Source organism: Lolium rigidum, chromosome 1, assembly GCF_022539505.1.
Source record: "Lolium rigidum isolate FL_2022 chromosome 1, APGP_CSIRO_Lrig_0.1, whole genome shotgun sequence".
Lineage (NCBI taxonomy): Eukaryota > Viridiplantae > Streptophyta > Magnoliopsida > Poales > Poaceae > Lolium > Lolium rigidum.
This window is the reverse complement of record NC_061508.1, coordinates 157,807,809-157,879,897: the sequence shown is the minus strand read 5'-3', so window position 1 is coordinate 157,879,897 and position 72,089 is coordinate 157,807,809. Positions and strand designations below refer to the sequence as shown.

The 72,089-nt window shown below is 45.9% G+C and overlaps 1 protein-coding gene and 3 long non-coding RNA genes across 4 annotated transcripts; 3 read left to right on the top strand and 1 right to left on the bottom strand.

The window, feature by feature from the left end:
* Positions 1-17,101: 17,101 nt before the first annotated feature.
* LOC124652943 lies at positions 17,102-20,386 on the bottom strand. The gene is made up of 4 exons (XM_047191995.1): positions 20,240-20,386; positions 19,939-20,097; positions 19,299-19,497; positions 17,102-17,192 (listed from the first exon to the last, which is right to left on the bottom strand). Exons 1-4 carry the CDS (start codon positions 20,384-20,386, stop codon positions 17,182-17,184), a joined length of 516 nt encoding a protein of 171 aa, XP_047047951.1. The 3' UTR covers positions 17,102-17,181.
* A 39,169-nt stretch (positions 20,387-59,555) lies between these two features.
* Positions 59,556-60,975, top strand: LOC124682639. Its single transcript, XR_006996355.1, has 4 exons — positions 59,556-60,096; positions 60,189-60,257; positions 60,346-60,450; positions 60,928-60,975. It is a non-coding gene; the product is annotated as an uncharacterized LOC124682639 (long non-coding RNA).
* A 2,676-nt stretch (positions 60,976-63,651) lies between these two features.
* On the top strand, positions 63,652-65,069 carry LOC124682637. Its single transcript, XR_006996354.1, has 4 exons — positions 63,652-64,192; positions 64,285-64,353; positions 64,442-64,546; positions 65,022-65,069. It is a non-coding gene; the product is annotated as an uncharacterized LOC124682637 (long non-coding RNA).
* A 2,674-nt stretch (positions 65,070-67,743) lies between these two features.
* Positions 67,744-68,638, top strand: LOC124682636. The gene is made up of 3 exons (XR_006996353.1): positions 67,744-68,284; positions 68,377-68,445; positions 68,534-68,638. It is a non-coding gene; the product is annotated as an uncharacterized LOC124682636 (long non-coding RNA).
* The last annotated feature ends 3,451 nt before the right edge of the window (positions 68,639-72,089 follow it).

The following is a 72,089-nucleotide window of genomic DNA, read 5'->3' as shown; positions in this document are numbered from 1 at the left end:
GTGAGGGTCGACCTCGCGCGGGTCGTACTCGTAGTCGGAAAACTCGTCGAAGCCCTCCCCGCCTACCAACAGGTCGGGTTCGATCTCGAACGAGTGCAGCGGCGAGGCGCCATCACGGTGGAGCAGCAGGCTGTTGACGAACAGGCGAAAATTTTCGCCGGAGCCGTTGACGCGGACAGCGGGCGTTGATCTCCACAGGTGGCGCCAACGACGGGCGAGCGTGGCCGACTTCACCGCCTCGCGAGAGGGCAGGAAGGAGAGCACGTGCTGGATGAGATCATCCTGCAGCGCGCCGAAGAGATCGCGGCCGCTCATGCCGCCGCCGGTGGGGATGAGATGCAGGATCGATCGACAGTCTTCGTGTTTATATATGGCTAGATATCCTAGGTCACCTGGTATTGCAAACGCTCTAAAACTGGTATAAATGTGAAACAAGATTACATTCCTAAAAAAACAAATCCACGGCCGGGGATGTCTTTGTCTCCGGCTCGGAAACCGGCGATTTTATGGGCACATATGGAATGGTCGGGAAGGCATACCTTCCATAGACCTCTACTTTCTTTTTTGTGACAACCGCCTTAGGCCTCTAAATTAGTTAATAGTATAACAGAACAACCTAGACCCTTCCACAGCGTTTTGAGGTTGTCAGCCGTCCGATCTCGCTCATGGATGCTCTAGATCTATCCTTCAACCGCTGCTCCCGTCTGGTCATTTTTCGTTGTGTTGGCTGCACGATCCTGTCGGCCCAACATAGCTGGGCCGCTACTCTCGAAAATGACTTGGAGATCGTCTCGTGAACCGAGCTGTCATTGGGCCGCTTTCTTAGTTATGTGGCCTAACTTTCAGCTATTGAATTGTACCATGCCTCGGAAGACCAAGGAAGCATTGCACCGCCGCCGCCATTGCTTGTGCAATTGATGACACAGAAGGTGTGCCGCCCCCGTTCTTCCGTTACTTTTCCGGTTGTAATGAACGCTGTTTCTTGCATGTCCGCCTGCTCTCCTCTACTTTATGATGCTAATTATGCTCATCTTCATCAATCGTTCATCTTATTGCTTCTTGCAGCAGCCATGTACGATGCCCAGGTTCGTTTCCTAGCTTGCAGATCTTTGACATCTCGTTTTTTCGAGAATTTTTCATCAATTCCTCCATGGATTTCTGGAGAGCCTCCATCCTATCGAGAATGAAATTGGTCTGAGCCGACGGTTGGGTGGATCTAGATGGCGCCGTCGTGGCTCTCCTCTGAACCGAACCTAACCCCGATGAGGATTTTGCGCCGCGTCGCCGAGGCAACACAACACCTTTCTCGGTAGAATTTTTTTACAGGTCCGATCTCAAGTTTGTGGAGCGCGAGCGGGGCGAAGATCTAGCTCTGATTACCAGATTGTGATGTCCCTAGAGTGGGTGCAGAGGGCAATAACCAAATCCAGAGAATACATGAGAATTAGAGGGCGAGGTGAGAGGAGCAAGGGGATGAGAACCGAGAACAAGAGATGAGAATTCAGAATTCGTTTACTTTTCTCCACATGCCTTACAACGTGAATGTCTTGTCTCTTATAGATAGACACGCTTACAAGTGGCCCTTGGCACACACACGACAAGTCCAGCGACTCTCAACGCATTTTGCATCTCTTCCACTGACAGCCAGGCCACGTTTAGCTCACCAGCTAAGCCAGCTGTCATCTCATGGTCCACCGACTCCAGAGTTGATGGAGGAGAAGGTGTGACATTGCTGATCTGCTTCTCAATTTTTTCTCACACAAAATTTAAATTTCTTAAATCTTGCAAAATATATCAGGTTTGGTTCAGCAAGCAGTCTGCCATGTCTGCATTTGGTTCGGTAAGTATTGATAGCCCCTTTCAGGTTTAGTTACCCATTCTGTGTTCGCATCATATCCTTTTTAGGTTCAGCTGCCCATTCTCTGTTCGCAGCATATCATTTTGATTTCTACACTTTTACTAATTGTGCGCCAATGCTTTTACTTTAGAAATATAAAACCTTAGAAACATCACATTTATATTCTTTCAGCCAGTATTAAGTTGTAGCTACAGCTCATTCACAGGTCCACACAACACATCCCTCACCACTTTCCCATCTCCAGTAGCGACCTCGGCATGATGGATGCGAACCTTCTTCCAACCGATCCACAAGTGAAAATTTCATATCTCCATTATGGAAGGTGCACCTTTCATATTTTTTCTAAAGCCTTTGTAATCCCAGCTCTACTCTATTTTTATCCAAGTTTATCTTCAAATCCTTTTGCACCTTTGTACGGAATTGCAGAATTACTCTGTTTTCCCTAATATATTAATCCAATTTGTAGGGTCACAAAGCAAGTTTCAGTCAAACACTCAATTCGGTCTTCCCCTAAAGAGGGAAAAGCATGGAAAATCTGGTTTCTGCAAATGAGCATGAAATAAAATATTATAATGTGAAAAAACATAAATTCAAGTTAGTTCAAGTCTGTATCACCATGCTGAATGGTATGTAGTGAAACTGTTGTAATCATATAATTTATATAGTCTGCTACTTAAATCACTAATTTTGCCAATCGGTGTGGTTTATTTAGTGTATTGTTTGTCCAGTGACTTCATCATATGCCAATCAAGTAATATTGTGATAATGTACAAAAAATAAATATTGTGATATTTGTACGCACTTTAACTCCATTGTTGAACATTATATGAAGTTTACATACCAGGATCCCACAAGATTGCTTTTTTATCTGATCAAGATGACTAATGAACTTCATTCGTTTCGTGCGATTGACATGTGCGGTTGGTACTAAAATAGTTTCTCAATTTTTTGCCATAAGAGTAATTATATGTTTAATTGTACATGATATTCATATTTATCAGATGATGATTGGTTAATTCAGTCTTCTTGTTGAGATATTTTGAATGTAGTTTGGGTTTCGAAAGTACTCAACTTCTCTCTTGGCAATCTTTTGCAAAATCTTGAACTGGTTTTAGAATCATGTTGTCCGAATTTTTATAATTATTTCGCAAAACAAATATTTTGTATTTAACCGCTGCTCATACATAAGATCACAGCGATGCTAAAAATCTGTTCCAACCTTTAGATATTTAAATTTCTGACCAATTATTTAGCACTAGGTTTCTACATCTACAGGTACAAGAAATCTTACGGAAGTAGGGATAATTTGTATGGTGAAGGTATATATTTCCTACACAATGTTGATATAACCATTTCTCATTCCTCTGAATTGAGATGTATACTTGTTTAATATTTTAACATATGATTTTGCAAAATTTAATGGATGGATTTCAGTGGACACTGAATATATTTTCTGAAGCCTTTTCACTTCTTCAACATGTTGCAACACTAAACAAAGTTGAGCATGAAAATAATCGAATTGTGTTATAATTGCTCCTGATCATTGTTTTTGCAGATCAATATAAATGGTCCAGGGGAGATGAGTGTTGCAAAATGTTTACAGTAACACACTAGCTTACGGAACATGGTCAATTTTATTGTTTCTCCTTTGATCAGAGAAATGGAAATGACGAGATCCTGAACTGTCGTGAGGCTGTGATGAGACAGATAATCTGAACTCATGACGTGTGGGCATGTACAAGGAGGTGCCATTTTGTTGAATAAGAAAGCAATAGCTGTAGGCAGGACTCAATTTCACGTGCGATCCGTGCACCTTCAGTTCTGGACTGTAGCTCTGGTGTGATTCTTCTGAACTTCTGTAAAACCTCTCTTATAGAACAAAATTCAAATTTTACTTATGTGTCCAGATTTAGTCATATATGCAACCGCATAATTGTATTGGTATTCTCATATAGTTATATGACATAGTTCATAAGATATTGTTTTGTACATATTTTTCTCGAATACGTTTATTTTTTCTTTAAAATGGCCGGGCGCGGCAACGCGCGCTTTTATGGTCTAGTATAATCTATAGTAAACAATACTTCGTAGATGTGCGATGCATCATCTCTCTTGCCACTGTATATTAGATAGGTTCCATCGGGAAGTGGCCACCTCTGTGCCTCGTCAACAGGGCCGTACGGCCCCCGATGAGGTCAACGCCCGCCAAGTGCTCGGTGTGTCGTTGGAGGGGTAAAAAAATTCTCTTTTCAAGTCGGCATCGCCGATTTTGTTGGACACCGATGTAGTGGTCGTTCTTGATCACCGATATATTGATGTTTGCGACCGGTTTATAGGGTGGATGAGTTGGAGGTGGTCGACTTCATGAGCCAATTGCACGAAACACATAGGCCTGGATGATCTCCGGTTTGATCAAGATGAGTAGGAAATAAATGGTATGCAAAAGCAAAGAAGCACATGGGTTATTGACATAAATCGTTTGTGTTGTGTCGCATTTGCATATGATTCCATATGTCGGAACATGTGCATTGTTTTCGCACCTTGCTCTGGTGGTGGACATGAGGTCAGTTCAGTTTTTAGGGTTCCGTACATGTGGAGCAATGTTTGCCTTGTTATGTATTGATGTTGGGTAGATTTACATATTAAGGAAATTTATTTTATCAAGACTAGTACAAATTCCCGTGCGTAAATATTGTAATGGGTTTCAAACATATCTTATTACGGGACAAAAATATTGTAATGGGTCTCAAACATGTCTTATTAGGACCTTCGTACACTTCAATCATTTGTCAAGTTCTGAGCTAAGGCATAATACTACTATTTTACAACATGCTCATGATTTTTGGCACTATCAAGACATTTTATCTTTGTTTATCTTATATATAAGGTGTACCTCGAGTATTCGTCCCTCCGTCCCTCCCTCCGTGCATGTTCCACCTCATCACATTTGCACTTAGAATGCTCCGCCATTATTTATTAGCATGTTCTCATTCCGATTATTCTCTTACCACCAGCAATGTTCATCATGTCCCACTTGTGATGCTCCCCCCATTATTCATAGGCTTCTAATTTTCACGATTCTCTAATCTAGGCGATATAAACAGTATTCACCCACACCTAGCATGACATATAAGCACAAAAAATAAAAGTCATACACAAACCTGCAAGATCGTGAATACTCTAGAAGATCGTGAATACTCTGGAAGATTGTGTTTCTCAATTGTGTATATTTGTTTTTGTTGAGCAGAATAACCAACATACCAGACTGCACAATTATAACGGTCAAGCAGTGTCCATTGAAAGTTTGTGACAGGAGAAAAGTTTATTATTCACTCGGGGACTGTATCAGCAAACAGAAGAATCACCCCGATTTCCTAAGAAAATAGAGAAAGCCATGCCACTGAACTGGATTATGTTGCTTCGCCTCTTAGCATATGTTCCTATGTTTCCATCTTCTACTTGAAGTACTTACCGGAAAAAATTGTAATAGTTCCGAAATGAAAAGGTTATATCATGTGAATCCTTTGTGAGTTATAAAGACCATCTAACCTATTTAAATTATTGCTTTAGTTGTCTTCTAATTAAAACATCTGCAGGTTGCTCATGAGCGCCAGTCCACCTTCTAGCTCTCATTGTGATCTTTATCTTACTCGCTGGCTCCCGCCTCTTTGACATGTGCCTCCGTGAACTCCATTAACTGCAACGTTAATTAGTCAGAAACATGTCTTGCATTTACAAAGTGATTTATAGCAACGGTACGATAGGAAATCAATAACAAAAGTAACACAGGGATGACACCACATAATGTCAAACATTATGGTGTTAAGCACGACAATGGAACAAACAAGTAATTGGTATTGGTGTTGCAAAGTCATGTGTGAAAATTCTTTAGCACGGACTAAGGAAGTTTGAAGTTAAGTGCTGAAAATGTTGTTTGTAACTGAACTGTAGCAATACTATAAGCAAGCTACAAATTGTCAACTATTTTCTATGGGAATGATTAACTGTGGAATAGGGGAATATCTATCTGCAGCAACTCTACTAACTAATTTTAGTGTCATACAATTCCTTTCTTGCAAGTAGTCATGTTCCAGTATTTTGATACATTACGACATGCTACAGTAAAGTATTAAGAGAAACATTGGAACTTTCAATACAATAATACCACCGTGTGTGTTAACCATCCAGCAACGTTATTTATTGTGTTATAGTCGTTTTTTTTAACATAAAAGTCCCGAAGGACCTGGAATCTGTATTACTTCGTCGGTGGGTGTAAAGTTACATCAAGGACCTTACAGAAAAAGAAAGTTACAACATAGTCCATAAACTTTGCAGAAAACACCCTAATAAAATCGTTGGAAAAGCGATCGGATCCAAGCTCGCCGACGATGAAGCAACTCTAGAGACGGCCACTCCTGCTCTCACCGGGGACTCGGCCACTTGGGAGAGCACGAGCATGTGAGGCCACGCCAGGGTGCGAAGAAATCTTCCACAGATGGAAGAGAAGACTCGTGCAGCAGCTGCTGCCGAGAGAGGCGAGGTCAGCCCTCTGATTGGAGATAGCTGCAGCCGAAAGAAGCCGCTCCTGAGAAATCGCCCCAGGGAGCACAGATTCCAGAAGCTCCCCAATCCATCCCCCACCGCATGCCTGAACAAATCTGCTCCCAACCTCTCCCTCGCCTCCAAGGCCGGCTCAGAGAAGGGAGCAAAATTCCAGAGCATAGAGATGGGAATAGAAGCGCTTGAAGAAGGAGCTCGATCTGCGGAGCTCGTCTTCCTCCTCCCACCTCAGGAACAGGATGAAGAAGCACCACATCGACCACCCTGTGCTGCGCTGATGCAACAGGATGGAATAGCTCGGCGGCCAACCTTTATTGACGGAGATGCTCGCAGCCATCCTTCCCACCAACGATAGCACATCACAGTGCACGCCGGCGGTCAGAACCAGCCACAAGGCGCCCCAGATCTAGCCGGAGAGATCTAGAGATCTACTCCAAGACACCATACAGGACCAACACCTAGACCTACTATGTACAAAACGAGCTCCTGTACCTCGCCTCCACCACTTCGGTCCGGCCAGGAGCAGAGGGAGGCTTTTCTGTGTACTGTAGCAAAGGGAGAGAGGGGAAGGGGGAGCAGCAGTGCAGATGAGTTCAAGTTGAAAGTAAAGTTCATGGTAGGAATCTGGTCAGAGGTTTTATCGGCTTTACTTCTCCATCTCACAAAGAGTGAACAACAACAACACCAGTCATTTTCCCTACGGTAAATTGGTAAAAAAATAGTCATGCTAGGAACGGTATAGCATAGAAGGCTGCATATGAAAAAAAAAAAAGACAGGGACAGAAACATGTTTTAATATTTCAGAACTGACATGCATCACAAGCAACAAGATAACAAGAAATGCAATAGAAGTAACTTGTGCAGCTTGAAACCAGTTCAACACGACTACTGTTACTGTCAAACCCGCAATATATCCACAGTGTCAGACTAAGACTGTGTGCAACATTAGCCTTAGGTCATACATTGCCTATCTTGATGGTCAGTACAGAGAAGTCCTCCGGTGAGAGTAGAAAATGATTCTTATGCACATCAAGCATCCTTGTCAAATTTTGTAGCTGAAATCAGGAGGCTACGGTATGAACTATCTTAAGCCAATGTTGTTCCATAACCAACTGACGTTTAGATGTACGAACTACAAGGCGAGTTGGTTGTATTTCCTCCTAAAGATCACTTAGATCTCTATATAGATGCTCTAACATGAATTGGAAAAAAATCACAAATGTTATTGTAAACCTGAAATAGTAGCTACAAAGTGTTATTGGATAGTTTTGCTAGGTAATGAAGAGGGCAAGCACGAGGGTGTAAATCTTCACCATCTTTTCACGCAAATTATTGTCAAACAAAACATTAACTAGTTGAATGCCCGTGCGTTGCCACGGATCCGTAAGTTTTTTACCCCTTTTATACATGTAAATCGTAATGCACTTGAATATGGTCAATGATTTGAAGATCCAAACGAATATACATTAATCAACATTTTATGAGTGTCAACACCATTCATAGGAGCATGCACCCTCACTTACTATCTTCACCATTGCACATAAAGGACACAATTTTGTTTCACATTTCTCTCTCTCGCTCACTCAAATCAACATTTAAACATAATGCACTTGAATACGGCTGATGATTTGAAGACGCGGACGAAGCTACATATTTAAGCAACATTTTATCATTATCAACATCATCCACAAGAGCATGCACTCTCAGTTACTATCTTCACATGTGCAACCTGAAGGACACATTTGTGTTTCACATTTTTGTCTCTCGCTCACTCATCCCCCATTGAGTTGTAGATCTTGAAGAAGCAAATGCATGCCAGAAACACAATTTATCTCCCTTAATCCCATTTTTTCTTAGTGTATCAGAAAAGGTGGATATAATATTATGACAGAGGGTTGTCTTAATTAATTACAGGTTGATGCTTCAGTCAAAAAAATCTATTGTATTCAAATTATGATTTGAAGTACTTCTGCCAATATTATAATGAGAAGCGAACTCTGACAAAATCAAAATATACAACATGCAGTTACACGGACGTGGAGAATTTCCCTATAGGAAAAAAAAAATCAGCACACAAGGCATATTTGCAAAACAACCTTGAATCAGCATTGTAGAAATTACAGGGAAAAAGGTTTTTTTTAATCATGCAAAAAAATCTCAAAAACTAACTCATCCAAATTATTTGGCATAAAGTCAACCAAGAGATATAAACTAATATTATCTAAACCTAAATTCTCATAGTAATCTGTTGTCATATGGTGAAGCTATAATTAAGGTAAAAAAACTTCGATACTTTATTTGCCTCATAGATATCATCTACCAGATGGTCTAGTTTAATAATCTACATCACCACAATTAACCACTTGGCGCATTGCCTAATAATCATATGTTTGTAGTCCAAAGCCTGCGACAACTTTGCATTTAAAACATCAAATTCAATATGTATCATGATCAAATAAATTACTGCGATCAGAAATCATCATACCTGAAGAGCTAGGGAAGCACCGAAGATCACAATGTCCAGGATTTCCAGTTCCCGGAACAAGTATGACATCTACAGATCACGTTATGACAAGAAGATCAGAAACGAAGTAGAAAAAAATAGAATAGTAGTCATCAAAGCTCATCTTACTTTTCACGCAAGCAATAATCTGAGAGCAGGGCTACACCGCTGTTTCCGGAAAAGCCATCCATCTTCGTGAGTAGCTGGTTGCTTGCACAAGTTTGCAAATCAGCTTGAAAATTCTTGGTCGATTTTCCAAGCGATAATTATCGGGGGCACATCAACCAATAAAGGATATGAAGGCAATACAGCAGAAAACTGAATTTGCTTCTCCTGAAAATTATTACCTCAATTTTAACAGGGCTCATTCTTTAGTTCAGCTTGATATGTAGAGTCTCCTTTTATAATTTCTTTAGTTCAGCTAGATATCTAGAGTCTCCTTTTATGATGGCGAGGATTTCATAATTAATCAACCACAAGCTTGAATATAAGGGGGAAAACATTACCTGGAACTTCCGAGAAAAACCAAAGTTAAAAGTTCCATGACACAAGGGATACTACAAGCACCAACTCATGATCCAAACCAATACTTACTGTCAGTTTCTCTGAGTTTTCAGAGTGTAACTTAGTGCTCAATATTTCCTAAAAACAACACCAAGCCCGTGCTTAAAATTCAGTATTATACTTTTGAAGTCAGTTCTGAGAATTTCGACAGTTAGAACTCTTTGACCACATATCATCAAAAGCAAAACTACAATAAGTGTAAAGTATTCCCGACCAGGAAGTTTACAACATAGAACCATAATTAATTGCTGGAACATGAAAAAATAAACACATGCGATTCAAGTTCCTTTGACCAACAACATTATTGCAGCTGGAAGCTTCAGGAACAATGTGTACCCTCACAGGTCACAACAAACCATGCAGTTCACAATAAATCAAAATACTGAGAAATCTTTGAAGTGATCAGTTAAATAAAAATGAGTAAATTATTTATACTTTTGTAGGTACAAAGAAATACATACAGAGAAATACAATACTTTGGGGGGAACCTGTATCTTTCCAACTCCGGACTACAAACGGCATGTAATCAGTCTGATAGTACCAAAAAGTGGTACATACAAAATGGTGTCCTAAAATAGGAAAAAAATGCAGAATTGGGTACGAGGTGTAACTCATATGTAATGAAATAGTCATTGATAAGTCTGCACATGGTTAAAAACCGAACTTGTAGTTTAACCCTGTCTAGCATGAAGTAAATATTATTCAGTATCAACTGAGCGTATGCACGCCAATGATTCATCCAATACAAAGGAAATTCTTTTTAAGATTGTCATGTGGAAGTTTAGAGAAGACTAATGCAAGCTTAGCCCCGCTACATCAAGGTACAATTTCGTGAAAAAGTCAATTGTACAAATTTATGGAAATACTTGCAAACTAACATTGGTCCTAACCATATTCTAAAAGCAATGCATTGCCTTATACTCTATATATGAAAGAAAGAATTATTTTCAGTAATCACTCCGATGACGTGGCATGGTATCACCGAATATGCATCCACAATGATTCTTAGCTTGTGCTGAATCATTAAATAGATTGCAGCAGGAAGATTGCGAGAAAATATATTGCAGTAGTATGATTGCGAGAAAATTTGCTACTTTTGCAATTTATTATTAACTCCACTGATAATTATTACCTCTGAAAAGCTCTTTATTGCCTATTTTATGGTGTATAACTCTATACCCAGCTCCAATCTGTGGAACAGGCTCATCCTCGATCTGCATTACGGAAGTAAGAAAGACAAAGCAGAGTACCAAACCAATCAACTAACGGGTTACTACAAAAACTCTGGAAATGGGGGGCATGGAAACAAGTGGATTATTCACCTATGTAGCGTGGATAGGAATTTGGCGATACATGAGGTTGAGGGGGCGATCAATGAGTGAAAACTTCTCTCTGAAGCTTCTTCACTACTTCCGGCTGAGTCCATGTTTGTTGCGTTGTCGGTGACAGCGTTCACAGGAGGCCAACATGCATTGGATCAGTGCCAAGGACGGCAATATCCTCAGCATTGTTGCCAAACTTCTGTGCGGTCGCTTGTTAGAAAAGGAAGGGCAGCCAACAGCGTCGCCACCGAGAGAAAGGAAGAGCTCACGGGCGTTTACAATAACTGACCTGGCTGAACGCATCAACGTGGCTGACCGTGGAGGAGCAGTGCGGAGGCCGCAGTTCGACTTGCCGCCACCGTTGCAGGCTTACGGCATGAAGGTTGCAGAGGTGGCTGTCTGACTTGGCACCACCAGCGAGTACATCGCTGCTTTGGGCGACTTACCGTGAAAAGCAATCGTCGAAATATAGCTTCCGTCCTTTGAGTCTTGGTTTTTCCTACGCCGAGCCAGGAGATTCAACAGCAACAGAAGGGACATGCCAAAGTCCTTCGACGATGCCTTCGATCTGTCAACTCAATGGCGTGCTTGAGGTCGACCATACTCCATAGTGCCAGACATTGAGTTGGACACCTCCAAATCGTTGGGGTCTACCTTGAGATCGATTGCATCCATTTATCGCAAGATGCAATGGAAGGCTGTCTCGGAGTAGAGCATGGTCGTGTGTGTCCACAATGTGCTCGAGGTTGACATCATACGAGAGGGGCGGAGTTGATAGATGGATCATGGTGGCCCACATAGTCTTGCGCGTCGATCTCGATCTCCATGTCGAAGCGGCCGACGCATTGGTTAGAGGCGCTGATGTTCATGAGCCCCTGCGACACCACGTTGCGCTCCACCGAGTAGGTCATAGATGCATCCAGTGAGGAGGGCGGTGAGGATCGGGCCGGCCGGTGGCTGCACGTGCGGGTAGTGAGGATATGGCGCTCCCAGGCCGAGGGTGGCCGGCGCGTCACGCATCTGCGGGAAGATGACCAATCTCCTCTCCGAGTATGTAGTGTGAAGAGTTCCATGGAGGATGGGAGAGAAGAGAACCATCGATAGAGGATCTACGGTAATTGACGTGGGAAATCAAGCCTGCCGTAGGTTTCCAAATTAGTGAACGTTGATTGAAGTGATAATTGCTGAGTCGATTGGGGACGTTAATTCCCTGCGATTGATTTCCAAGTTTGCTAAAAACATCTTAGATTGATTGGAAAGACACGAGAGCTTTCATTGATTTACGTAAGGTAAATTTATACTGATTGATTGATTTCAATTTGATACCTTGATTAGCTACATCGACTTAGCATGAGAATCAATAGGACCATAGGTGGGATTGAGTGGAGTCATTTAGATCAGATTGTATGGCTTAGATTAGATCGAACGGTCAGGATGTTCCCAATCTCCTTCACCAAACGCGTTGTATGACCTACGACCAACTCGAATATAATAGTAAAGATAAGGATTTTTAGAAAATAATAAGGATTGCTGATTCTATCTCCGTTGCTGGTTAAAAAATTGCTAGAGTGAAAAGTAAAATTCACTCACCTTGAGCTTCGAGAGCTGAGCGTGATCAGGAACAGGAGCAAGGACTGATCCACCATGACCTGGTTGAAGAACTCCAGCGCGTCCTTGGCGTGCAGCTTCTTCATCCTATCTTCGCCGTACCTGCCCCCCTTGTCTCTCCACAGCTTCAACGACAAGCCTAGGATTTCGAAACACAAACACCTTGGTATGGTAGCAGATAATGGTGATGTATGCCTTTATATCCATTGGTTCATGTCTTCTATAGTTCCATCTAGTTCCATCTGATCTTTTGCCCCCGCGCACAAACACATATGCTTGTTCAGAACTGATGGTTCTCTCTATTCTGCTCCCAGATGCAAGCCTCCAACTAAATTTTAGAAACTCTTAAGCACACTTAGAGCGCCTTAAGCGGCCAATTGCTCCGCTTATGCACTTAAGCTTTCTGCTTTCTTGAAACTTGGAATACAAATATGGTGAATAATCCACCATTGCTTCATATTCAACTCATAAAATTATGAAAAAAATCCACCATTGCTTCATATTAAACTCAGAAAAAATATCAAATTTTGCCATGTTGCAGAATTCTAATAACCAATAGTCGCATCAAAAATAGAACACAGACCTAGATAGGCTAAAATATACAACAAATCCATAGTGGATTTTTGAATACACAGAAACTACACCAAATTTAGTTCATATCACCAACAAAAGAAAATACATCAAATACATATAGTATTTCTGAAGGTAAAAATATACTATATTATGTGTATTGTGTGGCTTGAACCATAAAGAGATATAAGGAAAATATTATGTTCAAGCTCAAATCACCTCAGTGTCGAGTTTGAAGCTTTGCAAATTAGTATGATGCCACAACCATATTAATGCATGCCAAATGATTTACCTTTTAAAACATGGAGGAGAATCATCAGTTCTTTTTTTGGGCCAGCTTGCCTACAGAAGAAATTGGAGCTAGAATAACATTTGCTGTTGTGAGAAATACATACTGCACTGAAGAAACTATGGTCGACTTCAGACTGATTGACACACCATTCCGACAGAATAAATAATCACAGCATTGGAACCTGATTGTAACAATGTCAAGGAGAAGTATAGATGCGGAGACCATGAATTACATGCATGTAGATCAAAAGTTTGGAACCTGGATCAATTTCACGTTGATGATGTCGATGAAGCACAACGTTGGGATGTAGGCAAGTAGGCTATGCCCCTTTTGTACTGCTGGCCGTGATGACCGGATAGAAGAAATATCCTGACCTCCTGCACAAGCTTCTTTTCCCAGGCCAAAAGCCGCTGAGCGCCGACCCATGGCTTCCCTTCTAATGACTCCGTCTCCTTTAGTGTCCAGCTTGTAGCCCAATTTGCTAAAGTACATTTCAGTATAACTACGCATAATCATAGTCTGTTAACACTGTAGAAATATGCAGTTAAAAACTACCTGAAAGAAATGCCAGCATGAGCTGAAATTGGCACTAAAGAAAACCGATCTCAATCTGAGTGTACCTCCAATCCTTCATAACACTAAACAATAAGGTATATGTGTTAATGAACAAAAAACCGTGTGTACCAAGTGCTGAAATAAACTTCATTCATGAACATTACATGAATCTAGCAAGACACCAGTCGCAAAAATTAACGACGCATAATCATGGTGTGTTAACAATAACAATATGCAGTTAAACACTACCTGGAAAGAACATGCCACCATGAACTGAAGTTGGCACTAAGAAAACCGATCTCAAACTGAGTGTACCTCCAATAATTCAGAACACTAAATAATTTGGTATACGATGTTAATGAGCAAAAAACTGTGTGTACCAAGTGCGAAAATAAATTTTGTTCCTGAACATTAAATGAATCTCGCAAGACAATGATCTGCAGCGGAGAAGGTCCATATGCACCTTTAGATGTATGATGATACCAGTAACTAACGTCTCCAATGGAAGTCGTGAAGAACCTTTCATAAATAAGTAACATAAAAAATAATCAAAAAATGAATTGATTTGTCCAGAAAATACCAAGAATTTACCTAAGCATTTTTATGCAATCATGAGCCAGTTTAAGAGGGAAAACAATAATTTACAATCCCATCACAATAACAATGACCATTTGTTGTAGAAGAAACAGAAATTCGCTAGCAAATATTGAGGTAAATGTCCATTCATCCTAAACTACGTCTAATACTTTTCTCTGTATAGATCATGACAATATATATTCCGTAATGGGAAAGACACCTTTAATCCAACTGTGGTGTAGTCTGGTACAAACCAACCATGATCAGCAGTAGAGAAGGTCGATGCATCTTTAGATGTATGATGAAGGCCAATGCTACTTGATCATATTCTTAGTCATTGCAACTTAAGTATCTAACACACAGAAATAACATCTCTTCATAAGAGTTGAAATTCTAAAGATCAGAGAGCCCTGAAATGCTTTGGACAAAAATGAATGATAAAGTCCTGTTCCCGGGTTGGCATCATCTAGGATCTAGTAGCATTTTATACTCAACAAAAAATGGACCCTCCAATCTGAATTGTAGTCCCTCGGTTCCGATTTCATCAACGTGCACGTGTACGTGCATACTACATAGGCCGGGAGTAGCTCATGTCGATTACATGGGAATGGAGGGAGTAGATCTGATGGAGATTAGCTGTTCCTACAACAAAACCACTACCGCAGTACTAAAACGATTGTGCTAGATGAATTGCAGGCTTGTATGTTCAACAGGGCTATAACGGTCCTAAGGTAGCGAAATTCCTTGTCGGGTAAGTTCCGACCCGCACGAAAGGCGTAACGATCTGGGCACTGTCTCGGAGAGAGGCTCGGTGAAATAGACATGTCTGTGAAGATGCGGACTACCTGCACCTGGACAGAAAGACCCTATGAAGCTTTACTGTTCCCTGGGATTGGCTTTGGGCCTTTCCTGCGCAGCTTAGGTGGAAGGCGAAGAAGGCCCCTTCCGGGGGGCCCGAGCCATCAGTGAGATACCACTCTGGAAGAGCTCGGATTCTAACCTTGTGTCAGACCCGCGGGCCAAGGGACAGTCTCAGGTAGACAGTTTCTATGGGGCCTGGCAGTGGTTAAAGAAAATGCGGAAAAAGACGCACATGTATTTGCTGTCACCCATGCACACCTCCTCTTCGGACCAGAAGCGTAACCCGGAGAAGTCTATCCAGCCTCCCTTTCCAGCATGGCAGCAAGCTTATGATCAGTCTAAGAGATGGCCTTCTTCTTCCTCGGCCCGAACACCAGCCTCCCGATCCGCCCTGTGGACGCCCGGCTGCAGAACGAGTCCGATGAGCACGACACGTCAAGAGAGAAACCTGAGCGCAGCAGCAGCTCCTGCCGGCGCATCCCTGTGGGTATGCTGAGGGACGGCAGCAATGTAGGCACGGCAGCCGGCTTCTTCTCTTCCACTGCTGCTGCAGCGACGGAATCCCTCCCAGTCCTCCGCGACGCCTTCCGGCCCCGTATAGCAGACACATACCTGGTCCTGCTCCCCGCGGACCTCTGCTCAGAGTCTCCACCGCCAGACGCCGGTGACAGCCACCCCCTTGAGCTAGACCCGGACATTGCAACTGAATCACCGAATTAATTCTCCCCCAAAACCCCTCCTCCTCGCCTTCACGAGCTTAGCAGGAAACCAAATCGAGGAGGCGATGCCTGCTCCGGGAAAACCAAACCAAGCACTGGACCGCGGATATGCCGCCGCATTCGAGATGATCCCTGGATCTCTCTCCGCAAATCCGCGAGCAAAACCCTAGAAATTGACGCCCAACCTCTGCGGCATTGCGGGCAGCGAGCTAGCAGACCTCGATATAGACTCCGGAAACGCCCAAACACCCCGTCGCTAGTTCTCGGAGGCGAAATCGAAAGATCATTTTCTGAACCTCGAAAGCAGTCGCCGCAGGCGAGGAAATAGGCTCCCGTGAGGCCTGATTCGTGTGACCCCGAGCAGCGAGCAGCATAACCCTCCTCGGGACCCCGCGGCAGCGCCGATGCGGCGCGCGAGCAGCCGAGAGGGGAACCATTGGGGCACTGGAGGAGGTGGAGGGGGAGGCGGACTGGCGGAGGCAGAGTGAGGTGTCCAGACTCCAGACCAGGAAGGAGCAGTAGCGGCAGCAGATCAAAATTTACTGCCGCTGGTATTGGTTGGTGGTGGCGTCCATCGATCCACTCCAGGACGACGCGCTCCGGAGCGTTGATGGCGGCACGTCGCGGCGGCGGCAGGCGACGTTGGGAACAGCAGGCAGCCTAGGAGGCGAGGCGAGGGGGAGGCGAGGACGGGATCCTTTGCGTGTGGGCGGTGGACGCGGCCCATGTTTGCGCGGCCCATATGCGCGTGCGGAACGGAACTACAACGAGAACGACGAAAAGATTGGACGTATGGGCAGAATAAGGAACCTGTTCCTCCTTTTTAAGTAGTATATAGATAGATGTAGAAAATGGATCTACTACAACATTTAGATTTGAATATCAAGAGATATTAAGGAAATTTACAGTAGATTTGATTTTAAAAAAATTCTGGGTGAGCAACAAAAACGAGAAAATGCATGCATAGCCTCACATGCAGCTTGAGAAACCACCATCAACAACATCGTCACAAAACTCCTTAGAATAAAAATATGCTCTTCTAACATAACGAGAACCAAAAAAACTTCCATATCTTGTTGTTATCTCAAAAAAAAAAAAACATGTTTCTATATATCACCCACATGTAGGTTTCGGTAGTGCTCATCCTTCATCTGCATGCTGCTTGAACCCATCTGAAGCTAGAACTTGGTGTGTTACTTTTTACCTGGGAACCAGCACAAAAAATCAATCCGGTGCACATTAATTCATTGGAGCATATTTTTAAGCAACTACTAATTCTTTTTTCTTTCATAGGTACTATTAAAAGGGCCATTAACCATGTATAGCACCCATCCACTGACCAGGTAATGTAACAAGTTAAAAACTTAAAAGGTGCATCTAAATACCTAAAGAAAGTAGGTCGATGTAATTTGTATCTAAGCAATATTAAATATTATCTTTATAAAAAACAAATTTTGTACTACTCCCTCTATTTGAGACTATAGGTGCAGAGGGCCAATTCTCTATAACCAAGGCAGGAGCTAAGTCCTCCACAATTTACTCTACTTAATTTCTCCTTTCACTTGTTTCCGTATATAACTTACACATATCTAATGGGAAAGTAAAAGAAGATGATCAATATCTATTGATTTTTCAATAACAGAAAAAATAATGGGAAAGTAAAAGCAGATGATCAATATCTATTGATCTTTCAAGCCCAGAAAAAATACATTTATTCAGCATAATATTAGTTGTTAGCTACCACTAGATAGTAACACAATGAATTCTGCTACGCGGTAATTGAATGTTTGTTACGCGTACACCAGATACATGTAAGAATGGTTGCCTTTCCCTAATCATTTATACATTTTTTCGATAGATAGTTAATTGTTTTTCATTTTGTGTCGATGTACTCCCTTTGAGTGGACTTTATACATGACAACTAAACAGAATGAAATTTCCTTTGCTTAGATGGCTGACCTATAACAAGTCGAAGGATCGAACTCTACAATCAATTTGACCATCCCATTTCCAATTACATGTTACACGCTTCTTAATGTTCATATTTTTTGTGTAATCGGTTCAAATTAATGCCACTGGCACCAACATCGACACCAAAATAAAAATAGAAGAATCTTTAGATTTTTAGACAAAGGTTCAACAGAAATCATCTTGCAACCTTCAGGTAGAAGCTTTCAAAAAATTAGAGAGGAGGGGACTAAAAAAACTAAGTAACATTCAACAATTTCGGGGAAATTTCCTTAACTTTGAAATCTCCAATAAAATTTATTTGCCGCTGAGCTTCAAAATATAATATGTAGAGAGATTCAAAAACTTTTCATCAATCTGGATCATGGTCACCCGCGAGAGAGAAAATCATAAAGCCTGAGTAAAATGTCCAAGGAACACATATGCGAATTTTGCTCCTAGCCATCAAGTTACCATGCTACCGCTAGTCGCCAAAGTGCAAACTCACGCTAATGGTGTTCCAAATAATATACTCCATCTGTTCCAATAAGTAAGGCCTATATTTTGGGAAAGTCAAGCTAAGTAAAGTTTGACTAATTTTTTAAAGAAACCATTTAAAACTATGATATATTATATAGATATCATTGAAAACATATTTCATCATATATCTATCGGTGTTGATTTTAGATTATACAGTACATATTAATGACTTAAAAAAACTAGTCAAACTTTAAACAGTCTTTTGAAAAGAAAATATAAGGGTTATTCATTGGAACGGAGGTAATACTTAGCTAGCCATGAATGACTCGATGGGAAATATTGATTCTTAAATACAACAAAATATACACTTATTGAGCATAATAGTAATAGTAAACTAAAATGTACTAAATGCCAGCCAATTGGATGACTAATGTTAGCTGTTAGCTAGACCACCAATGTATACTAATTCTACGAACTGTGGCACACTGTAATTGAATTTTGTTACATGTGCAACGAATACATACTCTGTTCTACATTCTATAAATTTTAAGATCAATTAGAAAATCATTTAATACCACTACTTTTAACCAATTCAAGCTACCTTGAAACAATGACATCCAATACAGAGAGTAAGACTGCTTTGTGTTCTGTGCTATTTATTACAAAGATGAAATGTAGACTAATATGAAACAAAATGCTAGTCTAAGATGTAGATTAAAAGAGAACGAATGGAGTATAAGCATAGTCTCCTTTCTCTATATCATTTAAACATTTTTCTCGAGGCAGTTATTTGTTTTCCCTTTTGTATCATTTAGAGTAGACTTTATTCACACAAAAATACAAAATAATAACACAAAGGAATTTGTTCTGCATTATGACTGACCTTTAGATTTCTTGTAGTGGATACTGATTTTACTGCTAGGTATGCCCCAGTCACCGAGCAATTTCAAAATTTCTTTAACCCTTATGTCATAAGATCGACGACACTTCTTTATCTCCACAGTCTTAAGGTGCTCAAAGGTATGACATGAATGTTTTGATGTAATATGACTATCTGTTTTCACCTCAAGAACATGGGATTTCTGCAGAATAAGAAAACATGTGTTAAAACTGCATATATGCATGTCCCTGCAAAATAGACTCTATTTGTCCCAACGCGTGCATGGCATGTGGGACTATGAGCATCGATGGGGTTTATTTTTTGTACAAGGTCATATATGAGGATTAACATGTCCTCTCCGGTTTCAAAAAAGACGAGTTGAAAAATTGCAGCAAGTAACTTTCAGGATGCATGGTCGATCGTATGGGTATGTAACAGTACATGTTTTGAAAGTTGAAACTATTTTTCAAAACAACTCTAATAGGTGTTGTTAATTAATTAGATTTCAAAGAGTAAAAGGTTTGACAACATAGTTTTATAAATACACTCATGTATTTTGAACCGGTGGTAGTATATAACCTAAAAATGTGGCAAGCGCAATGACTGTAAAATAGTCTGTAAGAAGAAACGAACCGAGTATTACCTCGAATTCAAGTTGCAAAATGAGATTCTCTAGTCTTGGTGTGTGCTGCATGAGGCATGCAAGCGCAGTTACATCATCATACACACACCACTCGTTAAGCATCAAGATCTTCAGCTTGGTGAATGTAGGACACCATGTCAAATCCTTGAGCAAGATCGGCTGGACACAGAACAAATAAACGGAGAGTGAAAAGCTTGATTGATGGGTGGAAACGGAAAACTTGTGAAGAAGCTAGCTGCACAAGTAATAATTATGTAATCCGAGAAAAAACAATTAAAGTTTGTAGTAGTATTTGACAAACCCTTCCTTCTTCCGTGGATGCTACGAGCTCCAGGCTGGTGGCCTCCGCCAAGCCATGCAGAAGCAAAGCGCGGTCGGCAGTGGCATGATCATCACCAACGGTGGCGGTGCCGATAAACTGGATGCTGGCACTGGTCAACAAGGGCATGCTCTCGAGAGATGACGACAGATCAGTATAATATATCCAATTCTCTGGAGAAGCAGTCGTCGTCGTTGTTGTCATCGGACAGCTGTAGATGACGGAGTCTGGGCGTGGCAATCCTCATCCCCATGGGGCCATGTTTGCTGTGGATCGGAATGCTGCAGCCGATGATGCAGAGGCGCTCCAGCCAGGGCGATAGCAGGGCGTCGCCGTCGAGAATGCACTCGCTGAGGGTGAGGTTCAGAAGAGCCCGGCAGGGGGAGAAGTCGAGGAGGTGGTCGTGGCGAAGTTGGACGCGGTGGAGGTGCAAGGTCGTCAGGTGCGGGGAGGCGAATGGTTGCTGCTGGTGCGGAAAAGCCGATGAACGCCGGTTCTGGGGCCACCACATTACGGGGCTATCTTGGAAGCGGGCGACGAGGGAGCGGGCACGGCAGGTCCAGACGGCGTGCCTGATCCAGAGGTCGACGTGAGGGTCGACCTCGCGCGGGTCGTACTCGTAGTCGGAAAATTTTCGCCGGAGCCGTTGACGCGGACAGCGGGCGTTGATCTCCACAGGTGGCGCCAACGACGGGCGAGCGTGACCGACTTCACCGCCTCGCGAGAGGGCAGGAAGGAGAGCACGTGCTGGATGAGATCATCCTGCAGCGCGCCGAAGAGATCGCGGCCGCTCATGCCGCCGCCGGTAGGGATGAGATGCAGGATCGATCGACAGTCTTCGTGTTTATATATGGCTAGATATCCTAGGTCACCTGGTATTGCAAACGCTCTAAAACTGGTATAAATGTGAAACAAGATTACATTCCAAAAAAACAAATCCACAGCCGGGGATGTCTTTGTCTCCGGCTCGGAAACCGGCGATTTTATGGGCACATATGGAATGGTCGGGAAGGCATACCTTCCATAGACCTCTACTTTCTTTTTTTTGACAACCGCCTTAGTATAACAGAACCACGTAGACCCTTCCACAGCGTTTTGAGGTTGTCAGCCGTCCGATCTCGCTCATGGATGCTCTAGATCTATCCTTCAACCACTGCTCCCGTCTGGTCATTTTTCGTTGTGTTGGCTGCACGATCCTGTCGGCCCAACATAGCTGGGCCGCTACTCTTGGAAATGACTTGGAGATCGTCTCGTGAACCGGGCTGTCATTGGGCCGCTTTCTTAGTTATGTGGCCTAACTTTCAGCTATTGAATTGTACCATGCCTCGGAAGACCAAGGAAGCATCGCACCGCCGCCGCCATTGCTTGTGCAATTGATGACACAGAAGGTGTGCCGCCCCCGTTCTTCCGTTACTTTTCCGGTTGTAATGAACGCCGTTTCTTGCATGTCCGCCTACTCTCCTCTACTTTATGATGCTAATTATGCTCATCTTCATCAATCGTTCATCTTACTGCTTCTTGCAGCAGCCATGTACGATGCCCAGGTTCGTTTCCTAGCTTGCAGATCTTTGACATCTCGTTTTTTCGAGAATACACATTTCGATCTTTGATTTCTCTCTCTTCATGTTTCCTCAGAATACACAGGCTCTAATTATGGCTGTATTATGCTGTTTATGCCGGATCATGGTGGCCACGGCAACGGGCAAGATGGCGATGGTGACAGGAAACGGCGCGCGGTGCGGACGAGGAGGCAGTGCCGTCAGCATCTCGACGACGTAGAGATGCGGAGGAGAAGAGGCCTTGCTGGTGCAAGAGAAAGGAGGAGGAGGGGGTGACCACTGGACTAGCATCTTCGACGGCACATAAGTACAACCTTTTACCTCCCATCTCTAAGTGACCAATCCCTCTATAATTCACCTCTCTCGGATTCATCTTGTTGGGATTCTGTGGAGGATGATGAAGTTCTTTTAATTTCTATTCCTGGCTCCTGCCTTGCTAATAGTTAGTTGGTTACACAATTGTTATTGCTTGTGATGTCCCTAGAGTGGGTGCAGAGGGCAATCACCAAATCCATGAGAATTGGAGGGCGAGGTGAGAGGAGCAAGGGGATGATGTGGGCAGAGGTGAGGGCCTAACCTGAGGTAGAAGAAGGATGCAGGGAGGAACTCTCTCAGCTTAGGGTTACATAGATAGAAGCATCTTATATAGGTCAGGACTGGGCTGGGCCAGATGGGCCACAACAGAGAACAAGAAGATAGCCCAACAGATACACCAACAATTATCCAACACTCCCCCTCAAGATGGGTGATAAATGTCAATCATCCCCATCTTGGCACAGGAAAGATTACACTCCTTCGATCCTAGCCCTTTTGTTAAACAATCTGCCACTTGTTGTCCTGATCTCACATAAGCCAATGAGATAATCCCTGCATCAATCTTTTCTTTAATAAAGAATATGTCTATCTCCACATGTTTAGTTCGCTTATGCTGGACATGGTTGTTTGCTATGTTTATGGCAGACATATTATCACACCACACTTTCAAGCTTCCTTGCCTTAAAATTTTCAGCTCTCTTAGAAGGTTTCGTACCCACAACATTTCACCCAGGCCTTGTGACATAGCTCTATACTCTGCTTCGGCTATTGATTTCGAGACAACGGATTGTTTCTTACTTCTCCATGACACCAAATTTCCTCCAACAAAAACACAATACCCTGAGGTGGATCTTCGATCATCTAAGCAGCTAGCCCAATCTGCATCACAATATCCATCTACATTTAGGTGTCCATTACTTTTAAACCACAATCCTTTTCTCAGAGTGCCCTTCAAGTATATCAAGATTCTTTGAGCTGCTTCCAAGTGTACATCCCGCGGATCATGCATATAGCGACTCACTACACTCACTGCAAATGATATATCTGGTCTCGTGTGGCATAAGTATATTAGTCTTCCAACAAGTTTTTGATGTTTCTCCTTGTCTATGGGTTCTCCAGACTCTGCTGTGATTTTATTATTTTGGTTAATAGGTGTTGAAGCCACTCTGCACCACAGCATGCCCATATCATCTAAGAGATCCAATGTATACTTTCTTTGAGATAGATATATCCCTTTTGATGATCTTGCAACTTCTATTCCAAGGAAGTATTTAAGTTTTCCCAAATCTTTCACCTCAAAGGCTTGACTCAAGCATCCTTTCAGTTTTGCGATTTCCGCATCATCATCTCCCGTGATAATAATATCATCAACATCCACGGCAAGGATAGTGATTTTCTGCTCGGGATGTCTGTAAAAATACGGTATGGTCTCCATTGCATTGACCATATCCCATGCCACACACCACTTGTCTAAACCTATCAAACTAGGCACATGGAGATTGTTTGAGACCATATAGAGATTTCTTCAGTCTACATACCTTCCCTTAAAAGTTTCAGGGATGACAAATCCTGGTGGCATCTCCATATACAGCTCCTCTTGAAGATCACCATGTAGAAATGCATTTTTGACATCAAGTTGATGCAAGGGCCATCCGAAATTTGCTGGACAAGAGGTCAATATTCTGACAGTGCTCATTTTTGCCACTGGTGCAAACGTCTCATCATAGTCAGTGCCATAAGTCTGACTATATCCTCTTGCCACAAGTCTTGCCTTATATCTCTCCACTTTTCCTTCAGCATTTTGTTTTACAGAATAGATCCACTTATAGCCTACTGTATTCTTTCCTTTAGGGAGATCTTTCAACTCCCATGTTTTATTCTTCTTCAAGGCCTCTAATTCTTCCATCATAGCATTGCACCATCTCGCGTCCAACCTGGCTGCCTTGCAATCCTTAGGAACAGATACAGTTTGCAGTGAAGCAACAAAAGCCCGAAAAGAGGGTGACAATGCCTCGTAAGAAATATAATTTCCTACGTCATAGTCATCATAACTTAGTCGCTTTGGGGGCCCAACTTTCCTTATCCCTTTTCTTATTGCAATTGGCAAGTCTAGGCTATTACTGGACTCAGTCTGAGATTGATTCTCCTCCGCAGAATCTACACTTGTGCTTCCTTGATTTTCATGTCCAATGGGCCGGTTTCTCCGCCTGCCCCTGGTCTTGTTGCTCCTCTAGTGCATCTACTTGTTCCATTTGTACTTGTCTTCTAGAGTATACAAGTGGATTCTGCAGCCATCTTTGTGTTGGTACGGGTCTAGGTGGCATCGAGAGAGCTCCAGGTGTAGTTATCGTAGATGTTAGCTTTGAAATCCGTTAACGAGATGGTGGTTGCAACCACCGCAGGGAAGTTAAACCCAGTCTTACAGCGTTTAGAATCACGCGTAAAGCTAGAATCCAGCGTAACCACCAGCCGAAAAGCCAGCGCTGGATCCATCCTATTCGAAAAGCAACGCAGTTAGTTGAGCAACAACGATTGGCGCTCAAAAACTGCCTACTGTTAATTCACATGGGATAGGCAGACGATGCTTACCCAGATGGAATCCATGCGTTAGATCCCTCCGATTCCCAATCTTCTCCACGGCTGGCGGGAATAGTCCGCACACCAGACGGAATTACAAAGAGGACAGGGTAGATCCGGATCCGGTGGAGGCGGAGCCCGGGGTGGTGGTGGGGCGTGGCCGGCTCGGCGGCGGACGACGCCATAAGGTAGGTGGGCAGGATGGCGTGGCGGCGGAGGGGCGGTGTGTGAGCTCCTCCGAGTCTCGGACGGAGGGGAAAGCTTTGGGTCAGCTCTTCCAGTCAATAGTCAACACATTTCGAAAGCAACGGTCAAGTCAAAACCACCGCGGCTCCCTAGCCGTCACCGGTAACGGAAGGCCTCGCGAACGGACGGCAACCCTCCCGTCCGAGCCTCTGAAAGGGGTTTCAAACTAGAGGGAGGGGAAAACTGAGGAAAAGTTAAGAGGCTGGGGAAAACTGAGTACAACTAACGAACCAGGGGCACGAAACTAGAAATCCCTTAATTTTACTGCGCAGCCCAACAAGCCACGGGTGCGAGTGGGCTGCCCTGACGAGGTGGGGGCCGCCTGTCAGTGTGTTTTAACACAGCGAAGCGGTACGAGCAAAGGGGGCCGTTGGATTAGAAAGGAGATCGACGGCGTGTGAGCGTCGTCGTCTCCGGCGAGAGGCGAGCTCACTGGCGGCGAGCCTAGGGGGTCGGAGAGCCTACCGAGCCGTTGCGGGTGTGCGGCGAGTATGCGCGGAGAAGTGGTTGTCGACGAGGAACAGCTTGGTGCAGCGGCGGCGCTCGGGGAGGCTCCAATCGAAGCAGAGCTTCCGCGAGCTCCGGCGGCTTCGAGCTCGCGATTCGAGCTACTCCGGCGGTGTGAGGTGAAATTGAGCGGGGAGGAGGATCGGTGGTGAGAGGGGAGCGTGTTGTGTGAAGAAATGGAGGGCTGAGGTCCTGTATTTATAGCGGGAGGGAGGTGGCCGTGGGGTGCTGTGGGGGAGCGGCCATGGCGTGGCGTTTCCGGCGAGCCAAGGGGCAAGTGAAGGACTGCTAGAGATAGGCGGTGTCCTGGCGATACTCAACGTGCATTGGCGCAGAGAAAAGGGCGACGGGATTGCACACGAGCTTGCAGGGAGTGCGGCAGAGCGTGCGACATCATTTGGTCGAGGACGACGGCGACGGAGCAGGGGCAGGCTAGGGATGGTGTCTGGTGTGTAGAGGGCGGGGAGTAGCTGCTCGACGCAGTGGTAGGGATGCAGGAGGAGGACGGGGGTGCTCGAGCGCATGGCGTCCTGGCGCGGCCAGAGCGCGGTCACCGCGCGTGCTGGCACGTCCTGGCGTGTTTTGGGCGAGCGCGTTCTGGCCAATGCCGAGCGTTGGCGTTGCTGGGGCTTGTACCCTCGTCGTCCTTGAGTGTTGTAGATGCTCCAGGACAAGAGGATGAGTTGAAATGGTGGCCAGAGGTGGAGATGCCAAAGGTGGCCGGGTGTGCATGGCATGGAGCATCTCCTCTCACTTTCTCACTTTAATCAACCCGGGCAAGTACTTGGCTATGTGCAAGGATCATAGAGAGGCACTTATCATCTCAGTATCAAAGGGGTTTAGGCCAAGAACCATTGGATAATAGCATGTAACACCAAATGGAAAACATGCCTGCCAAGTGTTTGATTAAATGGCCGCAAGAACTTTTTGTTTGAATTTTGAAATTCTTTTTGGTGGATCTCATTTATATAATTAATGTGTTGGATTGGTGGTGGTTTGGTTCAATTTGGAGTTGTTTTGCAAAATGTCAAAAGTGACATGATCTTCTCTTTATTTCAGCATCACTACTTGTCACCTTTATTGTTGGGGGGATGACCCCCGGTATGCCAAAGGCATGCCAAACCGGATGGTTTGAGCCATCAGGATACCGGTTAGATGATCGTACCGGAGTCTAAGATAAGCGTTTGGCTAAACAGGCTAAGCCGGTATCCTCATAAGGAGGATACCGGAACCGAGTAGAAAAGGTACCGGGCCACCGGAAGGAAGGGCTTGTCGGCAAGACCGGTCAAAGATTCTCTCCAGAGCTAGAAGACAAAGATGAGCTAAGCAAAGTAGCTTTTGACGAAGGGCTGACGATAAAGAGAAGAGTGACGGTCAAAGAAGCCGGACGATGTCAGCGCCCCTGATTAAAGAGGACTCCAGCGTCAGCTATGATTAAAGTAGCTTTGTAAAGTAGTTTGTCTAGTCAAAGATGCCATTAGGGTTTCTTCCAGTGTAAGCCACCCTCTCCCCTATATAAGGAGAGGGGGCAGCCCTTCTTCACGGGCACGTAGCGAGACCTTAGAGAGATCTGTGTACTGAGAAACCTGTAACCATGTTGAGATCAATGAAGTTAGCGATCTAGTAAAGAGTTCTTCCTCTTGTCTCTCTTCTTGCATACCTGCCTCTGGTTGTGTTCTTGAGGAGAGCATCCGGAAGTTCTTCCCATCTAATCGCAAACCCTCCCCCGAATCCTCATACGTCCATTCGGCCCCAACTTAAGCCATCCTATGGCATCTCGCTCGTTCACCACGACGACAGTTGGCGCCCACCGTGGGGCATGAAGTGGCGCATGCTGGAGTACACATTCGGGCGGGCCTCCTAGAGTTCGCCGGCGAGCGGACGGTGTCTGCGCTTGTGCAGAGCTTCTACTCCACCGATTTCATCAACGACAACGCGGGCTGCTTCGCCAACGGCGGCATCTTCCCCAAGAACGGCCGCGTCATCGAGTTCGGCAGCCACCGCATCTACTTCGGCACCGTCCCCGTGCGCCAGCGCCTCTCGCCGGTGCTGGTGGCACCGGACCCGCCAAGATGGCTCTGCGCCGGTCGCGCGCCCGGCAGCGTCGAGGTAATGATGACTGGTGTGGCTGGTGCAGGAAAAGAGGCTGAGGCTGAAGGTGCTGGTCGCGCGGTTTCGACCCGTGCGGCTAAGCCACCGCTGGAGCGCGACGCGGGCGCAGCGGGAGCATCATCCGCGCCACCGGCAACGCCTCTCCAAACGGCGATGAACGCGCTGGCAACCCCCATCGCGCAGAACATCGACCCGGCAGCGGCTCAGGCGGAGCTGGAGGCGCAGCGCCTGAGGATACTCGAGAGCGGCAAAGACGTCGTCAAGGCGCAGCGCGAGCTGAACCTAACCGTACGTGAGTATAACGCTGCCCATGGCTTTGCTTCGGTTAGCGCTCATGCTGCTAGGATACCGGAAAACCGGCTAAAGGCTCGCAATCTAGATCGGGATTTGCGTAAGGAAGTTCTTACCGGCAAAAGTACCTCGCATACCGTTAGCATTGTAGAGAAACCTAAATACAGCAGTCCGGATAAAACAATAAAAGCTGCCAAGGCTGCTCGTAGATCCGTGTGATTCGCTTACCGGAGAGGCTCGGCAAAACAACAAGAGCGTGTCGAGAGCTGCTTGACGCCGTAGAGCAGCAGAACGCTGAGCAGCTTGGCTAGGCTGAACAAAGCAATAGCCTCGAAATCCGCGCGTTCAACAAAGAATGCCGGAAGCAAGTCCCAGGGGCAGGCCTCATCCCCCCATCCGGACAGAAGAAAAGAAAAAGAGGTGAACGCACGGCAGATGACTGTGTATGATCCGGTCCTAGCCGGTAAACAGAAAGCCGGGCAACACGATGCCGGTAGAAAGAGCCAAGGGGCAGAGCGAGGCTACGCCAGAGAAGGCTATGCCGGAAACAAACATACCGGTAAACATGAAACCGGGCAAAACTATCCGGCTGCAAGGGCAGCGTATGATGAAGATGAGGAAGAGATGCCTCCACCAAGGTACCGGCAGGCAAGGGCCGCGGCACCGGAACGTTACGATGAAGCTGATTCTAACAGACCGGCAGCATACCGGAACCCTCTGGGAGAACGCTTGGGAGAGAGATACTTACCGGAACGGGATGCGAGGCACCGTCTGGATAGAGTATACTTGTCGGAAATGATCGAGGAGGAAGGTCCTCCAGGTCCAAAGTGCTTTGGCCCAAGAATCATGAGAGAAAAGCCACCGGTTCGCAACTTCACGTTGCCCCGCGACACAAAAACATACGATGGCACTACGAAGCCGGAAGATTGGCTCGCGGATTACGTGACCGCGGTATACGTCGCTGGAGGCGGAGGAACCGTAGCCGGAGGAGGAAACCGGCGTTGGGCCGTAAGGATCATACCGTCGTTTCTGGTTGGACCGGCAAGAATCTGGCTAAACAACTTGCCGGCAGGAAGCATAAATGGCTGGCTGGATTTTGAGGAGGCTTTTGTGAGCAATTTCAGCAGTACCTATCAGAGGCCAAACAGGCCGCAGCAACTTGCTCTGTGTCTGCAGCGCCCGAACGAAACAGACCGGGATTATCTGGCCCGGTGGAACACCATAAGGAACTCTTGCGAAGGAATAATCGAGGCGCAGGCCATTGCTTGGTTCAGCAGTGGGTGCAAAAGAGGTTCGCCGTTGTGGCAAAGGCTGCAGCGAAACATGCCGACAACGTTGGCAGAGATGATACGTGTGGCGGATAACTATGCGTTGGGAGACCCAACGCAGCCGGCACTGCAACCTGAACCGGAACAGCTACGCCAAGAGCAACACCGGGACAACCGGAACAACAAGAGGAGGGAAGATTTCCGGATCGAAGGTATGGCCCGCAGCAAGTTGCTCGCTGTGCGAGAAGACTCGATGCCGGTGGCAGCCGGAGGCAAAGAACCGGATCGCAGCCATGGGCGGGTCCAAAGAAACAATGGGTGGAAAAGAAACCCCGGGTCCGAAAAGAAACCGGCAAGAACCCGCAAAATACACCATGGAAGCTGCCATGGACCAACCCTGCCGGTGGCACACACCGAATCCGGCACACCCGTCAAACCATCTGACGAAGGATTGTACCTGGACCAAGTACTTGATGGAAAAAGGGACAGTAAAATATGCCCAAGGGCGAGGAGGCAATGCGATGATGCCACCTCCGGACATGCCGCGGCAGCAGCAGATGCCGCCACCGCCGCCGCTTACCGGGCCAAATGCTTTACCGGTGCAGCCAAACCGGCAGCAGTACCAGCAAGTTAACCGGGTGGAACAAGATGGTAACCAGCTGCCTCCACCACCACCTTTAGGCCGGAATGTTTACGAAGATCCACATGTGTGCTGTGTTGTTTTTGTCACTGAGCCGACAGACAGGCAGAGTCTACATCGCCGCTCCATGGAAGTGAATGCCGTGATGCCGGCAGTGCCCAAGTACATGCAGTGGTCCAACCAGGAAATTGCTTGGTCGATCAAGGATCACCCCAAGATCATGCCGAATCCGGGTGGATATGCTCTTGTTGTGGACCCAATCATGAAAGGGCCACAGACTCGAGTGAAGTTCAGCAAAGTGCTGATAGATAATGGCAGTAGCATCAACATCATGTACAAGCATACCATGCATACACTGGGCATAACAGAAAACATGCTTCAGCCGACGCGCACAACCTTCCATGGAATCGTTCCGGGTTTGTCCTGTGCACCGGTTGGAAAAGTCCGGGTGGACGTAGCATTCGGAGGACGTGACAATTGCCGGGTGGAAAATTTGGAGTTTGAGGTGGTGGATCTAGACAGTCCCTACCATGTATTGCTGGGAAGACCGGCATTGGCAGCTTTCATGGCCTCAACCCATACGGCTTACCTCAAGATGAAGATGCCGGGACCTCGTGGACCACTAACTGTGGTGGGGAACTACAAGGTCTCGCTGGAAACGGCGTCTGCCGGATCGAACCTAGCGGAATCGCTGGTGATCGCGGAGGAAAAGAAAAGGATGCAAACAGCTGTTGCGCTGGCTCAGTCCTCACAGTTGAGCTTAGCGGCAATGAGTGCAAGTTTGAGTGCTCCGGCATTCAAGCCAACGAATGAGACAAAGGACATTGTGCTGGACCCGGCCTACCCGCGAGCGCACCGCTCGTATCGGTGCCGGCCTTGATCAAGCATAGGAAAGCGCGCTCGTCAGCTTCCTCCGTGAGAATCGGAATATCTTTGCCTGGTCAACTGAAGACTTGGTAGGTGTTCCGAGGGAGCTGGCTGAGCACTCCTTGAACGTTCGGAAAGATGCCAAGCCGGTGCGACAACCTTTGCGCCGGTTCGCTGAAGATAGAAGAAAGATCATAGGAGAAGAGGTAACCAAACCGCTTGTTGCCAAATTCATTGTGGAGGTCACGCACACAGAGTGGCTGGCCAATCCGGTGATGGTTGAAAAGAAGAAAGATGAGAACCTGGAGGCAAAAGCTCCCAAGGTGTGGCGCATGTGCATCGACTACACCAACCTCAACAAAGCTTGCCCAAGAGACCCTTTCCCTTTGCCACGAATCGATCAAGTGATTGATTCAACCGCTGGGTGTGAGTTGTTGTCCTTCCTGGATGCCTATTCCGGTTTCCACCAGATTCCCTTGAAAAAGGAAGATCAAATAAAATCTGCGTTCATTACCCCGCACGGGGCTTACTCGCTATATCACTATGCCCTTTGGTTTGCGCAACGCTGGTGCAACGTACCAGCGCCGTATGCAAAAATGCTTGTTTGATCAAATCGGAAAGAATGTGCAGGTGTACGTGGATGACATCGTGATAAAAACTAAGGTAAAAGATACCCTGATCGATGATCTCCGGCAAACATTTGATAACCTAAGGAGGTTCCGGATGAAACTCAATCCGGCCAAATGTACTTTCGGTGTTCCTGCCGGCAAGCTGCTGGGTTTCCTCGTCTCGAGCCGAGGCATTGAGGTCAATCCGGTAAAGATCCGGGCAATCGAAAGAATGACAATACCACAGGATTTGAAGGACATACAAAAGTTTACCTGAAGCTTAGCATCGCTAAGCCGGTTCATAAGCAGTGTTGGGAGAAAAGGCCTTGCCATTGTATGCCTTAATGAGAAAATCCGATAAGTTCGTCCTGGACCCTCAGCAGTACGCAGCATTCAAAGAGCTGAAAACAATGTTAGCTACCGCGCCAATATTGGCTTCGCCGTTGGAAAGAGAACCCATGTTGTTGTACATAGCAGCAACCAACCGGGTCGTGAGTGTTGTTGTGGTAGTAGAAAGAGAAGAGGAAGGAAAACCGTCCGCAGGCCGGTATACTACCCGAGCGAGGTGCTCTCCCTCTCAAAGCAAAACTACCCGCACTTCCGTAAAATGACCTATGGCGTGTTTATGGCCGCCACAAAGCTCAAGCACTACTTCGAGGAACATCCTATGAAGGTGGTGAGTGAAGCACCCATCTCTGACATCATGTGCAACAAAGACGCCAGTGGCCGGATTGCGAAATGGGCAATACAGATATCACCATACGTACCGGTGTATGAAAGAAGAGATGCCATAAAATCACAGGCTCTGGCTGATTTCCTTGTTGATTGGGCGGAGATGCAATACAAACCGCCGGATCAGAAGATAGAATACTGGAAAATGCACTTTGATGGATCCAAGCTCAAGGAGGGTCTGGGTGCCGGTGTGGTGCTTACTTCACCAAAAGGAGATCACCTCCGGTATGTTCTGCAAGTACATTTCAGGGCATCGAACAATGTCGCTGAATATGAAGCTTTGATCCATGGGCTTAAGGTCGCAAAAGAAATCGGTGCGCACCGGATCATTTGCTATGGAGATTCAGATCTTGTGGTACAGCAGTGTTCCGGAGATTGGGATGCAAAAGATGCCAACATGGCCTCGTACCGGTTTCACGTGCAAAAGATTGCCGGATTCTTCGAAGGTTGTGAGTTTCACCATGTACCGCGTGCGGAAAATGAAGCTGCGGATGCTTTGTCCAAGATAGGTTCATCCCGACAAGAAATTCCTCCCGGAATAGCCTCGGCGCACCTGAGAGTACCATCAATCAAGCCAAGTCCCGAGTCGGAATCAATTTTTGTTCCGGAGTCACACATTGTGCCGATGGATATCGATGGAGGGAACCCGGGGACTGCTCCGGCGAACCCGGGACCGCTCCGACAAGCTCGGAGACCGCCGTGCCTATACCGGAAGAAGACGATGCTGGTGGATAGCATGGAGATAAATGCACCGGTGTTTTTGGTTCGAGAGATACCATCATGGGTTAAACCTATTAAGGAATTCCTGATCAACGGCACCTTGCCGGCTGACGAAAATGAATCAAGGAGAATCCAAAGAAGGTCCAAAGCATACACATTCATCAATGGCGAGGTGTACAAGAGAAGCGTTACCGGTGTCCTTCAAAGATGTGTGGAACCGGAGGAAGGGAAAGAGATGCTTGAGGAAATTCACCAAGGAGAATGTGGGCATCATGCTTCGTCAAGGGCGCTAGTAGCAAAAGTATTCCGGCATGGGTTCTATTGGCCCACTGCTTTGGAGAACGCTGAGGATTTGGTAAGAAAATGCAACGGGTGCCAGAGGTACGCCAAGCAAAATCATACCCCAGCGTCCGGTTTAAAGACAATACCGCTGACATGGCCATTTGTTGTTTGGTGCCTGGACATGGTTGGCCCATTCAAGACTGCAAGGAGCAGCATGACTCACATCTTGGTCATGGTGGATAAGTTCACCAAATGGCTAGAAGTAAAACCTATCGCAAAGTGTGATGGGCATACGGCTGTGAAATTCTTGAAGGATATCATCTTGCGGTATGGATACCCGCACAAGCATCATCACTGACAATGGAACCAACTTTGCTCAAGGGGAGTTCAAAAGGTTCTGTGAGGATAAGAATATCCGGTTGGATTTGTGCTCAGTGGCACACCCACAAGGCAACGGCCAAGTGGAAAGAATGAATGCTTTGGTACTCTCCGGTATCAAACCCAGACTCATTGACGCAGTGGAAAGAGCACCGGGGTGTTGGCTTGATGAGATACCATCAGTGCTGTGGAGCATAAGAACAACCCCAAACCGGTCTACCGGATACACTCCATTCTTCATGGTTTATGGAGCAGAAGCAGTGATACCAACCGACATCATCCATGATTCACCAAGGGTACAGCTCTATACTGAGCAAGAGGTCAAAGAGGCCAGAGAAAATGATGTGGACTTGCTAGAAGAAGCAAGAGAGCTAGCATTGGCAAGAACAGCCATTTATCAAGAAAACCTAAGACGCTATCATGACCGAAAAGTCAATCCAAGAGTTTTCCGGGAAGGAGATCTTGTGCTTCGCCTAGTGCAGACGCACCGAAGGCCGGCATAAGCTCTTGCCACCTTGGGAAGGTCCCTTCATTGTAAGCAAGGTGCTTCACAATGATGCATACTACCTGATTGATGCACAGGAGTGGAAAAAGGAAAGGCGGACAAGTCCGGAGAGGAGAGCAAGCGTCCATGGAACATAGCTCATTGCGTCCTTTCTACTCTTGAAGTGGTAGTGTAAGAAGTTCCTTTTTTGTACCTTATATGCTATGAATAAAAGATGTCGGAACCTCAAATGAGTCTCGGGACTACCCCAACTTAAGTTGCATGTAACTTGTCTATTTTTTCAGCTTTACCGGTTGCTTATTGAATGTCTTTTCTTTCCGGTTTAGTAGTGTGCTAAATCCTACCGGAGTCTTCGACTCGCTAGTTGTCCGAAAACCGGCTTCATGGCAAGCAAGATAAACCGGTAGGAGATAAGCACATGAACTGCGAAAGGGGAAAGCAGGAAAGAACAATCCGGAAAATTTAACTAACCCCGGTTAAACCGGTTTTTTGCAAAATTTCAAAGTTATTTCTAAGTTCAAGAAGATGCTTGTTTGGTGAAAGAACCTTGTGCTCATATGCCAAAGAACGCCCAGAGAAGGCAGGCAGAGCCAAGGCAAAAGAACCAAGTATGCATCAAATTGGATGCGGAAACAATTGGGAAATCCTTGCGGTACAGGATAAAACCAAAACCAAAAGCAAATGTGCTAAAGCAAACTCAAGATAATTAGCTACCGGTATAACTTACCGGCAGGGAATATTGTAGCACAACCACAAGCAAACATAAGTTTTACATCATAGACCCCGGCATTCCGGGGCAGAATTTAACAAGCATTGTTTTTAAGGCAAGCAGGGCAAACAGATAAGTCTCAGGCAAACAGTTGATGAGAGGTCATCAGGCAGCGGGGGCGTCGGGTGGAGCGTCACCGGCTTCGGCATCTTCAGGAGGACCGGCGCGGCTCGGGAGCTTCGGCGGCACGTCCCCGGCAGCTTCACCTTCATCTCCCTCGTCTTCTTCTTCCTCATCACTGAGGTAGTCTTTGACACCAGGAGGGGGTGGGATGAAGGTGCGGACCTCGGCATACTCAGCAAGCCGGTATGCACGGTCCTGCCGCTCGCGCGGTGAGCGCCGGGTCTGTGTCCGTGGGAGCATCCTCGCGCACGCCCTGAAGAGCGTCCAGATCAAGAGCAGGATACCATGAGCACGCGGAGCGCAGCGCTGTGTCGGCTCAGGCACGGGCCGCAGAGCATTGCCACTCGCGGATCCGGTGCCCGGCATCTTTGAGCCGGTTGGCGGTGAGCGTCATGTTCTCCGGCAGCTCCTCCTCAGGCCATAACACCTTGAAGATCTGGATGGCGGCGGTTGGCAGGTCGACAAGGAGCCGGTCGACGCAGCCGCATATGTTGAACCCGCGCCGAGAGGGCGACAAGATAGTCGTACCCGTCCCGGTGCGCATCCATATTGGGAAACTCCCGCGCAATCCGATCCTCCCTCACCTTCTTCACAAGCATAGGCTCGGGATTCCGGAAAGTGCTCTACGGAGAAGAAAGAAAAAACATAAGCACAAGACACCGGAAAAGAGTATGTCGGAAAAGAAACGAACAAAGATATATCTTCAAAAGGAAAAAAGCTTGTAAACAAAAGGAGGGACAAGGCAAGACTTACGGAGAGCTAGCGCATCTATTTTCATAACCAACCGATCGTACTCCCGGTGATCGGTGGTCATGGTATCAATAAGGCGCTCCGCTGCTTTCCGCGCCTTTCTTTCCTCCTCCAGTTCTGCCGTCAAGACGGTGTTGGCGTTCGTGGAGTCCTCCACAACCTCCGCCAGCCTGGCCTCCGCTGCAACCCGGGCATCCTTCAAAGCTTGCTCATGCTGAAGCGCGGCTTGTATGGCCTGCTCCTTGAGCTCCCCCAAGGCGGTCTTCTGGGCCTCCAGCGCCTCGTTGTGCTCCTTGAGAAGCTGCTCCTTCTCGCCTAGGTACCGGAAAGAAAAGTCTTAGCAAGAAACACTAAGTCGAATGAAAAAAGGAGAGGGTCAGCAGAAAAAGAAAGAATGATACCTTGAAGCTTGGCAACCTGGGCCTTCAGGGCCTCGAGGCTAGCTTCCGGAACAACTGCTAAACAGAAAGTGCATAAGTATCAAGGAAAGAAACATTCCGGAGAAAAGATGCCGGAGCGAAAAAGAAACGAACCTTGGCAATGGCTGTGAGCCTCAGCAAGCTCCCGATGCTCCCACAAAAGCTCCTCGAAGAGTTGCTTCCGGGTGTCAGCAGTGCTCTGTTCAAAGGAAAGCAGTTGTGAGAAAGAAAACAAGGTTCTTAACCCGAAACTCGGGGTCGGCAGTGCCGGTTTTGCGCTAAGTTTTTGAGCTAAGTTTTGCGCTAAGAACAAGGTTCTTAACCCGAAACTCGGGGACTGGCAGTGCCGGTTTTGCGCTAAGTTTTTGAGCTAAGTTTTACGCTAGAGAACAAGGTTCTTAACCCGAAACTCGGGGACTGGCAATGCCGGTTTCACGCTAAGGTTTAAGTTAAAGTTTTGCGCCAAGAGCTGCGCTCTCACCACAAAACTCGGGGACTGGGAGAATAGATAAGATCTGGAAAGAGAAGGAAACCGGCATCAACAGAAATTATGAAAGAGGTTTAGCAGAACTTACCACCACATTGTTGGTAGCATCGTACCAAGCACTGTCGAACTCTTTCACGGCGCGTTTAACACGCGTGAAGTGTTCTTCAGTGGACCGAGCCCCAGCAGGATCCGGCGCAGGAAGGCGGTCCTTCCCCGAGCCGCGGGTTGAGGCAGAGATATCCGCCTCGTTCCACTTCTGGGCATAGGGGAGGAGGTGCCCCAGGTCCTTGCCCGCGCGCTTCAGTTCAACGATCCGACCTAGGAGGCCGGTGGGCTTGTCCTGTGCAGCAAGCGCGGCGGGGCTGACGTGCAGCACCACATCTCCTGAACCACCAGAGATGCCGCCCTCCACAGCCTTGCCGCGGGAAGCCCCGGGCTTTAGATAAGTGGTGATCTTGGGGGTCTTGGACGGCACCGGCTGCTTGGCCGCGGAAGATCCTTGGCTGGGCGGCGGTGTCGGCGTGGCCTCAGGAGGAGGAATAAAAACCGGCGCGGAAGCATCCGGCGCGGTAGGGGAAGAGCTTGGCTTCTTCTTCTTCTTCTTCGGGGAGGAGGGAACCAGAGGTTCCGCCCGCCCGGCATCAGCTTGGCCGGCGCCGATGTTGCTGGCGCCGGTGTCTTGGGTCTCTGGAGGGGAGGTAGAGTCCTCCTCCGCGCGGTGATCAGGAGGTGTTGGGGCCGCGCGCCCCGAACTTGTAGTGCCTCCCGAAGGGGAGGCAGAGGTGTTGCCGGCACCAGATGGTGCCGGACTTGAGTGAGGAGGAGGAGTTGAAGTCCTCGCGGAGCCGGCGGAGCCAGCAGAGCCGGTCGAGCCAAGCTCAAGTGCAGAAGAGAAAGAGGTAAAGGCGCGTCGAACCTAACCTGAGGCGGCGAAGTCGCGAGGAAGAAGTTTGCTGGAGGAGCGGCGAGCCTGGGGCCGCCGAGGAAGTCCGGCGATGGCGAGGCGAAGAACAGCTTGGGGAAACACAAATGCTGCGGACGCGGTGAAGTTGCAGCAAAGGATCTCCGCGCGGCGAGGTCCGGCGGAACGAAGGAGTAAGTTCGCCGGGCGACGGGCTCGAACAAGCGGCGGCGACGGAGAATGGCAAAGGCACGGAGGCGATGAACTCGCGCGCAGGGAAGTGGAGAATGCGAAGAAGATGAAAGAGGAACGGCGGTTGCGCTTATAAAGAAGGAGGGAAGTGGGCTGGAAACCGCTGGGCCGCGGCGGTTCGCCTCGCGGCCCACGGCGGTTTGCACCATGGGCCGCCACGTGTCGAAGGGATACACGCGAAAAAACATAAGGCCACACGGGGGCACACAGAGATCTGGAACGGCTAGTGGGATCCGCTACGGTGCATTAAATGAGCGCGCGGGAGTCGAAGCGAAATGACAACTGACACTGGCGCGTCAGTCACAGTGCGCATGTCTCTGTCAGGCGCGGGGCCCGAGATATTCTCGACTTCGCCGAGGAAGCATTTAATGGTTAAGATACCGGAAGATAAGATACCGAGGTATGACTTGCAAAGAAAAGATGAGGAGGATCCGGGCAAAGATGCCGGATCCGAACGTGACGCCGGATGAATCAAACCGGTATCAAAGACATAGGAACCTGGCATGGTCCGTTGGATAGGATCCATCGGACTATACCAGCTTTCGGGGACTAATGTTGGGGGATGACCCCCGGTATGCCAAAGGCATGCCAAACCGGATGGTTTGAGCCATCGAGATACCGGTTAGATGATCGTACCGGAGTCTAAGATAAGCGTTTGGCTAAGCAGAGCTAGCCGGTATCCTCATAAGGAGGATACCGGAACCGAGTAGAAAAGGTACCGGGCCACCGGAAGGAAGGGCTTGTCGGCAAGACCGGTCAAAGATTCTCTCCAGAGCTAGAAGACAAAGATGAGCTAAGCAAAGTAGCTTTTGACGAAGGGCTGACGATAAAGAGAAGAGTGACGGTCAAAGAAGCCGGAGGATGTCGCGCCCCGATTAAAGAGGACTCCGAGTGTCGCCTATGATTAAAGTAGCTTTGTAAAGTAGTTTGTCTAGTCAAAGATGCCATTAGGGTTTCTTCCAATGTAAGCCACCCTCTCCCCTATATAAGGAGAGGGGGCAGCCCTTCTTCACGGCACGTAGCGAGACCTTAGAGAGATCCGTGTACCGAGAAACTCTGTAACCATGTTGAGATCAATGAAGTTAGCGATCTAGTAAAGAGTTCTTCCTCTTGTCTCTCTTCTTGCATACCTGCCTCTGGTTGTGTTCTTGAGGAGAGCATCCGGAAGTTCTTCCCATCTAATCGCAAACCCTCCCCCGAATCCTCATACGTCCATTCGGCCCCAACTTAAGCCATCCTATGGCATCTGCTCGTTCACCACGACGACATTTATACTGGTCAACCTAGTCAACTCTGGCCATGGTGGTCAACATCAAAGTTACTCACCTTGATATGGTCTTGGATTACATGGCTTTGGTTGACCAAGTTTAGTTCAAGAGTTGAGAGAACCAGAGAGGTAAAGTAGTGAGAAAATATTTTTGGGCCAAGTGACCATTATCATATGTAAGAGGAATTTGAGATTTCCTTGTGTTTGATTCTTGATCCAAGGATGCAAAAGTGTTAGTTTATCATATCTAAGTATTTTACAAGCAAGGGGGCAAGCAATTATGGCCTAGGGTGAAGATTTGCATTTTGGCATAAGGTGTATGTAAGTGAAATATGGGTTTTTCCCATTTTCTTCATTTCTCCTCAAACTAGGGTTTGATGATCTTTGTTAGGGTTCAATTAGCAATTGATAATCATACTAATACTCATCATGGCAATTGCACAAAAGAAAATCACTCAAATGCATGAATCTACATGTGGCACTATATGCATAGAAAAAGTTTTTGTAAATTGCAAATTTTGAGTTTGGGAAATTTTCTTTCTTGTTGATTGTTGTTGAAACTTGGGATGTTACAGTTCTGTGCAACACAATGGCCGCGCCAATACATATCACTTGGAGTTCAAGGGCAAGAAAATTAATTTACAGCCTATGTCACCATAGCAAATTGTCAATGAGTCTCGTCAGAAGATTGAAGTAAACTTGAAGGATGCATCCATAGATAGGCGAGAGAATTGTAATGCCGTGAGTGATATAACGAAAAGTGAGAGAGTGAATTCCTTAGTCTCATTAGCCACCAAACAAGACATGAGAGAATTTTGTGAGGATCCTACAGACCATGCCTATTGTGCTCATGTACAAGGGTACGGTTTTGGTTTCTAACGACATGACCCCTCTTCCTCTTGGTGTTTCTAATGTTTTGCAGGAATTCAGCGACGTGTTTCCGGAAGAGGTACCCGCAGGACTTCCACCATTGCGAGGTATTGAGCATCAAATTGACTTGATCCCCGGATCATCGCTGCCCAATAGGGCGCCATATAGAATGAATCCCGAAGAGACGAAGGAGATACAGAAGCAAGTACAAGCGCTACTCGACAAAGGTTATATCCTCATAAGCCTTAGCCCTTGTGTTGTTCCTGTTATTCTTGTTCCTAAGAAAGATGGTACATGGCGTATGTGCGTAGATTGTAGAGCGATAAACAACATTACTATTCGATATCGTCATCCTATTCCCCGTTTAGAGGATATGCTAGATGAATTGAGTGGTGCTGCTGTTTTCACTAAATTTGATTTGCGTAGTGGTTATCATCAAATTAGGATGAAAGAAGGGGATGAGTGGAAAACCGCCTTTAAAACAAAATTTGGTTTATATGAGTGGTTAGTAATGCCTTTTGGTTTGACTAATGCACCTAGCACTTTCATGAGACCTGATGAACCATGTTTTGCGTGATTTTATTGGCAAGTTTGTGGTTGTGTATTTTGATGACATATTAATTTACAGCCGCAATGAATCTGATCATATTATTCATATTCGACATGTTTTGCAAGTGTTGCGTGATAGTAAACTCTATGGTAATCTTGAGAAGTGCACATTTTGCAAAGATAAGGTCATATTTTTGGGTTATGTTGTCTCTAAGCATGGAGTAGAAGTAGATGTGTCTAAAATTTAAGCTATTCAAAATTGGCCTACTCCCATGAATGTTAGTCAAGTTAGAAGTTTTCATGGTCTAGTTGGGTTTTATCGCCGTTTTGTGCCCAATTTTTCTACTATTGCTGCACCTTTGAATGAATTGACTAAAAAGGGTGTTGTCTTTGAGTGGGGCGTTGCCCAAGATCATGCTTTTGATGAACTGAAACGATTGTTAACTTCTGCACCGTTGCTTGCACTTCCTGACTTCAATAAGCAATTTGAGATTGAATGTGATGCTAGTGGTATTGGAATTGGTGGTGTGTTGATGCAAGAGGGTCGCCCAATTGCATATTTTTCTGAGAAACTTTCTGGTGCTAAGTTGAACTATCCAATCTATGATAAAGAATTGTATGCTTTAATTAGAGTTCTTGAGGTTTGGCAACATTATTTGTGGCCAAAAGAATTTATCATACATTCTGATCATGAAGCTTTGAAATATCTGAAAGCCCAATCTACTTTGCATAGGCGTCTTGCTAAGTGGGTTGAGTTCATTGAGTCTTTTCCGTACATTATTAAGCATAAGAAGGGAAAAGATAATATTGTTGTTGATGCTCTATCTAGGAAGACTATGTTGTTAACTCATCTTGATGTTAAAATTCCTGGATTAGAGGTGTTATGTGATTTATATGCGACTGATCATGATTTTGCTGAACCATACCGCTTATGTGTTATTGGTAAAGCATGGGAAAAATATCACATACACGATGGGTTCTTGTTTAGAGATAACAAACTATGTGTTCCAGAATCGTCTGTGCGTTTGCTCTTATTGCAGGAATCCCATGCTGGAGGTTTGATGGGTCACTTTGGGCGTGAGAAGACGCTACTCATGCTCGCTGATCACTTTTATTGGCCAAAGATGAGGCGGGACGTGGACAGGGAGATTGTACGATGATGTCTACGGGTGCTTCTATTCTTGTAGACAGTGTTGGGCCTCCAAGAGCAGAGGTTTGTAGAACAGCAGCAAGTTTCCCTTAAGTGGATCACCCAAGGTTTATCGAACTCAGGGAGGAAGAGGTCAAAGATATCCCTCTCATGCAACCCTGCAACCACAAAGCAAGAAGTCTCTTGTGTCCCCAACACACATAATACACTTGTCAGATGTAAAGGTGCACTAGTTCGGCGAAGAGATAGTGAGATGCAAGTAATATGGATGAGTATGAGTGGTACTAGTAATCTGAATAAAATATGGCAGCGAGTAAACATGCAACAAAACAAGTAAACAAACGGAGATTCGATGCTTGGAAGCAAGGCCTAGGGATCCCGCTTTCACTAGTGGACACTCTCAACAATGATCACATAATAGGACTACTCTACACCCTCTTGTTGGATGATGAACACCACTAATTGTGTAGGATTACACGAACCCTCAATGCCGGAGTTAACAAGCTCCACAATATTCAATGTTCATATTTAAATAACCTTAGAGTGCAAGATAGATCAACACAATTACACCGAGTACTAACATAGCATGCACACCGTCAACATCAGCTATGAAAGGGGGAATAGATCGCATCAATACCATCATAGTAATAGTTAACTTCATAATCTACAAGAGATCACAATCATAGCATATACCAAGTACTTCATGATGCACACACTGCCAACATTACATCATGGAGGAGGAATAGACTACTTTAATAACATCACTAGAGTAGCACATAGATGATATTCAACTAGATCACAAAGAGAGAGAGATGAACCACATAGCTACAGCGGAGCCCTCAGCCCCAGGGGTGAATTACTCCCTCCTCATCATGGAGGCAGCGATGGCGGTGAAGATGGCGGTGGAGACGGCGGTGGAGATGGCTCCGGGGCAATTCCCCGTCCCGGCAGGGTGCCGGAACAGAGTTCCGTCCCCCGAATTGGACTTTCGCGATGGCGGCGGCTCTGGATGGTTTTCTCTGTTTCCGTCGAACTGGTCGATGTTTTTAGGTCAGGGACGAATATATAGGCGGAGAGTCGGAGTCGGAGGGGCCACGGGGTGCCCAGATGATAGGGGGCGCGCCCCCCCTTGGGCCGCGCCGCCCTGTGGGGTGGCCCCCCTCTGGCACCCCTCTGGCCTTTCTCCGGTGCTCTGGAAGCTTCCGGGAATTCTAAGACTTTCGGTGTTGATTTCGTCCGATTCCGAAAATATTTCCTTACTAGGATTTCTGAAACCAAAAACAGCAGAAAACAGCAACTGGCCTTTCGGCATCTCGTCAATAGGTTAGTTCCGGAAAACGCATAAAAATGATATAAAGTGTGAACAAAACATGTAGGTATTGTCATAAAACAAGCATGGAACATCAGAAATTATAGATACGTTGGAGACGTATCAGCATCCCCAAGCTTAGTTCCTACTCGTCTTCGAGTAGGTAAACGATAAAAGATAATTTCTGAAGTGACATGCTACCAACATAATCTTAATCATACTATTGTAAAGCATATGTGATGCATGCAGCGATTCAAAACAATGTTAATGCAATGAGTAAACAATTGAATCATATAGCAAAGACTTTTCATGAATAATACTTTCAAGACAAGCATCAATAAGACTTGCATAAGAGTTAACTCATAAAGCAATAATTCAAAGTAAAAGGTAGTGAAGCAACACAAAGGAAGATTAAGTTTCAGCGGTTGCTTTCAACTTATAACATGTATATCTCATGGATACAAGGCTTAGGCTAGCAAGGTTATTTGAAACAAACACAAGGATGAACCGGTGCAGCAAAACTCACATAAAAGACATATTGTAAACATTATAAGACTCTACACCGTCTTCCTTGTTGTTCAAACTCTTTACTAGAAATTATCTAGACCTTAGAGAGACCAATTATGCAAACCAAATTTATCAAGCTCTATGTATTTCTTCATTAATGGGTGCAAAGTATATGATGCAAGAGCTTAAACATGAGCACAACAATTGCCAAGTATCAAATTATCCAAGACATTTTACCAATTACTACATGTAGCATTTTCCGTTTCCAACCATATAACAATTAACGAAGCAGCTTCAACCTTCGCCATGAATATTATAGAGCTAAGAACACATGTGTTCATATGAACCAGCGGAGCGTGTCTCTCTCCCACAGCAAGCATTTATTTAAACAAAAACAAAAAAAAAAAACAAACAGACGCTCCAAGTAAAGTACATAAGATGTGACCGAATAAAAATATAGTTTCAAGGGAGGAACCTGATAATTTGTCGATGAAGAAGGGGATGCCTTGGGCATCCCCAAGCTTAGATGCTTGAGTCTTATTATAATATCCAGGGATGAACCATGGGGGCATCCCCAAGCTTAGACTCTTCACTCTTCTTGATCATAGTATATCATCCTCCTCTCTTGACCCTTGAAAACTTCCTCCACACCAAACTCGAAACAACTCATTAGAGGGTTAGTGCACAATAAAAATTAAAATGTTCAGAGGTGACACAATCATTCTTAACACTTCTGGACATTGCATAAAGCTACTGGACATTAATGGATCAAAGAAATTCATCCAACATAGCAAAAGAGGCAATGCGAAATAAAAGGCAGAATCTGTCAAAACAGAACAGTCCGTAAAGATGGATTTTATTGAGGCACCAGACTTGCTCAAATGAAAATGCCCATATTGAATGAAAGTTGCGTACATATCTGAGGATCACTCACGTAAATTGGCTTAATTTTCTGAGTTACCTACAGAGAATTAGACCCAGATTCGTGACAGCAAAGAAATCTGTTTCTGCGCAATAATCCAAATCTAGTATTCACTTTACTATCAAAGACTTTACTTGGCACAACAATGCACAAAACTAAGATAAGGAGAGGTTGCTACAGTAGTAACAACTTCCAAGACTCAAATACAAAATAAAAGTACTGTAGCAAAATAAACACATGGGTTATCTCCCAAGAAGTTCTTTCTTTATAGCCATTAAGATGGGCTCAGCAGCTTTAATGATGCACTCGCAAGAAATAGTAGTTGAAGCAAAAGAGAGCATCAAGAAGCAAATTCAAAACAAATTTAAGTCTAACATGCTTCCTATGCATAGGAATCTTGTAAATAAACAAATTCATGAAGCATGAAAGTAACAAGCATAGAAAGATAAAACAAGTGTAACTTCAAAAATTTCAGCATATAGAGAGGTGTTTTAGTAACATGAAAACTTCTACAACCATATTTTCCTCTCTCATAATAACTTTCAGTAGCAACATGAGCAAACTCAACAATATAACTATCACATAAAGCATTCTTATCATGAGTCTCGTGCATAAAATTATTACTCTCCACATAGGCATAATCAATTTTATTAGTTGTAGTGGGAGCAAATTCAACAAAGTAGCTATCATTATTATTCTCATCATCAAATATAGGAGGCATAGTATAATCACAACAAAATTTACTCTCCATAGTAGGTGGCAACAAAAGACCACTATCATTATAATCATCATAAATAGGAGGCAAAGTATCATCAAAGTACATTTTCTCCTCAATGCTTGGGGGACTAAAAATATCATGCTCATCAAAGCCAGCTTCCCCAAGCTTAGAATTTTCCATCTCATTAGCAACAATGGTATTCAAAGTATTCATGCTAATATGTTCCATGGGTTTTTTAATTTTCGCATCAAACCATCCATGTCTTAAATCAGGAAATAGAATAAGAAGCTCATTGTCGTCCATTATGCCAAACTAGTGTAAACAAGAAACAAAAAGATGCAATTGCAGGATCTCAAAGGAAATAGCTTCGAGTACTTACAACGGCGAAAATAGCTTAGTAGCCGAGATCCGGAGTGTGAGTACCTTTTACCTTTCCTCCCCGGCAACGGCGCTAGAAAATAGCTTGATGTCTACGGGTGCTTCTATTCTTGTAGACGTTGTTGGGCCTCCAAGAGCAGAGGTTTGTAGAACAAGCAGCAAGTTTCCTTAAGTGGATCACCCAAGGTTTATCGAACTCGTGGAGGAAGAGGTCAAAGATATCCCTCTCATGCAACCCCGCAACCACAAAGCAAGAAGTCTCTTGTGTCCCCAACACACCTAATACACTTGTCAGATGTAAAGGTGCACTAGTTCGGCGAAGAGATAGTGAGATGCAAGTAATATGGATGAGTATGAGTGGTAATAGTAATCTGAATAAAATATGGCAGCGAGTAAACATGCAACAAAATAGTAAACAAACGGAGATTCGATGCTTGGAAGCAAGGCCTAGGGATCCTGCTTTCACTAGTGGACACTCTCAACAATGATCACATAATAGGACTACTCTACACCCTCTTGTTGGATGATGAACACCACTAATTGTGTAGGATTACACGAACCCTCAATGCCGGAGTTAACAAGCTCCACAATATTCAATGTTCATATTTAAATAACCTTAGAGTGCAAGATAGATCAACACAATTACACCGAGTACTAACATAGCATTCACACTCGTCAACATCAGCTATGAAAGGAGGAATAGATCGCATCAATACCATCATAGTAATAGTTAACTTCATAATCTACAAGAGATCACAATCATAGCATATACCAAGTACTTCATGATGCACACACCGCCAACATTACATCATGGAGGAGGAATAGACTACTTTAATAACATCACTAGAGTAGCACATAGATGATATTCAACTAGATCACAAAGAGAGAGAGATGAACCACATAGCTACAGCGGAGCCCTCAGCCCGTGGGTGAATTACTCCCTCCTCATCATGGAGGCAGCGATGGCGGTGAAGATGGCGGTGGAGACGGCGGTGGAGATGGCTCCGGGGGCAATTCCCCGTCCCGGCAGGGTGCCGGAACAGAGAGTTCTGTCCCCCGAATTGGACTTTCGCGATGGCGGCGGCTCTGGATGGTTTTCTCTGTTTCCGTCGAACTTGTCGATGTTTTTAGGTCAGGGAAGAATATATAGGCGGAGAGTCGGAGTCGGAGGGGCCACAGGGTGCCCAGATGATAGGGGGGCGCGCCCCCCCTTGGGCCGCGCCGCCCTGTGGGGTGGCCCCCCTCTGGCCTTTCTCCGGTGCTCTGGAAGCTTCCGGGAATTCTAAGACTTTCGGTGTTGATTTCGTCCGATTCCGAAAATATTTCCTTACTAGGATTTCTGAAACCAAAAACAGCTAGAAAACAGAACCGGCCTTTCGGCATCTCGTCAATAGGTTAGTTCCGGAAAACGCATAAAAATGATATAAAGTGTGAACAAAACATGTAGGTATTGTCATAAAACAAGCATGGAACATCAGAAATTATAGATACGTTGGAGACGTATCATACGACTACATGGAGTCCCGAAGACTATTGTTTCTGATCGTGATGTGAAGTTCATGAGCTACTTCTGGAAGACACTTTGGGGAAAGCTGGGGACAAAGCTACTGTTCAGTACTACTTGTCATCCCCAAACTGATGGTCAAACTGAGGTGGTGAATCGAACCTTGTCACAACTGCTGAGATCCATGATCAAGAAGAACCTGAAGGAGTGGGAAGAGTGTTTACCGCATGTCGAGTTTGCTTACAACAGGGCGGTACATTCTACCACGGAGTTGTGTCCTTTTGAGGTGGTGTATGGTTTCAAACCCATTACTCCACTTGACTTGTTGCCTTTGCCCATACATGAGAGAGTTAATATGGAGGCATCCAAGAGGGCAGATTTTGTGCGTAAGATCCATGTGAAGACTAAAGAGTTGATAGAGAAGAAAGGCAAGAGCAATGCTGCAAGGATGAACAAGAAGCGCAAAGAGATGTTGTTCAAGCCTGGTGATATGGTCTGGGTACATTTTCTCAAGGATAGGTTCCCGAAGCTGCGAAGTCTAAGTTGAAGCCTCGTGGTGCTGGTCCTTACAAAGTGCTTGCCAAGATCAATGATAATGCATACTCGATAGATCTTCCAGCTTGATGAGTTCGGTGTCGGTAATTCTTTCAATGTTGCTGATTTGACACCATATGACGGAGAAGACCTTGGAGCGTCGAGGTCGACGCCTTTGAAGGGGGGGGGAGATGATGAGGACATCCCTACTACACCACTACCTCCGTCATTGATAAATGAAGATGAACCTGCTGTAAAGCTCAAGTCCAATGAAGTTCGGATTGGACCAATTACAAGGGCTCGTGCGAAGCTACTTAAACAACAGGTGAACTTGTTTCTAAACGATACTTTCATTGATGAGGACTTTATACTGCCTAAGTCCTATTACGTATGTATCATCAGGTATCAAGAGGAGACGAGCATCGCACGAGGAGAGGAGCAGCTGGACATGAAGACGGACGTCAAGATGGACGTGAAGCTGGACATGGAGCCGGACATGAAGATATCTCATGGACGCGCGAGGGAGGAGCGGGAGGCATGCGCGAGAGGAGAAGTCGACCTCCAGGCCGGTCCAACGCCCGGTTAGACCGGCCTCCGCACCGGCCAGCCCGGCTCCGGCCCGGCTGACCGGCCGGCAACCGGAACGGATTTATCGTACCGGGCCAAACCGGAATTTTGCAAACTTTCCGGTTGGCGACCGGTTGACCGGATCCCACGCCGGCCTGCCCGGTCCACGGCCCGGTTGACCGGATTCCGGCACCGGACTTGTCCGAGTCCGTCTCGACCCGATCTATTCTCGGGTCGGTTTTACTTGTATTTTTCGACCGTAACTCGTCCCGACGCCTATATAAGTGCCTTGGACGACCCCTAGCTGCTTTAGACCAAGTTTAAGATAAACCCTAGTTCATAGTTGTTTGCTAAGCAAAACTATTGTTCCCCAACTCTCCAATTCGTTGCGGTCTGGAGTTTTATGCTACTGAAAGTTTGTGTGATATGCTGTTCCATTGGGGATTAGAAGATTGCAATCTACCGCTTCGTGGTCGTCGGCTACGTGCGCAAGTGTGTGGAGTTGTGAATATCTTGCAGGGTTGAGAGCTGTTGCATTGGCTTCAGGAATCAATCGAGAGACTTCGTCGCGTCATACAAGTTATCCTCCTCATCATCATCGATTTCATCCGCTGCTACCATCACGTGTTCATCAACACCCGTCGCTTACTGAGAAGATCGGGCCACCCCTTATCAGGTAGTTGACGCAAAACCTCCAGGTTCCATCCTTCTTCTTGACTAGAAGGACAGGAGATGCAAAAGGACTCATGCTTGCAGAAATGATACCAGCATTCAACATTTCTTGAACTTGCCTTTCAATCTCATCTTTCTGCAATGGAGAATATCGATAAGGACGAGAGTTAACTGGAGTGGCGTTACTTTCCAAAGAAATTTCATGATCCAACAAACGCTGAGGTGGTAATTTTTTAGGATCATCAAAAATGTCACCAAACTCTGTCAGGATCACTTGCAGATCTGGTGCAACAGTGGACTGTTCGGAGCTAGACTGTACTGAAACTTGAATCGACAACAGCCAATGCCCAAACCTCATTCCCATTACACAACTTCTGAAGTTGTTCGGCGGACACTTCGGATACTTGTTGTGTTGGCTGGGCCACAATGCCTTGCAGTGTAATCTCTTTTCCATTGTACTGAAATGATAAGTATTTTGCTGCCCAGTCAATGGTCATCTTGCCAAATTGTTTCAACCAGTTGACTCCCAAAATTGCATCATAAGCACCAAGATCAAGAAGTCTCATATCAGTGGAAAATGTATTTCCCTGAGACCACCAGTTTAGCCCTTTTGCTTGCTCCCTGGACACCATTAGCTCCCCATTTGCCACTTTAATTAACGCGTAAAGATGGAGCAGGGGAGATCTCACACCCAGCACGTTCTGCAAATGACTTGGTCACAAAGGTATGAGTACTACCGGAATCAATGAGCAACAACATTACTTGATTCCCGACCAGAGCCCTAAGACGTATAGTCTCTCCTCCTTCAGTGCCAGCTGAAGCATCGACTAATAACTGACAACACGCAGCTGGTACTGTAGTTTCCTCAAGCAACTCCATTGCCCGAACAAGTTCATCTGATAAAACCTCACCAAAATCTCCTATCTCAGTTGTCAGTAACTGCCCAGATCGTTTACATTGGTGCTCTTTAGAGTATTTGTCTCCACACTTAAAACATAAATTATTTGCTCGTCGAAAATAACGTAGCTGCCGCTCACGATTGAAATCATCGGAACCTTGTTTCTTCGACCATTCCAAACGATTGCCCGAGTTCGTTGCTGGTGCCGCAATGATTGGTGGATGCTTTGTTGGTACTGCAGGCCTGCCTCTTGGTCTGTGATGTTCAGCCTCCTCCTACTTAATTCTGGCTAGTGATGCAGCTCGCGTAATGCTAGATGGTGCTTGCAGTCGTACTGAACAGTGAATGTCATCTCGTAGACCGAACACAAACTGAGTAAAAAACCAACGAGGACTCAGTGAATCATCGACTACAATCAAATGATACATACACTCTTCAAAAGCCAACCTATACTCAGCCACTGTTCCTGTTTGTTTCAATTGCAGTAGTTTGGACATCTGACAATCATACTCATCCTGCCCAAATTCTTCAACCACAGCTTGCATAAAAGTATCCCAAGGAATCTGACAAACTTTGCGCTTAAACGACTGAAACCATAGTGCAGCGTGACCCTCCAAATGTAGAGCAGCGGTACTGACCCAATGATGCACAGGTACCTTGTACATCTCAAAATAAGTGAGACAGAGGTCGGTCCAGAGTAACGGTGTTTCACCTGAGAAACGAGGAAAACCATGGCGCCGAGGGCGCACGACAAAATCCCCAGTATGTGGTGCTTCCTCCGCATCTCCAGCGGGTGACGAAGGAGCGGTGACGTACCCCGTTGCTCCAGGTAGTGGATCGATCAATGGCGGCCCATTGTTGGTGAGGCGCATTGTTCGCCTGTGGTATCCCCAGTATGTGGTGCTTCCTCCGCATCTCCAGCGGCCCATTGTTCGCCTGCGGTATCTCCACCCGAGACTGCGTGACCCGCTTCTCTGGTTCGGTGAGGCGACGCTTGACTCCTTCCAAGTCCTCCCCGAAATCCCCGAGCTGCTGCCGGAAGCCCTGCACCTCCGCCGTGACCATCTTCACATCGGCGGCCATGGCGCCGAAATTTTTCATCAATTCCTCCACTGATTTCTGGAGAGCCTCCATCCTGTCGAGAATGAAATTGGTCTAAGCCGACGGTTGGGTGGATCTAGATGGTGCCGTCGTGGCTCTCCTCTGAACCGAACCTAACCCCGATGAGGATTTTGCGCCGCGTCACCGAGGCAACACAGCACCTTTCTCGGTGGAATTTTTTTACAGGCCCGATCTCGAGTTTGTGGAGCGCGAGCGGGGCGAAGATCTAGCTCTGATTACCAGATTGTGATGTCCCTAGAGTGGGTGCAGAGGGCAATCACCAAATCCAGAGAATACATGAGAATTAGAGGGCGAGGTGAGAGGAGCAAGGGGATGAGAACAGAGAACAAGAGATGAGAATTCAGAATTCGTTTACTTTTCTCCACATGCCTTACAACGTGAATGTCTTGTCTCTTATAGATACACACGCTTACAAGTGGCCCTTGGCACACACACGACAAGTCCGGCGACTCTCAACGCATTTTGCATCTCTTCCACTGACAGCCAGGCCACGTTTAGCTCACCAGCTCAGCCAGCTATCATCTCATGGTCCACCGACTCCAGAGTTGATGGAGGAGAAGGTGTGACATTGCTGATCTGCTTCTCAATTTTTTCTCACACAAAATTTAAATTTCTTAAATCTTGCAAAATATATCAGGTTTGGTTCAGCAAGCAGTCTGCCATGTCTGCATTTGGTTCGGTAAGTATTGATAGCCCCTTTCAGGTTTAGTTGCCCATTCTGTGTTCGCATCATATCCTTTTTAGGTTTAGCTGCCCATTCTATGTTCGCTGCATATCATTTTGATTTCTACACTTTTACTAATTGTGTGCCAATGCTTTTACTTTAGAAATATAAAACCTTAGAAACATGACATTTATATTCTTTCAGCCAGTATTAAGTTGTAGCTACAGCTCATTCACAGGTCCACACAACACATCCCTCACCACTTTCCCATCTCCAGTAGCGACCTCAGCATGATGGATGCGAACCTTCTTCTAACCGATCCACAAGTGAAAATTTCATATCTCCATTATGGAAGGTGCGCCTTTCATATTTTTTCTAAAGCCTTTGTAATCCCAGCTCTACTCTATTTTTATCCAAGTTTATCTTCAAATCCTTTTGCACCTTTGTACGGAATTGCAGAATTACTCTGTTTTCCCTAATATATTAATCCAATTTGTAGGGTCACAAAGCAAGTTTCACTCAAACACTCAATTCGGTCTTCCCCTAAAGAGGGAAAAGCATAGAAAATCTGGTTTCTGCAAATGAGCATGAACTAAAATATTATAATGTGAAAAAACATAAATTCAAGTTAGTTCAAGTCTGTATCACCATGCTGAATGGTATGTAGTGAAACTGTTGTAATCATATAATTTATATAGTCTGCTACTTAAATCACTAATTTTGCCAATCGGTGTGGTTTATTTGGTGTATTGTTTGTCCACTGACTTCATCATATGCCAATCAAGTAATATTGTGATAATGTACAAAAAATAAATATTGTGATATTTGTATGCACTTTAACTCCATTGTTGAACATTATATGAAGTTTACATACCAGGATCCCACAAGATTGCTTTTTTTATCTGATCAAGATGACTAATGAACTTCATTCGTTTCGTGCGATTGACATGTGCGGTTGGTACTAAAATAGTTTCTCAATTTTTTTCCATAAGAGTAATTATATGTTTAATTGTACATGATATTCATATTTATCAGATGATGATTGGTTAATTCAGTCTTCTTGTTGAGATATTTTGAATGTAGTTTGGGTTTCGAAAGTACTCAACTTCTCTCTTGGCAATCTTTTGCAAAATCTTGAACTGGTATTAGAATCATGTTGTCCAAATTTTTATAATTATTTCGCAAACAAAATATTTTGTATTTAACCGCTGCTCATACATAAGATCACAGCGATGCTAAAAATCTGTTCCAACCTTTAGATATTTAAATTTCTGACCAATTATTTAGCACTAGGTTTCTACATCTACAGGTACAAGAAATCTTATGGAAGTAGGGATAATTTGCATGGTGAAGGTATATATTTCCTACACAATATTGATATAACCATTTCTCATTCCTCTGAATTGAGATGTTTACTTGTTTAATATTTTAACATATGATTTTGCAAAATTTAATGGATGGATTTCAGTGGACACTGAATATATTTTCTGAAGCCTTTTCACTTCTTCAACATGTTGCAACACTAAACAAAACTGAGCATGAAAATAATCGAACTGTGTTATAATTGCTCCTGATCATTGTTTTTTCAGATCAATATCAATGGTCCAGGGGAGATGAGTGTTGCAAAATGTTTACAGTAACACACTAGCTTACGGAACATGGTCAATTTTATTGTTTCTCCTTTGATCAGAGAAATGGAAATGACGAGATCCTGAACTGTCGTGAGGCTGTGATGAGACAGATAATCTGAACTCATCACGTGTGGGCATGTACAAGGAGGTGCCATTTTGTTGAATAAGAAAGCAATAGCTTTAGGCAGGACTCAATTTCACGTGCGATCCGTGCACCTTCAGTTCTTGACTGTAGCTCTGATGTGATTCTTCTGAACTTCTGTAAAACCTCTCTTATAGAACAAAATTCAAATTTTCCTTATGTGTCCAGATTTACTCATATATGCAATCGAATAATTGTATTGGTATTCTCATATAGTTATATGACATAGTTCATAAGATATTGTTTTGTACATATTTTTCTCGAATACGTTTATTTTTTCTTTAAAATGGCCGGGCGCGGCAACGCGCGCTTTTATGGTCTAGTATAATCTACAGTAAACAATACTTCGTAGATGTGCGATGCATCATCTCTCTTGCCACTGTATATTAGATAGGTTCCATCGGGAAGTGGCCACCTCTGCGCCTCGTCAACGGGGCCGTACGGCCCCCGATGAGGTCAACGCCCGCCAAGTGCTCGGTGTGTCGTTGGAGGGGTAAAAAATTTCTCTTTTCAAGTCGGCATCGCCGATTTTGTTGGACACCGATGTAGTGGTCGTTCTTGATCACCGATATATTGATGTTTGCGACCGGTTTATAGGGTGGATAAGTTGGAGGTGGTCGACTTCATGAGCCAATTGCACGAAACACATAGGCCTGGGTGATCTCCGGTTTGATCATGATGAGTAGGAAATAAATGGTATGCAAAAGCAAAGAAGCACATGGGTTATTGACATAAATCGTTTGTGTTGTGTCGCATTCGCATATGATTCCATATGTCGGAACATGTGCATTGTTTTCGCACCTTGCTCTGGTGGTGGACATGAGGTCGGTTCAGTTTTTAGGGTTCCGTATGGGGGCAGGGCGGGGGGGGGGGGGGTTAAAAGGCCGGTTACGTACATGTGGAGCAATGTTTGCCTTGTTATGTATTGATGTTGGGTAGATTTACATATTAAGGAAATTTATTTTATCAAGAAAATTGGATCTACTACAACACTTAGATTTGAATATCAAGAGATATTAAGGAAATTTACAGTAGATTTGATTTTAAAAAAATTCTGGGTGAGCAACAAAAACGAGAAAATGCATGCATAGCCTCACATGCAGCTTGAGAAACCACCATCAACAACATCGTCACAAAACTCCTTAGAATAAAAATATGCTCTTCTAACATAACGAGAACCGAAAGAAACTTCCATATCTTGTTGTTATCTCAAAAAAAAAAAACATGTTTCTATATATCACCCACATGTAGGTTTCGGTAGTGCTCATCCTTCATCTGCATGCTGCTTGAACCCATCTGAAGCTAGAACTTGGTGTGTTACTTTTTACCTGGGAACCAGCACAAAAAATCAATCCGGTGCACATTAATTCATTGGAGCATATTTTTAAGCAACTACTAATTCTTTTTTCTTTCATAGGTACTATTAAAAGGACCATTAACCATGTATAGCACCCATCCACTGACCAGGTAATGTAACAAGTTAAAAACTTAAAGGTGCATCTAAATACCTAAAGAAAGTAGGTCGATGTAATTTGTATCTAAGCAATATTAAATATTATCTTTATAAAAAACATATTTTGTACTAGTCCCTCTATTTGAGACTATAGGTGCAGAGGGCCAATTCTCTATAACCAAGGCAGGAGCTAATTCCTCCACAATTTACTCTACTTAATTTCTCCTTTCACTTCGTTCCGTATATAACTTACACATATCTAATGGGAAAGTAAAAGAAGATGATCAATATCTATTGATTTTTCAGTAACAGAAAAAATAATGGGAAAGTAAAAGCAGATGATCAATATCTATTGATTTTTCAAGCCCAGAAAAAATATATTTATTCAGCATAATATTAGTTGTTAGCTACCACTAGATAGTATAACACAATGAATTCTGCTACGCGGTAATTGAATGTTTGTTACGCGTACAACAGATACATGTAAGAATGGTTGCCTTTCCCTAATCATTTATACATTTTTTCAATACATAGTTAATTGTTTTTCATTTTGTGTCGATGTACTCCCTTTGAGTGGACTTTATACATGACAACTAAACAGAATGAAATTTCCTTTGCTTAGATGGCTGACCTTGAGATTTCTTGTAGTGGATACTGATTTTACTGCTAGGTATGCCACAGTCACTGAACAATTTCAAGATTTCATTAACCCTTGCTTCATAACATCGACGACACTTCTTGATCTCCACAGTCTTAAGGTGCTCATAGGTAAGAAATGGATGTTCTGATGTAATATAAATTCCTTCTGTTTTCACCTTCGAAATGGGGGGCTTCTGCAGAACAAAAAAATAAGAGTTAGCACTTCACATGTACCCGTAAAATTGAAAAACCACCCCATGCGTGTATGGCATGGGGTCACAATGTGTATATGACAGGTCTAAGAGCATCAAAGGGGTTTGATTTTTTGATCCTCGAGACCATATGAGGATTAATATATATGCACCTCTGTCAGAGAATAGACGAGGTCAGAAACGTGTAACTTTTGCAATGCCTGTTCGTATGAATATGTTAATTTTGTGCCAGTGGTCAAAGAGAAAAGGCTTGACAACACAGTTTCTAGAAATTGATGTATTTTGAATCAGAGATAGTACAACTTAAAAACTGCATGGTGAGCACAATAAAGGCAAAACAATCTACAGCAAGAAATGAACGCAGTACCTTGAAATTGAGTACCAAAATGAGATCCTCTATTCTTGGTGTGTGTCGCATAAGGCATGCAAGTGCTGTTACATCATCATACACACACCACTCATTAAGGATCAAGGTCTTGAGCTTGGTGAATACAGGACACCATGTTAAATCCCTCAGTAAGATTTCCTGAACAGAGAGCAAATGAAAGATTAATAACAACAATTTCAAGATCTACTAACTTAGGAAGTATGTATTACATGCAACTATGAACATCTTTACATGGATTCATTAATTGTTAGCCCAGTGATGGCATACAGAAAATCTGAAATATTAATTATAACCAAACTTTGGAGTTAACCTAGTGATTAGCATGCATATAAAATATTATCCTATTTGTTACCCTTTTAAACAACACATAAAGTTTCTCAAAATAATTAACTCTGCATGAAAATATCAATACATTTGATTAAGTATCGTGTATCCTCGTTTCCAATTTAAAAGCTTGATGGTCCCCATATTTTTTCCATCTAGTTTTTTCCTTTTTTTCCTAAATCTACTTTATACACTTGATAGATTTTTAGACAACTGGATGTATATGTTATAAGAAGAGTGTGTATGAATGAAGAAAGGTTTAAGAGAAAAATAAAACAATCTAACAAGAAATGGTCTATATATTCTACTAAGATTAGCAACTCTGATCCATGCATTATTTATCAGAGAAGATTAAATATTCTCACGCTAATTCACCAGACCACGCAAGTAAATAGTAATTTAATATTGTGTCTGACTATTTTACAGTGCCGATTTTACTAACTGAAGTTTGGGCAGACCGGCCAGCTGGTGGAAGCTGAAAAGTTTTGCAGAACCTGCGGAAGTTAAGTTTCGGCAAACTAATCGGTGCATAGTGTAGTTTCTGAATAGCTGGGTGTAAGAACCTGTGCTCTATGAAATTAACGGTGAAGAAAACAGTTTAAGATTAGGCATTTGAGTACAAACCCTTCCTTGAGTAGTCGAAGCTATAAGCTCCAGGCTAGTGGTCTCCGACAAGCCATGCAAAAGCAAGGATCTGGTGGTGGCGCTGTCATCGTCATCTTCATAGCAAATCTGGGTGTCGCCGGAAAGCTGGATACTCGCGCTGGTCAGCAAGGGCAGGCCCTCGAGGGACGGAGCTGTCGGGCTAGGGTCCCAGTCGGATTTTTCGTCGGATAGCTGCAGATAACGGAGGCTGGGCGCGCAGATCCTCGTGGGTGTCGTCGAATCCTCCTCGCCAGAACCGTCCTGGATGTCGGAGTCGATGATGCTGAGACGCTCCAGCGAGGGAGCCACGAAGGCCTCGCCATGGAGGCGGCAGGCCCTGAGGGTGAGGTGCAGCAGCGCCGGGCAGCAGGAGAAGTCGAGGAGGCCGTGGGCGAGTTTGACGCCTTGGAGGTGCATCGTCGTGAGGTGCGGGGAGGAGGCGAAAGGTGGCGGCTGCGGAGGCGACCACATCGTGTCGACGCCCTTGAAGCAGGCAGTGAGCGAGCGGGCACGGCACGTGGACACGGCGTGTCTGATCCACATGTCGATGTAAGGGTCGACGACCTTGCGCTCCTCGTTGTAGTAGTCGTAGTCGTCGTAGTCACCGTCCTCGTCCGAGTCATAACCTGGGCGGCTGGGGCGTATCAACAGCCCTGCGGCGTCGATCTCGAACAAGCGCAGCGGCGAGGCGCCGTCGCGGTGGATGAGCAGGGTGTTGACGAAGAGGCGAAAGGCGTCGCCATCGCCGCGGACGCGTACTGCCGGGGTTGATCTCCACAGGTGGCGCCAGCGGCGGGAGAGCGTAGCCGACTTGACGGCGTCGCGAGACGGCAGGAAGGAGAGCACGTGCTGGACGAGATCGTCCTGCAGCGCGCTAAAGAGGTCGCCGCCGCTCATGCCGCCGCCGGTGAAGATGAGACGCAGGTGCACGATTAGTTCGTCTTCTGTGTTTATATATTGCAATGAGGGTTTACCTGGTATTTCAAACGCTCTGGTATGAATTGAAGTAAGATTACGATCCTAAAAACACAAAATACACGGAGTTGTGTTTCTCTCCGGCTCCATATTGCAGCTAGTCGTCTATAACTCTACATTCAATATACTCCTAACTCTCGGGGCGCTGTCCAAAACTTCTATAAGTAGCTCTCGGGTCGTTTGCAAACGCTCTTAAAATGGTAACATCAACAAGCATCAAAAAAGAATATTCCATAGTAATATTCAGAAAGCAAAAGGAGTTGTAAGTTGTAACAGCCCCATAAGGGAGGCACAAGAGTTGATCCGACGACGCTGCTGGTACGTCCCACCTACGGCGGCCCTTGCGACCTTTGAGTTGGAGGTGCGGTGGACCACGGTCCCTAGCTGGCGTGGGTTCCGTTCATTCTTTGTAGTTTCACCTTCTTCTTTAGGATGGTGTGACCACATCGACAACCTACCATCAGAATAAGGAGCTCTGCACCCTATCCTCGCTCTGGTGGTACGTCTAGCACCGGCGGAGGGCGTGTGCAGTTTTGTTTCTCGCGGATCACCTGTTATCTAGCCGGTTTTGGTGTTCGCTGGTGTTGTTTCGGATCAGCCTCTTCCATTCTACGATTCTCATCTTTGGCAATGATTATTGCTCGGTGTGTTTCTCCTTAGCATGATCGTTAGCACAATGAAATCCCGTATATATGTCCACTGCAATAAGTTCTAATACGATAAGATTTTCCCGGCTAGTGATGGAGGGTAGACAATGCCGCCACGTCTTTAGCCTGCTCTAGTGCTTGTAGTTGTCACTAGGTGATCCAGTGATCTATTTGTATTTTTTATTAATTTTAACGTGGTTTGATTATTAGAAAAAGATCGGTGATTCTGTTCCTTAGAGCATCTCCACCGGCGCCCCCGATAGCGGCCCCGGTAGCTTTTTGGGGGCCCGGAGCGAATATGGGCTCGCACCGGCGCTCCCCAAACGGCGCCGGCCAACTTTGTAGCCCAATATCGCCGGCAACCCAGTGCCGGCCCCTTCGCCAAGGGCGCGAATCAGGCGCGCCGGTGCCTCGCGAGGCTGAAAATTTTGGGCGTGGGAGCCGCCTGTCAGCCACACAACCCAAAAGTCGACGCTAGCGGGGAGTGGCGGGGCCGACGCATCAGCGGCTCATTCAATTTTAACCTAACCGTCGTCTACCTCGCGACGGGAGTTATTGGGGCACAGCGGCGGTGCAGTTTCCGCAGACGCGCAGCGAACCGTCCCGTCGCGCGCGCCTTGCTCTTCGTGCCGTCGTTAATGAGCGCCACCGCTCCCCCGCCTAGCTCCGTCCTGTAAAAAGGGCCGCCTCCCATCGTCCCTCTCACACACAAACCCTAGCGCCTCTCTCCCCAACCCTAGCCGCCACCATCTGAAAAGACGACGCCATGTTTGGTCGAGGCCGTGGCCGCGGCAGAGGTGCACGCACGCCGTGGCCTGCCACGCCATCGTCTTCATCATCGGAGATGCACGAGGAGGGGCCTGTAACGGCCCCGGGTAGTACCCCTAATAGAATTATTTGTTCTTTTTCTTTTATGCATCGTCATGGCATATGCATCATATCATGCACAAGATTTTATCAAACAAAAGTTATTTTAAAATAAAAACTATTTCGGTTTCCTCTCATATGGTTTATTCAACCCTCTCTTATATTTTATTTTAACAAAACCCTAACCCCTCTCTTTGGCCCTCTCTCTGGCCCATCTCTCCCTCTCCATCCAGCAGCCCATCCTCTCTTCAAGCCCACCTTTCTTCTTTTCCTGGCCTGCTTCCTCTCTTCCTGGCAGCCCAGCCCACCTTCCTTCCCTGGCCCGCGTACCTCTTCAGAAAAGCGGAGACCCAGTCTCCTTTTTCCTTTCGTCGTCTACAGACACGAGAGAGGCGTGAGCTCTCCCGTCGCTGTCCATCCCCGTCGCCACCTCCTCCTCACCTGCTCGCCCTCCCCCTTTTAACCCTCTCTCCTCCGCAGCAAACCCTAGCATCCTCCCTCCCTCGCGCCGCCACCCTTCTCCTCTTCATCTCCCTCGATTTTCTTCTTCTCTGTGAACCAACGAACAACACTGGCACCCTCCTCCTCATCATGGCGTCGCCGCTGTAGACCTTCCCTTGCTGAGATGAGACCACCAGAAGATGCGCCTCGTCGTCCTCTTCGTCTGGGTACAAGGAATCGAGCCGGGACCTCCTAAATCAAGCGCAAGGTCGCCGTTTCTCCTCCATGGCCGCCATGCTCCGGCGTCGATTCCGGCCGCCCTCGTCCTCCTCCGGCCAAACCAAGCACACCACCGGCTTCCTCATGTTCAGCCGCACGTCCGCCACCATCTCGTTCGTCCAGGTTTGCCTGGAGGCTCCAGATCTTTGCTCGCCTGAGCCGTCCGCCATGGTTGGTTCTTCCCAGATGTTCCGCCGTGGTCGGGTTCAAAAAGGGCGCTTCCCTTTTCTCAGCACAAGCATCTATCTACTGCAGTGGTTTGTACCTTTGTCCCTCACGCAGCATACCTGGGTTCAATTCCTCATGGCTGCAGATTAAATCAAACCTTTTTCTTATCTTTTTGATTCAGATCTTGGGCATCCATGCTTCAGTTTACGTGGAGGCTTTCCATATTCAAAACCACCAGGCAGCCTAGCTGGTTTGTTCCTTTGAGTCCATTTGACAAGTCCTGTGCTCAAATCCCAGGCTATACAAATTAACCCAACCTTTTTCTGCTTCACATCCAGATCCGTTGATGGGCCTAGCCCAGTTCTACCCGGCGCAGCTCGCTCACCACGCGGCCCGAATTAACCGTCGCCGATGCACAGCAGATCCGGCCCAGGACATTGCAGGTCCAGCCTAGTTCGCCCCTGCTCTTTTCTTTTTGCTGAAAATGTCTATATCTTGCAAAATTCATATCTTCCAAAATATAAATCAAAATAAAATATGTTATATATGAAAATTGATCAGAAAAATGTGAGGAACATGAATATGCTATCTATTCATCTGTTTGCATTTCGCATCATGTCGTGTCGTGGTAGTTATGCATGTTCACCTAACATATATGCGGAGTATTTTGGACACCGACTAAGGTTTCTCCGCTCCGTTTAATTTTGATGTAGCTCACCCCTTCCATGTTGTGCCATGCTAATCCACCCTTAACTTTGTCGGTAGAAATGCAACTCCAACCTAATTTGTTTATCCGGGGTTCCGACTCCGCTTAAATGGATAAGTTGCACCGCATCATTGCCATGTCATGCATATCATCTTGATCATGCTGGATCTTCTTTATCCGTAGTAGTAATATTTGCATCCGTTGTTTGTTCCAGCATTTGCTTCTTCCCGGATAGGATCGCGAAGTGGTGTGGTGAGTTACGACAAGTCCTCCGGATGTTCCTCGGCAAGCTTTAACAGGCAAGCATTTTCCCCTATACTCCTGCCCCTGCAGGAGTCGCTCACCTATTTTATTTTGCCTTCTCCCTCATGCTATCCTTAAGTTACGTTCTTGTCACGTGTCCTTTCCACTTGTTACCTCAAGCAGCCCATATTGCCACCATCACCTCCTACAGCTATTGTTTGGTTATCGAGTATGCCTTGCGAGTCGTAGTGCATGCTAGTGCTTATATCTTGTTACCGTTGTTGTTATCTTATCGGGTTATATGTTGGGAAGAATCATGGTTACTTTAGTTGTTGATATTTGTTTAGCGGAGGCATCGGTGGGTCAGCTGATCGTTTTATGACGGCTCACTTGTGTTTCCTAAATATTTTAGGACCCCGGAGTTCTTGTTATCCGTTCAGAGACCGAGCGCTCTAACCACAAGTGGGTATGCTTACCGGGTCTCCCTCGACCACTCGTCGGAATCTACGGCTTTGTCCAGTGGCCACAACTAGTTCGAATGTTTGTTTTGTTTCTCCCGGGCGTGCAAGCTTGTTTCTTTGTGGTCAGATGATATAATATTACTTTTGGGGAAGCCGTGAGTGCCTCGTAACCCCGTTGTCTTTTGCACGCTCGTAGGATGCGGTACGTATTGTTAAGAGGTCATCCTCTAGTAGGCTCTGATCCTCTTAGCCGTAGACGCAAACGGACTAAGTCCGCTCGAGCACGGCCGGACTTCGATACGGGTTAACTTAGTTAGGTGGCTTCTCGGACACTCGTTGTAGTGAAGGAGAGTGCGTGTCGTGATATCCACCTGTCGTAAGTGGGTTGATCGTGCGTGTGGGCACATTTGGGCACCCCTGCAGGGTTACAATCTTATCGATAAGCCGCGTCCGCGGTTATGGACGACTTGGAGCTGTATGACTCGACCATAGACAACTTACACCTGTTGTTTCAATACTATTAACTTGCATAGTAAGATAGAACAACTTAAATAATAACTGGTTAAAACTTGACAACCGTGTGAGTGCCTTTGTAAGTACCTCTTTGCGAAGGGGGAACGCATTGGATGTGTTATGTTTGAAGAGTATAGAACTGTTAGTTATGCGCTCTCTCATCTTCTCTGATTAGACGAATGTTGTAGAGTGTCTCTATAGGTTTTTAGTGCTTGCGCGCTGCCGCATAACCCCACCATATTGCCTATGACGTTCCTCTTGCGTCCTCTAAGTCCCTGCGTGCCTCAAGTACAAAGGACGACCGGTTGACGAATGCTTATACGTCTTGAAGTCTTGTTAAGTACGAACCCGTACTTATTGCCGCTTCTACGGGATATAACCGGGCAGGTATGAAGATATGTTCGAACAAGACGACGTTAGCAAGGTTACCCTTCCGCTTGGCCCAGGCGGGGTTATGGACGCCATCGTTTATCTTCAGGACTCTTAGTCCAATTTGTATCTTGTCCGTACTCGGACGCATTCGATCTTCTGTATGACTTGGATCTTTGTATTGTATATTTGTATCTTGACTCGTTGGAGTCGTTGTTGTATATATGTATCTTGTGGGCTCTATTGTAATCATGTTGTAATGTTACCGCTCGTGTTAATTCCTCTGGCATCACGTGTGTGATTCGTCGCGCACGTCGTGTCGGAGGGCGTCTCTGAATCGATATCGTGCGGATTTCGGCGGGTTCGCTGGGATCCTCAGGATACCGGTTCCGGGGCGTCACAAGTTGGTATCAGAACCTCAGGTTGACGGTACCCCACTAGTCCAGCCTGTAGGATAGCCTTGCCAACGGTCGTTGAGTTAGAGTGTCAAAACCTATTTTCGAAAATTCGTTGGATAGATATGATTAGCTCTATTTTTCTCCTTGTCCTATTCTTGCTCCTCTTATCTTTGCGAGTTTTGAATCTTCTCTTATCTGCTTCTTCGAGTCTTAGGTTTCGACGTGGGTTGGACGATCTTTGCCCCTCACCTATTAGGTCCGATCTTCGGAGGATCCCGATAGAAGCTCATCATCGTCAACGGAACAACGACTCTTGTTAGTGGTGTCGACCGATCAGCATGGAGCAAGAACTCTTGTTAGTGGTGTCGAGAAGATCAACACTTCGCCAGAAGAAGGTTCCACCTCGAGGTCGGGTGATTGTCAACATGGTACAAGAAGACTCGATAGTTTAACCAACTCCCCCTTGGCTTGACGTGGAACCTCGGGGCGAGGTTCCTTGTAGTGGTGTCGATTGTAACGGCCCCGGGTAGTACCCCTAATAGAATTATTTGTTCTTTTTCTTTTATGCATCGTCATGGCATATGCATCATATCATGCACAAGATTTTATCAAACAAAAGTTATTTTAAAATAAAAACTATTTCGGTTTCCTCTCATATGGTTTATTCAACCCTCTCTTATATTTTATTTTAACAAAACCCTAACCCCTCTCTTTGGCCCTCTCTCTGGCCCATCTCTCCCTCTCCATCCAGCAGCCCATCCTCTCTTCAAGCCCACCTTTCTTCTTTTCCTGGCCTGCTTCCTCTCTTCCTGGCAGCCCAGCCCACCTTCCTTCCCTGGCCCGCGTACCTCTTCAGAAAAGCGGAGACCCAGTCTCCTTTTTCCTTTCGTCGTCTACAGACACGAGAGAGGCGTGAGCTCTCCCGTCGCTGTCCATCCCCGTCGCCACCTCCTCCTCACCTGCTCGCCCTCCCCCTTTTAACCCTCTCTCCTCCGCAGCAAACCCTAGCATCCTCCCTCCCTCGCGCCGCCACCCTTCTCCTCTTCATCTCCCTCGATTTTCTTCTTCTCTGTGAACCAACGAACAACACTGGCACCCTCCTCCTCATCATGGCGTCGCCGCTGTAGACCTTCCCTTGCTGAGATGAGACCACCAGAAGATGCGCCTCGTCGTCCTCTTCGTCTGGGTACAAGGAATCGAGCCGGGACCTCCTAAATCAAGCGCAAGGTCGCCGTTTCTCCTCCATGGCCGCCATGCTCCGGCGTCGATTCCGGCCGCCCTCGTCCTCCTCCGGCCAAACCAAGCACACCACCGGCTTCCTCATGTTCAGCCGCACGTCCGCCACCATCTCGTTCGTCCAGGTTTGCCTGGAGGCTCCAGATCTTTGCTCGCCTGAGCCGTCCGCCATGGTTGGTTCTTCCCAGATGTTCCGCCGTGGTCGGGTTCAAAAAGGGCGCTTCCCTTTTCTCAGCACAAGCATCTATCTACTGCAGTGGTTTGTACCTTTGTCCCTCACGCAGCATACCTGGGTTCAATTCCTCATGGCTGCAGATTAAATCAAACCTTTTTCTTATCTTTTTGATTCAGATCTTGGGCATCCATGCTTCAGTTTACGTGGAGGCTTTCCATATTCAAAACCACCAGGCAGCCTAGCTGGTTTGTTCCTTTGAGTCCATTTGACAAGTCCTGTGCTCAAATCCCAGGCTATACAAATTAACCCAACCTTTTTCTGCTTCACATCCAGATCCGTTGATGGGCCTAGCCCAGTTCTACCCGGCGCAGCTCGCTCACCACGCGGCCCGAATTAACCGTCGCCGATGCACAGCAGATCCGGCCCAGGACATTGCAGGTCCAGCCTAGTTCGCCCCTGCTCTTTTCTTTTTGCTGAAAATGTCTATATCTTGCAAAATTCATATCTTCCAAAATATAAATCAAAATAAAATATGTTATATATGAAAATTGATCAGAAAAATGTGAGGAACATGAATATGCTATCTATTCATCTGTTTGCATTTCGCATCATGTCGTGTCGTGGTAGTTATGCATGTTCACCTAACATATATGCGGAGTATTTTGGACACCGACTAAGGTTTCTCCGCTCCGTTTAATTTTGATGTAGCTCACCCCTGCCATGTTGTGCCATGCTAATCCACCCTTAACTTTGTCGGTAGAAATGCAACTCCAACCTAATTTGTTTGTCGGGGTTCCGACTCCGCTTAAATGGATAAGTTGCACCGCATCATTGCCATGTCATGCATATCATCTTGATCATGCTGGATCTTCTTTATCCGTAGAAGTAAGACTTGCATACGTTGTTTGTCCAGCATTTGCTTCTTCCCGGATAGGATCGCGAAGTGGTGTGGTGAGTTACGACAAGTCCTCCGGATGTTCCTCGGCAAGCTTTAACAGGCAAGCATTTTCCCCTATACTCCTGCCCCTGCAGGAGTCGCTCACCTATTTTATTTTGCCTTCTCCCTCATGCTATCCTTAAGTTACGTTCTTGTCACGTGTCCTTTCCACTTGTTACCTCAAGCAGCCCATATTGCCACCACCACCTCCTACAGCTAATGTTTGGTTATCGGGTCTGCCTTGCGAGTCGTAGTGCATGCTAGTGCTTATACCTTGTTACCGTTGTTGTTATCTTATCGGGTTATATGTTGGGAAGAATCATGGTTACTTTAGTTGTTGACATTTGTTTAGCGGAGGCATCGGTGGGTCAGCTGCTCGTTTTATGACGGCTCACTTGTGTTTCCTAAATATTTTAGGACCCCGAGTTCTTGTTATCTGTTCCGAGACTGAGCGCTCTAACCACAAGTGGGTATGCTTACCGGGTCTCCCCTCGACCACTGTCGGAATCTACAGCTTTGTCCAGTGGCCACAACTAGTTCGAATGTTTGTTTTGTTTCTCCCGGGCGTGCAAGCTTGTTTCTTTGTGGTCAGATGATATAATATTACTTTTGGGGAAGCCGTGAGTGCCTCGTAACCCCGTTGTCTTTTGCACGCTCGTAGGATGCGGTACGTATTGTTAAGAGGTCATCCTCTAGTAGGCTCTGATCCTCTTAGCCGTAGACGCAAACAGCTAAGTCCGCTTCGGAGCACGGCCGGACTTCGATACGGGTTAACTTAGTTAGGTGGCTTCTGGACACTCGTTGTAGTGAAGGAGAGTGCGTGTCGTGATATCCACCTGTCGTAAGTGGGTTGATCGTGCGTGTGGGCACATTTGGGCACCCCTGCGAGGTTACAATCTTATCGATAAGCCGCGTCCGCGGTTATGGACGACTTGGAGCCGTATGACTCGACCATAGACAACTTACACCTGTTGTTTCAATACTATTAACTTGCATAGTAAGATAGAACAACTTAAATAATAACTCGGTTAAAACTTGACAACCGTGTGAGTGCCTTTGTAAGTACCTCTTTGCGAAGGGGAACGCATTGGATGTGTTATGTTTGAAGAGTATAGAATCGTTAGTTATGCGCTCTCTCATCTTCTCTCGATTAGACGAATGTTGTAGAGTGTCTCTATAGGTTTTTAGTGCTTGCGCGCCGCCGCATAACCCCACCATATTGCCTATGACGTTCCTCTTGCGTCCTCTAAGTCCCCTGCGTGCCTCAAGTACAAAGGACGACCGGTTGACGAATGCTTATACGTCTTGAAGTCTTGTTAAGTACGAACCCGTACTTATTGCTGCTTCTACGGGATATAACCGGGCAGGTATGAAGATATGTTCGAACAAGACGACGTTAGCAAGGTTACCCTTCCGGCTTGGCCTGGGCAGGGTTATGGACGCCATCGTTTATCTTCAGGACTCTTAGTCCAATTTGTATCTTGTCCGTACTCGGACGCATTCGATCTTCTGTATGACTTGGATCTTTGTATTGTATATTTGTATCTTGACTCGTTGGAGTCGTTGTTGTATATATGTATCTTGTGGGCTCTATTGTAATCATGTTGTAATGTTACCGCTCGTGTTAATTCCTCTGGCATCACGTGTGTGATTCGTCGCGCACGTCGTGTCGGAGGGCGTCTCTGAATCGATATCGTGCGGATTTCGGCGGGTTCGCTGGGATCCTCAGGATACCGGTTTCGGGCGTCACAAGTTGGTATCGAACCTCGGGTTGACGGTACCCCACTAGTCCAGCCTGTAGGATAGCCTTGCCAACGGTCGTTGAGTTAGAGTGTCAAAACCTATTTTCGAAAATTCGTTGGATAGATATGATTAGCTCTATTTTTCTCCTTGTCCTATTCTTGCTCCTCTTATCTTTGCGAGTTTTGAATCTTCTCTTATCTGCTTCTTCGAGTCTTAGGTTTCGACGTGGGTTGGACGATCTTTGCCTCTCACCTATTAGGCCCGATCTTCGGAGGATCCCGACAGAAGCTCATCATCGTCAATGGAACAATGACTTCTTGTTGGTGGTGTCGACCGTTCAACATGGAGCAAGAACTCTTGTTAGTGGTGTCGAGGAGATCGACACATCGCCTGAAGAAGGTTCCACCTCGAGGTCGGGTGATTGTCAACATGGTACAAGAAGACTCGATAGTTTAACCAACTCCCCTTGGCTTGACGTGGAACCTCGGGGCGAGGTTCCTTGTAGTGGTGTCGATTGTAACGGCCCGGTAGTACCCCTAATAGAATTATTTGTTCTTTTTCTTTTATGCATCGTCATGGCATATGCATCATATCATGCACAAGATTTTATCAAACAAAAGTTATTTTAAAATAAAAACTATTTCGGTTTCCTCTCATATGGTTTATTCAACCCTCTCTTATATTTTATTTTAACAAAACCCTAACCCCTCTCTTTGGCCCTCTCTCCGGCCCATCTCTCCCTCTCCATCCAGCAGCCCATCCTCTCTTCAAGCCCACCTTTCTTCTTTTCCTGGCCTGCTTCCTCTCTTCCTGGCAGCCCAGCCCACCTTCCTTCCCTGGCCCGCGTACCTCTTCAGAAAAGCGGAGACCCAGTCTCCTTTTTCCTTTCGTCGTCTACAGACACGAGAGAGGCGTGAGCTCTCCCGTCGCTGTCCATCCCCGTCGCCACCTCCTCCTCACCTGCTCGCCCTCCCCCTTTTAACCCTCTCTCCTCCGCAGCAAACCCTAGCATCCTCCCTCCCTCGCGCCGCCACCCTTCTCCTCTTCATCTCCCTCGATTTTCTTCTTCTCTGTGAACCAACGAACAACACTGGCACCCTCCTCCTCATCATGGCGTCGCCGCTGTAGACCTTCCCTTGCTGAGATGAGACCACCAGAAGATGCGCCTCGTCGTCCTCTTCGTCTGGGTACAAGGAATCGAGCCGGGACCTCCTAAATCAAGCGCAAGGTCGCCGTTTCTCCTCCATGGCCGCCATGCTCCGGCGTCGATTCCGGCCGCCCTCGTCCTCCTCCGGCCAAACCAAGCACACCACCGGCTTCCTCATGTTCAGCCGCACGTCCGCCACCATCTCGTTCGTCCAGGTTTGCCTGGAGGCTCCAGATCTTTGCTCGCCTGAGCCGTCCGCCATGGTTGGTTCTTCCCAGATGTTCCGCCGTGGTCGGGTTCAAAAAGGGCGCTTCCCTTTTCTCAGCACAAGCATCTATCTACTGCAGTGGTTTGTACCTTTGTCCCTCACGCAGCATACCTGGGTTCAATTCCTCATGGCTGCAGATTAAATCAAACCTTTTTCTTATCTTTTTGATTCAGATCTTGGGCATCCATGCTTCAGTTTACGTGGAGGCTTTCCATATTCAAAACCACCAGGCAGCCTAGCTGGTTTGTTCCTTTGAGTCCATTTGACAAGTCCTGTGCTCAAATCCCAGGCTATACAAATTAACCCAACCTTTTTCTGCTTCACATCCAGATCCGTTGATGGGCCTAGCCCAGTTCTACCCGGCGCAGCTCGCTCACCACGCGGCCCGAATTAACCGTCGCCGATGCACAGCAGATCCGGCCCAGGACATTGCAGGTCCAGCCTAGTTCGCCCCTGCTCTTTTCTTTTTGCTGAAAATGTCTATATCTTGCAAAATTCATATCTTCCAAAATATAAATCAAAATAAAATATGTTATATATGAAAATTGATCAGAAAAATGTGAGGAACATGAATATGCTATCTATTCATCTGTTTGCATTTCGCATCATGTCGTGTCGTGGTAGTTATGCATGTTCACCTAACATATATGCGGAGTATTTTGGACACCGACTAAGGTTTCTCCGCTCCGTTTAATTTTGATGTAGCTCACCCCTTCCATGTTGTGCCATGCTAATCCACCCTTAACTTTGTCGGTAGAAATGCAACTCCAACCTAATTTGTTTGTCCGGGGTTCCGACTCCGCTTAAATGGATAAGTTGCACCGCATCATTGCCATGTCATGCATATCATCTTGATCATGCTGGATCTTCTTTATCCGTAGAAGTAAGACTTGCATACGTTGTTTGTCCAGCATTTGCTTCTTCCTGGATAGGATCGCGAAGTGGTGTGGTGAGTTACGACAAGTCCTCCGGATGTTCCTCGGCAAGCTTTAACGAGCAAGCATTTTCCCCTATACTCCTGCCTCCTGCAGGAGTCGCTCACCTATTTTATTTTGCCTTCTCCCTCATGCTATCCTTAAGTTACGTTCTTGTCACGTGTCCTTTCCACTTGTTACCTCAAGCAGCCCATATTGCCACCACCACCTCCTACAGCTAATGTTTGGTTATCGGGTCTGCCTTGCGAGTCGTAGTGCATGCTAGTGCTTATACCTTGTTACCGTTGTTGTTATCTTATCGGGTTATATGTTGGGAAGAATCATGGTTACTTTAGTTGTTGACATTTGTTTAGCGGAGGCATCGGTGGGTCGACTGCTCGTTTTATGATCGGCTCACTTGTGTTTCCTAAATATTTTAGGACCCCGAGTTCTTGTTATCTCGTTCCGAGACCGAGCGCTCTAACCACAAGTGGGTATGCTTACCGGGTCTCCCTCGACCACTGTCGGAATCTACAGCTTTGTCCAGTGGCCACAACTAGTTCGAATGTTTGTTTTGTTTCTCCCGGGCGTGCAAGCTTGTTTCTTTGTGGTCAGATGATATAATATTACTTTTGGGGAAGCCGTGAGTGCCTCGTAACCCCGTTGTCTTTTGCACGCTCGTAGGATGCGGTACGTATTGTTAAGAGGTCATCCTCTAGTAGGCTCTGATCCTCTTAGCCGTAGACGCAAACGACTAAGTCCGCTCGGAGCACGGCCGGACTTCGATACGGGTTAACTTAGTTAGGTGGCTTCCCGGACACCGTTGTAGTGAAGGAGAGTGCGTGTCGTGATATCCACCTGTCGTAAGTGGGTTGATCGTGCGTGTGGGCACATTTGGGCACCCCCGCAGGGTTACAATCTTATCGATAAGCCGCGTCCGCGGTTATGGACGACTTGGAGCTGTATGACTCGACCATAGACAACTTACACTCGTTGTTTCAATACTATTAACTTGCATAGTAAGATAGAACAACTTAAATAATAACTCGGTTAAAACTTGACAACCGTGTGAGTGCCTTTGTAAGTACCTCTTTGCGAAGGGGGAACGCATTGGATGTGTTATGTTTGAAGAGTATAGAACTGTTAGTTATGCGCTCTCTCATCTTCTCTGATTAGACGAATGTTGTAGAGTGTCTCTATAGGTTTTTAGTGCTTGCGCGCTGCCGCATAACCCCACCATATTGCCTATGACGTTCCTCTCGCGTCCTCTAAGTCCCCTGCGTGCCTCAAGTACAAAGGACGACTGGTTGACGAATGCTTATACGTCTTGAAGTCTTGTTAAGTACGAACCCGTACTTATTGCTGCTTCTACGGGATATAACCGGGCAGGTATGAAGATATGTTCGAACAAGACGACGTTAGCAAGGTTACCCTTCCGGCTTGGCCTCAGGCGGGGTTATGGACGCCATCGTTTATCTTCAGGACTCTTAGTCCAATTTGTATCTTGTCCGTACTCGGACGCATTCGATCTTCTGTATGACTTGGATCTTTGTATTGTATATTTGTATCTTGACTCGTTGGAGTCGTTGTTGTATATATGTATCTTGTGGGCTCTATTGTAATCCTGTTGTAATGTTACCGCTCGTGTTAATTCCTCTGGCATCACGTGTGTGATTCGTCGCGCACGTCGTGTCGGAGGGCGTCTCTGAATCGATATCGTGCGGATTTCGGCGGGTTCGCTGGGATCCTCAGGATACCGGTTCCGGGGCGTCACAGGGCCCGTGTTGTTCGAGTTCGTCCTCGTCCTGAAGGGCGACCCACGCGGCATCCAGAGGCTACCGGACACCTTCGCCGACTTCGTCGCCGGCGACGACCGCCCGGGCACGCTGCATCTGCGGGAGGATTCGTGCGGCTACTACCGGTGGATCGTCGACGTGATCTACAACGCGCGCGGCAAGATGTACCTCCACATCGGCTGGGAGAAGCTCGCGCGCCACCACAGCCTCCAAGCCGGCTTCGTGCTCGTGTTCTCCTACTTTAGTGACAGGGACATAAGCGTCAAGGTGTTCGACGAGACACGTTGCCGCCGGAACTACCACGGCGACAGCGCCGAGGACGACGATTGACGAGTGTTGTTTCTTCGCAACGAATATCAGCTCGTATGTTTTTGGATGTTCTTCCTCGAAAGAACCAACAGGAGCACCATCGTCAGCTGGATTTTCCAGTTTGGGTGACTGGATGTGCCCTCAAGTGTTCTTTCTTGGCAGCGAACACACGAAACCTGCGATGACCGGCCTGGTTAGGTTTAGTTATTTTGCAATATTTTATATTTGTGTCAACCATGGTTCAAACTATGTATTAGTTTGTGGAAAACCATGTTCCAAACTATATCTTCATGTAAACCACGTTCCCAATTATGTAATAGTTTTTCTTATCAAATTTTCTATGCATTTACTAATAATTTTAATTCAAAACACCTATCGGGGCCGCCGTTTTGGGGGCGTCGGTGTGAAAACGGCTTCCTCAAATAGAGGATGTTGTGCCGGCGCCCGCAAACGGAGGTGTCGGCGCCCCTGCCGGCGCCTATTTGAGGGCTACCGGTGGAGATGCTCTTACTAGTTTTCTCTCGCTGCCTAATTTAGGGGTTGTTGAGTGCAAGGGACACTCGGCAATGTCCACATTATAGTCAGCAAATTCTTTTTCAAGTGCCAGCTCTCACCAAAGAGGCTCAATAGAGAATGTACCAGCAACGAGTTATTTGACAAGTCTATTATATTGAGCACTCGGAGAAATATTTGTCATGTGTCGAATACGGGCGCTCAGCAAACAAAAGTGAGGAGAAGATGGTGGTGCCACGTGACACAAGACTTTGTCAAGTGTTTGTATACAAACGCTTGGCAGTATCTTGATAGGTGGGACCCACGGTCAGGTTATTTGCCATGTATTGTATCATTTTATGAAGCCCTCGACAA

Excerpts from the sequence above, each read along its gene's own strand:
- LOC124652943 (XM_047191995.1), bottom strand. The coding sequence starts at position 20,386 with ATGCCCTTGTTGACCAGTGCCAGCATCCAGTTTATCGGCACCGCCACC. Across the intron at positions 20,098-20,239 it reads CATCCACGGAAGAAGGAAGG|CCGATCTTGCTCAAGGATTT; the intron begins GTTTGTCAAATA and ends TTCTGTGTCCAG. Across the intron at positions 19,498-19,938 it reads TTTTGCAACTTGAATTCGAG|AAATCCCATGTTCTTGAGGT; the intron begins GTAATACTCGGT and ends CTTATTCTGCAG.